The 63746-nt window shown below is 40.1% G+C and overlaps 3 protein-coding genes across 3 annotated transcripts; 1 reads left to right on the forward strand and 2 right to left on the reverse strand.

Moving 5' to 3' along the window:
- Positions 1 to 8699: 8699 nt before the first annotated feature.
- Positions 8700 to 22755, reverse strand: LOC139722482 (beta-catenin-like protein 1). Its single transcript, XM_071633771.1, has 12 exons — positions 22693 to 22755; positions 18852 to 19049; positions 18490 to 18596; positions 17751 to 17988; positions 17196 to 17289; positions 16430 to 16594; positions 15704 to 15762; positions 13740 to 13888; positions 12891 to 13069; positions 12138 to 12316; positions 11164 to 11377; positions 8700 to 8899 (listed from the first exon to the last, which is right to left on the reverse strand). The coding sequence occupies exons 1-12, from the start codon at positions 22720 to 22722 to the stop codon at positions 8811 to 8813; spliced, it is 1701 nt and encodes a 566-aa protein (XP_071489872.1). The 5' UTR covers positions 22723 to 22755; the 3' UTR covers positions 8700 to 8810.
- A 976-nt stretch (positions 22756 to 23731) lies between these two features.
- LOC139722505 (uncharacterized) lies at positions 23732 to 25627 on the forward strand. Its single transcript, XM_071633794.1, has one exon. It carries the CDS (start codon positions 23732 to 23734, stop codon positions 25625 to 25627), a length of 1896 nt encoding a protein of 631 aa, XP_071489895.1.
- A 30205-nt stretch (positions 25628 to 55832) lies between these two features.
- Positions 55833 to 63311, reverse strand: LOC139722506 (enoyl-CoA delta isomerase 1, mitochondrial-like; the record flags this gene model as incomplete). The annotated part of the gene is made up of 4 exons (XM_071633795.1): positions 55833 to 56109; positions 56890 to 57006; positions 61325 to 61406; positions 63213 to 63311. Coding segments are annotated over 4 exons (459 nt in total), but the record flags the coding sequence as incomplete, so codon positions are not given.
- Between the last annotated feature and the right edge of the window lie 435 nt (positions 63312 to 63746).

The raw sequence follows: 63746 nt of genomic DNA on the forward strand, positions 1-63746 counted from the left end.
CTATGTCCAGGGTATGTTGATGCACAGAAATGGGAGCCTTAGTTTCAACATTTCTTGAGAGTTTAGTGACAGTAATGGCTCCTTATATTGAATAATCTGACCATGCAACTCATCACAATAGCAGGTCAATATCGATTTTTGTTGTTGTTGTTTGTCTCATAACTGAAATCGTATACTGCAGTTCTGAAACTCCAACTGTTATAGAGGTATTGCAAATAATTTCATTTTTAGCACTTATTCACATGCTCTGCTATTTTACATTAAACAACTCTTTCATGTTATCTCTGAGGAGTGACATTATATGACTGTCTCTTCAAAGCTCAGCAAGGCATGCAATTTCATTATCTGCCTTTTCAAATTTACGATGTGCTTTCATTCTGGAATTTACTCTTTGATATAACTCAAAACTGACAATTTCTTTCACTTTGAGAGCATTAACTAAAGGGACGGTGTATAAAATGGTGATTGTGCACGCAGCTTTGTTCTTGGTCTACAGTGTAAAATGTATACAAGCATTCAGTATGAAAAGGACAAGATGATTGTTTGGCAACAAGTAGATTTTAGTGGGGTATAATGCATTTCTCATATACTAGTAGTATAATGAAATCATGTGCTTTTATGACTAATGGTGTGACTGCATCAAATATGCAGACTGTGAATGTGCTTTTTACATGGTGAAAGCCACAGATAACAAATGACATATGTGAATAAGAATGTTTTGTGCAAGTATGTATGTGTCAATATACATATCAGGGGTGGATCCAGGAATTCTGTAAAAGGGGGGGGGGGGGGGCACAACTAATATTCCTGGTGCCAATTCCAGATTTCATTTAATTTTTTTTAATATCTTTTGTTTTTAACGAAAATTAAAGGGGGGGTGGTGTAGGCCAGTTGCGCCCCCTGGATCCGCTACTGCATATGCATGTATCTATATTTTGTGTACATGTATTATACATATATATACATGTATATATATATATATATATGTGTGTGTGTGTGTGTGTGTGTGTGTGTAGATAGCTTATGTCGGATATGTTCAAACATTAAAAGAAAAATAAACAACCACTGCAAAAATACTAGTAAAAAGATTTTCAATGTAGAAGTATATCAGTTTGTTTAATGAGCAAAAGTTGTCGCAGATATGGACATTTGTCGCAAGGTTAAGAGCTGTGACAAAATTTCACCAGATTTTGTTTGGTGGTGCTAATAAATACTTTCATTCTCAAAATCTGTATTTGTTTTCATTGTTCCCATTTGGATGATTTTGGGGAACAATGCAATGGTATGCCAGGTTCCTTGAGTGACATGTTTATCCTTCACTGTTTACAGACTGCGATATGCACACAATGACTGTAACAAAGCAATTTACAAATAACCTTCAATAACTGTGAAGAGTAATGGTGATCTGCCAACACTTGACGATAGCTCAAATACATGCAATTAGTGAGCCTTGAGATCTTCTTCCATTTTCTAGGCACGGAAGACATGTAAGAACAATGGAAATGCTCACAAATTTTCAATGACCCATTCATTTATTACTGTTGTCCCTAGACCAAGGATAATGTTCAGCCTTGTATTAGGTTATTGCAACAAAACCAACATTTAAAGTACACATTGTAATACATATAACTGAAATTGGACCAAGAATCAGAAGCATGTTCATTGGTACATACTAGAAGTGGCATGAGTATATGGACCATGGCAGTAATTGCATTACTGTATTTTATTGATATGTGCATTACATAATTAAAATTGTGATTTCATTGAAAATATGATTCTCAAAAAAAAAAACATTGTAAAATTTGATGGGAGAACAATTGTTTTGTTGTTGTGAGTCGAAATGATTGCATGAAAGACAGATGATGGTTATCTGATGCATGTGATTGTGATAAAGGGGAATCTTGGAAACTGACACATTTTTCTGATAGATTCCATATTCCATAGATCCACAAGTTAAAGTGAAAGTAGTAATAAAGTAATATAAAAAACTGAATTGTATGTATGTGATCGTTTGTGTGTGTGTGTGTGTGTGTGTGTGTGTGTGTTTATGTGTGTATGTAAGGTGTGAGTGACCGTGTCCATCAGTGTTTAGCAGCTCAAATTTTCTCTGCCTTTCTCTGCTCCTCTCCTGTCCTTTCCGATCTCCCTCTCCCTTTCTTTTTCCTGTTTTTTTTTTTTCTCTCACTGTGGCTAAACTGACCCTCTCCGGTTGTTTCATTTTCTCCTCAAACAATCAGTTTCCAGTTGTGGTTAAAAAGGAAGAATTTAATTGCTCAGCCAACGACCTAAATTAAACAATAACGTAACTGGCATCAATGTTCATCGCCATTATGTAGACCAAATACTGTACAGGTACTGTAATGATCAGTGCAAAGTAATACTGAAGAACAGTATACTGAAGAAGCGGTAAAAAACAAATGAAAGTAACATGAAACAAATGTCTACACATATAGGATATATAACATAAAAAATAAGAAACAATCACAAAAAATCATAATCTGTGAAATCAGCATCATACTATACGCCTATTCATTAAAAGTCAACAAACTACACTAAAAAGTATCGATTTTATTTTAGCAGACACAAAGTAAAAAAACAAAACACTCTCATTCCAAATGAAATAATGAAATCATAATTCCATAACTTAGATATACACAAGATATCTCAGCTCATCAAAATTATTTAGACACGTATTTTTCCCCTACACAAGATATATCTCAGCTCATCAAAAATATTTAGACACGTACGACTATAGCAGATTAAAAAACAAAAACATATCCTGAAACAAGGCTAATTTTTCAGGAGCCTGGCGTGGCGTCGTGTACACTTGACTACGTGTAGTCAACCTGACGTTACGTGTGCCTACCCCACGCGTAACGCGTGGTGGACTACGTGTGGCGCCAGGTACAACCACGCGTTACGCCAGGGTACACGTCGCGTAACGTGTACTCACGCGTCGCGTTACGCGTGCTTAAGTACACGTTACGTGACGTGTGGGTACACGTAACGTGACGTGTACCCACGCGTTACGTGTGGTCAGGCACGCGTAGGTGTTTCGAGGTACGTGTAGTTACCTGACGCATTGACCCGAACGGCTTGCCATATTGTACATCCTCCCACCCCTCCCAGTAACCAGCTGCGACCACGCCCGAACGCGAAGGGTTCAAACTTTACAACGGAACTCCCCGGGTTTACCCAGGAAGTGAAAACATTGATTACAGTCGTATAAAATTGACCCTTTGATAGCTGCTTCATCCAAAATGAATAGTCCTACATGTACATTTGCTCACATGGCATTTCCCGAAAAGAAGTCTGAACGGGTCTGGCTTCCCGATATTAACTTGCCCACATCTAACATCACACACAGCTGAGCGTCGGCTACATCGAAGTTTAGTCATACACATACACACACACACACACACACACACACACACACACACACACACACACACACACACACACACACACACACACAAACACACACAACATTGGCAGCGACAACGACAACGACAACAAAGACGTAAATGATAGGGGAACGTGGGGCAGGATGGGCCACATTTCACTAAATGTGCTTTATTTCAAATACTACGTCACAAACTTCCACATGAAACAGGATTTACAAAGATTGTGTAGGGCAACACTATCACACGTAATATCATCTTATTGCCTATTTTTATTTTACGTAATAGCCATCTCAAAATAATCAACTTTGTCCCATCCTGCCCCACAAACGTGGGGCACGATGGGACAAACAATGAAGACGCATATTTCCGTGTTCCACTTGAAACAGTCGCTCTTTCTTTTGTAATTCCGGACCATTCCGAAACTGAAAAAAGAATAAAACATATACATTAATCTGGAATATCAAATATGATGGGGCAAGATGGGACACCCCCCATCCTGCCCCGAGGTGATGTCCCATCCTGCCCCATGCACACACACACTACACTTCTAAGCTCTACACAGTACATGTAATGACATACAGTCTGCCTACATTTTGTGAAATAAACTTGATGTATATACTATAAAAACCACACGATATCAACGTTCTACCTTTCTTCATATTTTGCCAGGGATACTATACATTTCATAACCTCAGAAATTCTGCCGTCATCGAAATCAATTTTTGCGTTTGTCCACCAAAGCTCGAGAATCCCAGCTTCACAGAGCGTAAAGATGGCTTCCTGACAGCGTGCTTTTTATCAGTGCAGATTATAGTGCCCTCTGATTCTTACTTCGATAGTTATCGCATTGTCCCATCCTGCCCCGTGTCCCATCTTACCCCACCTTCCCCTATAGGGCCTACACTAATTAATTGATGGAGTATCATAAATAACTTCATATCTTCAGATGACTACACATACTGTCAGATAAGCATCGATTTCTATGACGGTTTTTTGTTTGTTTGTTTTGTTGGGTTTTTTGGGTTTTTTTTTTAAAAAACTAGAATTCAAATTTATGAAATTCACGAGTCCCCAAATCACTTTCTAATGCCGTTCCGATCGACTCCCTAGATTAGATCACATTCCCGTTATGTTATTCCCACACGGCCGGCGCCACGTTTTGAAAAGTGGGGGAGAGGAGGCAGTTTATGGTGCCACTTCAGGGTTTCATCAGCTAACAAGCAAAACAAGACAAAATTGGCTTCCAATTGACATCGACTGACAAGGAAAAAAAAAACAACCAAACTTAACCACATTTTTTTGGTTCTCACTGGTGCCACTTCCATGTTAAAAAAAAGGGGCAAGTGGTTAGACCCCGTGTATTCCTTTGTATTGTGCAAAAACAATGGGGGCCCGAGAACGAGCCCGAGCCCGACACACCCCCCCCCCCCCCCCCCCCCCCCATTGCGCCGGCCTTGTCCCATGATTTGTGCTCTTTTCTTTCCTTCTATAATCATAAACTGTCTAACCTCTCCTCCGCTTACAAGCTTCGATTGTTGCAGCTTGTACAACGCGCTCTAGTCCCTCTCACGATATCAAACGCTGACATTATCAGGTGCCGTTTAAACGGAAGGATAAAACCGTGATAGGGTCAAGCTGAAATACATGTAATTTTGTTTTGTCTCATCACAGTCTGTTTGGTGTTAAGGCACTGCTTACTCACTCATGTATTCAGTTTGATAAAATGCATCTTACGCGGCACTGTCATACATCCTATTGGAGTCTGCGTTTCCTGTACAATCAAGCTATGAGAAAAAAAAAAAGCCATCGTGGGTGCTAAAATTATCATTAATTGCTTTGAAAACCTTAAATCTTTGAAATAAATCATTTTGAAAATGGTTTACTATAGCATGGCTTTGTGAAATTTGTCCATAATACAAATGAACATCCTGCATCTTGGAAGTAACAGTATAATTTTCCAACAAAATATGCTCAGAGATTTCTTCATCCACAGCAAACTCAATTGAAAAAAAAAAAAAAATCTATTCATTTTTAATTGAGAAACCACAACATTGGAATGGCAGACCACATCACTTTCAAGCTTATTCACAGCGTTGTAGACATGAGTAGGCATAGGCACCCAAACATGCACACATATGCACACATACAAATACACACACACACACACACACACACACACACACACACACACACACACACACACACACACACACATGCATATGAATTACATTACTTGTTTGTTTTTTTGTTAATAAGTGCATGAAAGCAGTCCCGTGGGCTGGAAAGTTATGCAGGAGACAATGTATCTTGCACAGTTTCACACAGTCAACCCGAGGGGCCCCATTCTTGCAAAGAAAACCACAAGTTTTCTTGAACGTAAGTGCACTAACTCTCCATGACTTCAAATCTAGGGGACCTTTCAGCTTTTAGAATGAAAGGACTTCACTGGTTCTTGTGTGTCCACAAGTAGCAGGGGTGTGTTGAACTAAAGGTCCTCACTTGAAAGCACTCAATACTCCTACACACAACAATTCTGTAAGCAGTTAACACACATGGACACACGCACAGCACAACATAATAACAAGCACAAGGGGCAATGTAACTTCATATGCTTCTGAGCCATTCCCACTACAGAACTTCACAACTCATTACAAATCGCTGTAATTCATCGCTGTTGGGGCAACAGAACCTCTTATCTCAAAAATGTCAAATGTTCAGGAGAGTGAAAAAAAAATGGCAGCTAAAGCACTAAAACAGATTGGGTCACCTTTCCTTTGGCATGCTGTGGTGACTTAACTGTCAATTGATCCACAAAAAGTGATTAAAATTTGAGATACAAGGTCTTGTCACCCCATCAACGTTAAGCCTCAATTCAAAGGAGGAAATGAGAAATTCCACACTACACACAATATCACTGGGACATTCACAGGCAGGCATAAGAAAAGAGAGTAAAGAAGCAGAAACATGTAAGGATTTCACTGTTGTTCTTTTTTTGTCTGTTTGTTTTATATACAACCTTATCTACAAGTTTGAGATTTCATGCTTCACCAATGTTTTCTTGTATATACAAATATGTACATTGTAATGGGCACAAACGGGTATGAAGTCACAAGATACGAACTGGTAACAAATTTCTTGCAAATTTCAACCCATGTTGCATCACTTTGCATCACACTGACAAGTACAATGTACAGCTGTTGCTGTTAAATCAGGACTTTTGGAGTAAGACCTCTGTCCGCTTTATGCGACTGTCCCAATCAAAAGCAATCTAATTTCAGTCATCTCTTCACTGCTTGAAGGTCAAAACATGGCAACACTAATAAACCAAATCTCACATAAAGCTGCATACTGCATTGTTTAGTAATAAATTCCTGGCTGAACACTCCTTCGTACATGAATGTTCTAAAACTGGTAAGAGTCTAGGAATGCCAATGGCCACATTTTGTCCCTCATCTATTGAATTTTCATTTCATAGGAGCTCAATTCTACACAATTGCTGTTTTGTAAGACTATATTTTTCATGAAAACCATGCCGTTTACCTGATGCCTTGTCTCATCACAGCGGCAGATATAGTGCACCTTAAAAATCCTCAGGATAAACGTACAATTATGCTTGAGTATGTGTGTGTAGTATAACATGGTGACCTGACACATGCTCCACAGTTCTCAGTTCCTAATCTGAGTCAACAGCAGAGGAGAAAAACTTTGACTAGCCAAGTCATGAGCTGAGTTTTCAATTCTGAAAGTGATTATTAGATTGTTATGGCAAGTTGGCTGAGCGGCATAAAATGCTCCAGATTCAGCATCACTGTCGAGGTCACTATCTTGGTCGATATACTCATTCCAGTTGTGAATGCAGCAGGGTCCATACACAGGGCTCGAAACACACTGAGACCATGAGGCCAATGGATGCAATACCCCACTAACTGGTCATGATGTCCCTCCAAAATTCAAAGAGTCTGAGACCACTACTGGCCGTGACCCTTCTCTGATAAAACTAGAAAATTCAATATGTTACAACAAAAAAAACACAAATTTTCCCCATCTTTTCAGAGATCTGCATTGTCAAACACATATATTTTTCTTTCAGAATGTGGTCTAAAATATTACATTTTCCCTGGTATTTTCATTAAAAAAAATATCAAGGTATTGCATGTACAGTATCACATCCTAAAACAACAGTGGCAACTTTTATTACCAGGCATACAAACACTTAGTGAATCCATGTTGGTGAAAGTCAAAAATTGATTTTTAAGGTAAATCAATTTTGGCCTTGATGCCCCCTTAACAGGCTCTGATCCTTCCTCTAAAGATTTGAGAGTCGAGGCCAAAGAAGCCATGACCCAATTCAAATGGAATTCGAGGACCTGAAATACACACAAAATGACATCATGAGTCAAATATTTTGCATACAGATCATATGTACAAAGATGTATCTGTAAAGATGATGCATGTAGCTTCCTCAGAGTAAGGCTACACTGCTGATCAGGTGCACTATACACAGAGGTGTTTTACATAGTAATGGATACCTGGTTCACATGCATAGATAGCCAAGAGTCATAGTGCGAAGACTTGACCTCAGTCGATTGCGGCAGATATTTACACTGCTGCAACCCTCGACGCCACTAAAGGTCGTAGCATGCCAGTTTGAATCAATAGCGGGGAGGATTTCAACAATGAACTCAAAGGTTAAGAAGTATTTTTTTTTTCATTTCTTTCTTTTCATGTGTGAAGAAGACTGCAAAACCAAAAAATTTACAGCTTGAAACTTTCGCAAATTAACACTGCCTTTCAGTGCAGTGTGTGACAAGAACTTGAGCACAAATTTCACTTTCGTGAATCTTGGTTCCTCGTGAAATGCGCGACAGTTTCATATACAAAAAAAAAATGTTTGGTTTTACAGTACTAAATATTTGGTTGTGACAGCATTACCAAGATCCACAGATTTTCTCTACATTTCACACACAGAGTGATCACCTGCATGTGGGGCTGGCTTGCACTGAATAAAAGCTATAAGCTGGCTGTTATGTGAACAAATAATGCCAATGACATCATTTTACTTTGACTTATCACAGAAGTCATCACTACAGCTTTTCCAAAGATGTCACTGTATCATGACTTCTCTCAGGGATTATCAGAACCTTTCTTGTTTTACAGCATTTCCTGAAAGTATTCAGAAAAGTATTCTGAAAGTAAGGTGTAATATAATACAGCAGGGCATGTTGCGTCCCCACCAAACAGGCACACTGTGTGCGCCAGTGTGTGAAGCCACACCAACAGCAACATGTTCACACGGTGGACGAGAAGATGATTGCAATTGCGTTACAGCGTATTTAGTCCATGGGATAAACCTGCTGCATTCTAACAGTGAAAAAACGAAGGGGGGACTGCGAGTGGGTCAGAAACTCAGAATCGGTTGATGAGTGTGAGTAGTCTTTGCTTCTCAGCCTCTCCCCTTTCTTCGCTGTCAGCATCGCCAATATTCCCTGCGTACTCTGTGATTGGGGAAAGAGTCAAAAGTAGCATATTAGTTACGAAAGGAGACAGAGTATTAGGCCAAAAAAAAAAAAAATTGTTGCATTGGTGTAACCCGCCCGACCCTAAAAATTCCGCCGACCCCATGTTTTTTTATTATTTTTTTTTGCTATCGATATCAAATATCTTGTTGATTGCGATCGCGATCGCACAAACCCGGAAGTGGAAACGGCTCTGCGGATATCGGATGTACGAGGGAGAGATCTAGCCTTCCTTGATCAGTACGTCATCTGTTTCCAACACAGACACGTACTCTAATAAGATTTATTCAGTGTATACGTAGCATTCAGAATGCGATGTATTGTGCACAGTTTTGCGATAGGTTTCTTGTGTGGAGAACTTACACGAATCTGTATATGTGGGACTGTAATAGAGATCGCCGTGTGCGATGAAAAGATCGTACATATGGGTCAATTTGCATCTATCTTATCTAAGTCAAAATAGTAAAATATGAAGTGAAAACATTCAGGATAGGGATTTCAACATCTTTAAATTCTGTGAAGGGGTATAATTCCAGTAATATCGGCCTCATAAATGATTTGTAGAGTAGATGAACACAGCACATTCGGTGCAGCAGTTGTAACTGTTTACTGAGCTGAGCACGAGTTTTACACGTAAAATGCAGGTAGCAAAAAAAAAAAAAAACAAAAAAACAAAATCCGCCCGACCGACCCTATTTGAAAATCTCATGTTACGCCAATGCAACAATTTTTTTTTTTTGGCCTTAGAGACTATCCACCACGCTACGATGCCATGATGTGTTTAAAGATGTTGATATTGTTTTGGCTGTGTTTTTGTTCATGTTTTTTGTCACATTGGACAGACTCAGAGGGTCGGCAAACAATGAGCCATTCAAGGGACTATAAAGCTGCCAAAACAACAACAAGAACTGACACAAATGAAAAGCAAACCATAAGCTCAAATCGAATTCTGTTGTGTAATCCACTGGAAAGTGAAAGTCATTAAAGATATTCCTATATCTTAAATGAATATAATAAAAATTATCAAACACGAATATTGATATGTCATCGATAATTGGCAGAGACATTGAAAAACAGGTACATGTATCATCAGTACATGCATGGCCATCAAGGAAGTGAGCTATCAAACCCCCTAGAGTGTGAAAAATGGCTTTAAATGCAAAAGATGATGATGATGGGGCTGATGCATGTCTGAGTGAGCATATATGCAAGCGGTGGATCCATGGTACCTTCCTTCAGTAAAATATTGAAACCCAGCTTTTTTGCCAAAGCATGTTTTAGTGCATAATGCACTAGTGCCATTGCATGATTCATAACTTTAAAAGACAATAACCCATCACAACTCTCGCAGTGTTTTGTTGAAGAGAAGAGTTACTACATTCGAACACATTTGTTTTGTTTGGTTTTTATGTTTCTGTTTTAGTTTCTTTGCCAATACACATCTGCCCTCTCAGAAAATTTTGGTCATGACAAACTAGAAGTTGGCCCTGGTGAAGACACAGTGAGAGCAGCACGAATCCAAAGCTTGCTTTGTTCATCAATTGGTGCATACATTGCTATGCGTTATTTTACAGACTTACATGTACATCCCCAAACTGACTCTTAGCCCTTTGTAAATAACATAATATTCCCAATCCATATTGTATCAAAATGGCCTTGAGTGGGATTGGGACTGTTCCTTTTTTTTTCCACCCCTCTGTGGGTTGGGTGTTCACTTTCTCTTCTATCAATTGATTTATTCATCTATTGTTATGTTACATACTCCTTTTTTTTTGGGGGGGGGGAGGAGCAGGGGTGATGGGTTGGGATTGCTGGCAATTGCTGGCAAACTCTCTTTCAATAGCAAGTGTATAGTTATGCAGAGGTTTTTGAGATTCTCTATTCACGTTAAGGACTTTACTTCTTTCGAAGTGAAAACCTGCCACTAAGCTATAACTGCGTGCGAGGGCATGATACATCAATACTTCAATTTTGTAACTGATATACAGGGCTGTACAACAACCCACTTTTTCTACTGGTCGTACCTTTTTGTCATACCAGTAGGTACCCAGCTTTTCAATTTTTTTACTGGTCTATTCCTGAAAAAGTTACTGGTCCGACAGTAATTTTTACTGGTCAGGAACCGTCAGACTAGTGCCATGGTGCAGCGTTGTGATATGTATGTTCCCATGTGTATGTGTGAATGCTAACAATGTGACTGTTTGTGAAATAAACTGAAACTGAAAACTAAAACTGACTCTCACCTCTGACGACGTGTCGGATGTCGGTGATGGTGCCGCCCCTCATGTTGAGCAGCTGGAGGACCCTGTTCTTGATGGAGCTGACGCCCGAGTTACAGCACAGCTCCAGCATGGTGTAGTCAATCAGCTGGAGGCTGAAGAGCCCAGCGTCCAGCCGCTGGATGTAGTACTCGTCCTCCTGATCGTCATCAATGATGTCGCCTTCTCGTAATCTCCTCTGAAGAGATACGAGGGTGAAAAAAGTGTTGGAAAGTCATCCACACAACATCAAGTAGCTCAGGCACCTCTTATGTAGACATTATTTTGGGCAACTATCATCCTGTCCCCTACCTAGCAGAAGGGCGCTGAGCATGAAATTTCGACCTGAAATATCAAGTTTGTGACATAATTTGACAGAGTATTGAAAGTTCTTTCACATGATGTAACATCACTAATTTGTGATTTTTGTAAGCGTGCAGGCCTTAATGCCCTTCTCCTGGGCAGAAGATAATCTAAATAGGCCTGGCAGGAATGAGTTATCAAATTAACCATTGGATCGACACAAAGCTTGATATCAAAGATGCTTACATTGCCCAATTTTCCAAACCTCTTCTTTCAGCACTTTTGTTCTATCAAATCTTGATTGTACAATCATGTAGTTCAACAATTAGGCAAGAGAGCAAGAGAGCATTAAGGAAGTATTCATAGTCTATTTGTTCTACAGTGCATCATGTGCTGTAGTTCCTTTGCTGCTTGTATGACACTGTATTGAGAATTTGAAAGTAATTGCCTGAAAAAAGGTTTCAAATCTTGATTGTTCAATCCTGTAGTTCAACAATTAGGCAAGAGAGGATGAGAGTATTACGGAAGTATTCATAGTCTATTTGTTCTACAGTGCATCATGTGTTGTAGTGCCTTTGCCGCTGGTATAACACTGTATTTAGAATTTGAAAGTAATTGCCTAAGGAAAAAAAAGTTTATAGGGGGGGAAACCAAACCTGCTTTTCCCGCTCTATCTTGTCGTCACAGGCCTGCACTCTCCCCAGGTAGGTGAAGTGAAGCTCCATGAGGCGGTCCACCTTAGCGTGGTCACTCTCCGTGAACTTGCCGACGAGGCGCTGGAGGTGCGAGCCGCTCACGTTGCGGAAGAGGGCGGCGATGATCGAACAAACGTGTTCTGGTATTGGAGAAAAAATATGAGAAATTACATCAGCTCCACTTGAAGGTGGGCATATAATCAGAATACTGTAAAACCAGAGACATTTGCGGCATGAAACTTTCGTGAATTGCCACCAAATTGGCATATTCAATGTATTTTGTATAATTATAAAGAACTTTTTACATGCATTTTACTTTCACGAATAATGGCTCCTGAACAAGAAGAAAAGGAGCTATTCTAGCTAACATTCACTCAAGTTATCTAAACATATGCATATGTATTGCAGTATTGCAAGCCTACACACCTAAACACCAGTTGATGCTAGTCTTTACTAATGCCTATCATAGTTGCAAAATAAAGACGAAATATACATACACACTGCAATCAATCTACAAGACATTATTCCTTCATAGTATACATCACTTATTTTGCCAAAAAGCCATACTCACCACAAAAAGCAGTGAGAACAAGCAAATACATTTCACTCGCAGACATATTCTTAGTATACCAATGCGATGATGGAATGGATATTGAGTTGCTGTTGCTTAACGTCAATTTTGTGTAACAATCTCCTGGAGTGTCCCCACCATACCTTCATGCTCAGAGTCTCCCGGTCCTCTCTTGACCCTCTTGGGGGTCTTCATGAAGAGTGGAAACAGGCTCCTCAGACCCAGGATGTCAATGAACTTTGTGCAGTTGTCCCCTGCCTCAGCGCCGGTCATGGCATGGTTGAGCACCTTCAGCGCACTGTGCCTCGACTGTTTCTTCTCCCTGTTGAACATGAGAAAGAGTTCTGGTCAGGCATGCAGAATAAAGCATTGCAAACTATTCATGAATTGAGCCAAGAGCAATATCATAAACATAACAATCACATCACTAAAATGTGCTTGTTCAATAATTAGACATAGGCTTTAACTGGTAGATGTATCAACTTTGTGTTACTACAAGGTGATGAAAATGGTGCCCTTCCTATGTGCGTTTTTCTAAAAGTATTCTATAGCCGCATTCACACTAAACAAAACTGTGCGCCAAAACTATGCATGGTTTAACCAGAACTGAGAAACTTCCGAGGTGCATGCAGAAGTTCTGCAGGAAGCTTCTTGAGAAGTTTGCGGTCGCTAGCAAAATTCCAGGTAGTGAAACTATGCATAGTTCTGCGAAGTGTGACCTGCGACTTATGTGGAATTTTCTACTGCGAATTTAACTGAATGTGGGAAGCGTTGCCATTAATATCCACCCACTCTCCATCACAGTGCAACCTGGGCCCTGTTTCATAAAAGATGTTAGGATGGCAACTCTTGCTGGAATGGCAACTTCCAATAGCAACAGCCAATCAGGAAGCTGGATTCTCATTGTTACCATGACAATTGCCATTCCAGCAAGAGTTGCTATCATATCAACTTTTTATGAAACAGGGCCCTGGTAGTGGTAATAAACCAACCTGAGCATGAGGTTCATGAGCTGGAGGCCCTCTCCCCGGAGGAAAGCCATCTTGTTGGCTGGCAGCATGAGGGAGGAACACAGGCAGTTGAACAAGTTCTCCATCATCTCAAGCTCCTCGCTGTTGGTGGGATCGTGCTTCTTGAAGTACTGCAATGGGGAAAAGAAATAACCAAGTGATGCCATCTATGAAAATGAGCCGTGACTCTGTATGAGGATAGCACATCGGTAAACATCGATGGTGTCAATGCAGAGCTGGGAATCACATGGGCATTAAACAGGAAATCAATCACTATAAATAAATCAGGAAATCAAATCCCTTACTGTGAAAATTCCATCCAAGCATATGAATTTAGCAATTATCCATATAAAAGCCGAAAGAGAACTTTTGAAAGACCATAAAAGTATTAATTTTCTACACTCTACCGATGAAAGGGAGTCTACTCCATGTTAAACCAGTTTGTAGTAAATGAATATAGTGGTTCAAGTCAACCAAATTCGCCAGTGACAGTTTCATCTAAGTTTAAAAAAATGTAAGAAAGTTATGGAAATTAGAGCGTCAAAAGTTCTCATATAACAGGAGTATTACTGGTAATCACAATCTCATATAAAGATAGATTGTGGTTTATGTAAATAAAGAATATCTAACAATCATGTAAATAAAAAATGTTTAACTATCATTTGTTTTTTAGGGTGTGGGCAATAATTCAGAAACTACAACTTTCTTGTGACAAAAGCCATTATTGCTGAATCGTAAGAACTGTAATAAGATGCAACAAATTCAATTTCCTCCCTTTGAATTTACACTAAATAAAGAAAGCTAAATAATTCTTGTGCAATTCACAAATGGGACTGGGATTGACATTCTCACACATTTCCTTCTGTAAATATACTAGGACTTTAACATTTTAAAGTCTCAAAAACAAAAGAAGAAGCAAAAAAAAAAAAAACCACAGCATCTACAGCTAGCAAAGCTTCTGTATGAAGTCTCTATTAAAACCAACAAACCAATGCGAGTGGAGACATAACAGTCTTGGCAGAGGTAGTTTAACCCTATTAAGCCCAAGGTATTTTGACCCCTCGCAGGCCCAATGGGGGGCACATTTGAATTTTTCACATTTTACATTTGAATTTTCTCAAGGTCACCCATGGAGGGCGCTATTTTCCAAAATATAAAGAAATACATAGGAAATATGCTAAAAACATGACTCTTCTGTATAATTTCTTTATCCCCATTATATACGTCTTATTATAGACCAATCATTTTCATATTTGTCACAAATGATAAGCAAGTAGAATCTTATTATTTGTTATGGTTGAAATTTCTCAAGGTCATCACATGGGGGCGCTATTCATATCAACATAGTGATACATTATGAGACCTAAGATGAAATGTTTGGGATGGGTACATGTATAGTTATGACATTTCATATTTGCATAATAGTGGAATTTCAAGATTGCAAATTGATAATATGATAAACTAATGATATTAGAGGCATAACCTGGGTGAGGGAATCAAAATAACACAAAATAGAAGGGCAATCTTTAGAAAATATTATTGTTTTCAATTATCTCTATTACATCTATTGTTTCATGCCTTTGTCACATAAAAGCAAAGGAAATAATAAGAAAAACTTTCCAGGACCATAACTACTTTAAATTTTGCTCCTTCAACAAATTTCAGCCAACACCCATTTCATTCACTGTAATGCTGGTAAATAAAATGGAACAGAAAAAAAGATGCAAAATCTGACTGACATGGTTGTCAATTTATGGTTGCCATGGCAACCAGCAACATCAACTATAGCTAAATTATATATCAAAATGTTTGCAATAAGATTTTAGGAAAAGTCACCAAATTTGGTTGAAATCGGATAAACGGCGAAGGAGTGGCAAATGAAAATCTGGTAGTGCCCCCCCTTGGGCTTTATAGGGTCAAAGAGCGTGCCAAGATGTTTTACTTACTGCAAGTTGCTGCAGCAGTGCGTCAATGCCGTCAAGCTCCCCAAGTAATATTCTGTTCCCTGGAAAAAAAAAATTGCGACAAAACATCTTGACAGTCCTATGTGACAGAACAAGTACAATGTAATTATACAATGCCAGCAAGACTGCTTTGATTTTAGTATGTCCGTGTAGTATCTTGTCACTCTGAACTGATAGCATCTTGACCTAATCAAATTTCAGCCAGAGTGTTCTCCATTTCTACTAAGTAATGCTCTGATTAGATACTATGTGGTCAGATTTAGATCAAATTCCTTTGATCAGCTGGTACAACAAAGATCTGCAATGTAAGAACTCAGGTAGATCTAATGAAATCATCCCATACATGTGATCACTATAGGATATCATTATGGAAGACTTATCTTATCTCATATAGACATATATGTCCTTTCAAAAAAAAGGGGGTAGACTCTTCAGGTGTTGTAAGACTGTCTCGAATAATTAACTGTCTTATCATACTCTGTGTGTATGTTGAGTTTTGTGCCAAGTATTGAAATGCACTTTTATACACAGTTCATTTGAATTGTTCTTTCTAGTTCTCAGGGGAATATCTATACATTACAATACATTACCGGTACTTCACAAATACCAGAGGTAGTATGTAGTAAACCTGCTTATTCAAAACTTGGAGACAAACAAACACAATGGAAAAAAAAAACAACAAAACACGTCATGAGAATGTACACTTACTCTCAGTGTCTTGGAGCAAGATTGCAAGGATTTCGCTGCAGTACAGTTTGTTGGCATCGAAGGGAACTTTGGGTTTGAGTTTCCGGAGCAGCCACTGCATCAAGCCCTGCTGGGCGGCATCTGCACACATCTCCGGCCGGAATTCCGCCATGTTCTCTATGATACCTGGTCATGACAGGGGAAGACATTACTGCTCATACTTCATACTCATAACTCTGCGTCTCCATGCTCCTGTACTGATACATGCCATAAATACAAGATCTGATTGCTCTCATTTTTTCAGTTTCTCCTTAACTTCATACAAATTGACATACAGTCAAATGGGAATGTTATCGTTTGCTTTCTGATTATCTGCATTCACTTGCAATTTCAAAGCATGGCAATTACACAGATTACTACTGCTACAGGTATTCTGATCTTTCAAACTGCAGTCATGATTAGATTCACCAGATGTTGTGGAAAACAGTAGGTGGTTAGGGACCCGGTAGTGTTGGGGATAGCAGTGGGAAGGTTTGGTACATTCGGGAATCCTTGTGGCAAATTGGTATTCAGCCTCTAGGCACCATTTCATAAAACTTTTTCCCAACAATAATAAGTTGGAATAACTGCAGTTTCTACGGAAGCAGCCATGCAGCAACGAATAAAATGTGAGTACAAGGGGCCATCACTATGGTAACAGCAATCAGAGCAACTTTATGTAATGGGCGCCAGCTGGTCATCAACCAAGATATATCTGGGTACTTCCACTGAAGGCGACTGAGCTCACCTAGGGTGTTGTGGATGCCTTCCGCCTCTTCTTTCACTGTGTCATCAAGTCTGTCCAGATTCTGGACCAAGGTTGCACACACCTGCTCCTCCAGCTAGTCATATGAGATGTATGATGAGGTATACAGGGGGACAATGCATTAAGTGACAAGACATGTATTTCGGCAATCTATGGTGTAAAATTCAGTGGACTCAGAAGCTACTATTGCTAGTGAAACAGGCTGAACGATACTGCATTGTGTGGTACACTGTTGGATAGAGAAACCTAGATGAAACTTGGTGGCAGTCAGTTGTCATAGTTCTCGCAAAGTTTTGGGACACAAAGAACAGAAAGTACAGAAGCCAATGATTACAGACTAGGAAATTGAAATTTGAGCAACAAAAACCACAATTCCACCAAAATCCTAACATCAAAATACGATATCTTATTGACAGTGACTTGATCCGCTGAACACAAATCTTTGACAGTCCCAAATTGAATACTACAGCATTTTCTTGTCTCAGTTTCAGATCAAAACAGATCAGCTCCCAGAGATTATCTCTTGAGAGATCTCACCAGGGCATCGATGAACACTGTCGCCCCATCTTCACTCTCTGTGAGCGTGTCCACGTCCGTCATCTCTTGCAGAAGGTTGATGACTGCGATGGAGATGTCTGTGTTCTCGTGGCCAATCAGCTGCAGCAGCGACTTGGTCGCGTTGAGCTCCTTGAGATGGTGATACATGTCCGGGACCGTGGCGATGACGTGAAGCTCTTGGATGACATCGTTCAACTCAATCTCTGATTCCATGAACCTTTGCAGTGGTGGGGGAAAAAAAAAGGAAGGCTATGTGACTAAAATGAAGTCATCCATTTGTCTCAATATATAGGCCCTTTGAAAACTTGACGGATATACATTAATCTGTAACAATGGAGTAAATATAGCTCCTTGTTCCACATGACTGTCTTATCTCTGAATTTAAGGGAACACTTGAATGTTAGATATTGTTGGCAATTCAGAAATTTGTTTGTTGACAGCTTTGAGAGAAAAGAGGGAAATAAAACCACTTTTTTTTTGGGGGGGGGGGGGAGTGAATCATGGTAGACTTTGATTACCTTTTACTTCACAACCTCATTCCACTATATCATTTCAAATACAACTGCCACATTCACCACATTGAAGAAAACTGCAAAGTCTGCAGTCAACATTAATTTCACATTTACAGATGCAGCTTGAACGCCAGGCCCCAACAACTGACTGGTAACATTGAAAATAATGCCCTAATTGAATGAGTAATAGCTAAAATATTACTTACTTTTCTGGCAAGTCTGGAAATTTTATTCTCAGCTCCTGATTTCTGTAAACCTTTTTCTCAAATGACAAGATGAGTTTGCGTAAACTGGTATCATCCAACGATGGAACCTAGAGGATGCAGAATAATGATGAAGAGTACATTCAAGTTACACTTACAATTTCACGGTATGTATGTTCGCAAATGAATAGAAGGTACAGTATATCATTGTGGAGCTAGTATATCATCTTCTCAATAAATAATTGCTTCCTTCTCATGTATGATAAACAAGTTTATATATACACTCTCTGGAGCAGAATATTCCAGCAGCACACACACAAAGAGAGAAAACATTTACATTTGAATGACTAGGTTTCTTTCCTTACCTCTGGTTCTTCCTCCATCATCTTCATGATGCGCTCTCTCTCTTCTTCACTTATTCCGCTAGGGATCAGAGTCTCATCTTCTTCCTCTTCTCTTCCTCCTCTTCCGCCTCCAGACTTATTCCTTTTCATCTGTGGAGGCTCTACCACTTCCTCCTGCAGTCTGTCATCTCGGGAGCGCTTCAGAGATGGCTTGTCAGGCTACAACAGGTTTGGTGATTGCAAAGTATGCCAGCAAATCAGAATGGTGTAAAAATATCTTTCAGTTTTGCAATGACATTAAAACCAGCCATTACAACCTCTTTTTCCCTCTGACCCAATTACTATAAGAAATCTTTGATCTTCATGTACACAGATCAGTGCTAATGAGCTTTTGTATCCCTGCAGATATCTCAAATTCAATATACCAAATTACACCAAAATCTCAGGAATTACCTCATGACTTATTTTCAATCACTCACATGAATTTGAACCAAATCAAATATCAGGAAACATTGATATCAATAACAATTTGGAATAAATGGATATTGCTCAATTGCTCAAGACAAAACAATATATGACCGTGCATCACAAAACCAACAAAAAGTCGCATGCACTGATTTTGTGTGAGGACTGAATATAGATCAAATGGGTCAACCCAGCCAATCTTGAGTTTTTCATATTTTCTGAAAGAGCAAGTCTTCTTCTACATTATACTGGTTTGGGATCATAAAACCAACAGGAAATTGTGTTTTTAGCAGTTTTTCTTAAATACTTTTGGTAGAATAGCATGATTAGGTGTCTTACAGAGTCCCCTTTTCATTTCTTAAAAACCCTGTCCATACTCTTCACTTTCAACTCTAATAACTTTGGAAAGGATGATCCTACTCAACTGCCTTGAAAGTTGGGATTATTCATCTACAGAACGTTTAATAAAGCATGCTTAATTTCAGCTTAATCTGATAATCCCTTCATTGTTGCTGCTCCAGTGGTTTACATGCTGTTTTTGTTCCATTCACAGCACAGCTAGCACAGTTTCGTAAGAATTAAGCCCTTGAATAGACCCGTACTTCAGAGCCTCTTTTCTCAGTTCACATTTTCCAGTGTGTGCTTTCTTTCCAATATTAGGATAGGTTAGGGGAGAGTCCATTTGAATTGAGTTATACATCATTTTAAAGCTTAAAGTCTGCTCTTTCAAAATCTGCTCTTAACTAAAAATCCATGTCTGGCGACTTTTTGTAAGTTTTGTGATGCAGGGTCACATATAAACTCACTCTTCAGCGCACACTGCTTTTATAATCTGAAACTGAGTTTGCTATCTAATTCTATCCAAACATGAAGATTAGTATCATTCAAACAAGAAGTTTAACAGTGTGAGTTCATGGTTTCTAGTGAGCAGCAACAGTAAAGTTAAGTCAATGCTTCTCAATATCTGATTTGGTTCAAATTTACAAAATTGTTAGAAGTTAGAGAACCATTATTTCCTGTGATGTTGGTGCAAATTGGTGAAGTGGAATTTGAGAGATTTACACAAAAAAACAACAGTGCATTTGTGCCCACAGATCAATCAGCCTACCATTGGTCTTCGTCTTCAATAGACTCGTACAGTATAGCTCTATACAAGATAATTTGTGAGAAGAGTAAAGCAAGCTGCCCATGATTCGACCATAACGCTGTCCAAAATTCAACCACTTGCTACATGTAAAACCTATGCATTTGTGTGCGGTTGAATTTTGGCACGGGGAGGTCAAACCTTGGGCCTTGGCATTTTTGCTTTACAATGTGTATTCGGCCTGTTTGTCATATTAGCCATGAGTGACCAGCATGAATGCAAATCTGAATAACATGCTGATTTTAGGCTCGGCTGTCTCTCCGTACAGGTCTGTGGGCGCCAATATAAATCTGCCAAGGCGAAGGGAGACAAAATTGGAGGCTGCTAGCCACATTAGACAGGTGGCCACATAACTGCGACCAGCCCAAATGCGTAGCTCCCACAGTATAACTGTATAATAACAATTATTAGGAGAGCGCCACAGGGCGGGTTAGTGGCCACAATGATAAATTATCAAATTTATGTGGGTCTTTACAACATGGCTTTTCTCCTAGCTCTTGAGTCTTGGGTAGCGTTCGTCATTCAGCACTAGATGGCGCTCTCGCTCATGTACATCGTTTTCTACACACGCAGTGTGCTCAGTTTCTGAGCCCATTCGCGACGATCGCTAGCTGTAGCAGTTATGACAGGGGTGCATTGATATCATTCTTTTCAAAAGTAATACAGCCGTACTGCAAACAACATGTTCAAATCACAAACCCGAACTACTTTTGCCATCCTGTATGTGGGTTTGTGTCTGCTACCTACCGCTAGTAGCCCGAGGAGGACGATCTGTTCGGCATGCTAAGTCGAAATTTCGCACTTATTTGTCATGACCTTGGGTGTATTTTTGTACTTAATCCACATTGTGCAAAAAATGGCAGTATCGAAACTTCACTTTTTTCAAAATTGAAGTCTTTTCTGATTTCTTGAAAGGAAAATTTATCGACCTCACGTAGGCTCAGTATGTTACAAGGTACACGAAATGAACCTTGCAATGCCTGTTTCAGTGAAATTGGCTGGCCCGATCGGAGCCCATGAAGAGCTTCGCGCTTGCTACCGCGGGAGTCGCTATGGGTGTTGTGTGATTTACGACTGCCCGCGGACGCCGCGCGCTGGCTCAGCTCTCTGCTTACGATGATCGGCGAACCGAAGCCGCTAGGGCCGCTAGCGACCGCTAGGGCGCTCGCTACTCCAATGGGAAAATCGTAAACGCGAAAAGTTATTAAAATGCAAGATATTTACAAGAAAACGAAAAAATCGGCTGATTTCAACACTTTTCATGTGTATATTATGTATCAATCTACGGATAATTGATCTCATTTCATGGCTTGGTGTATAGTGAGGTGCCCGCACCTCGTCAGGGGCCCGAATACCGTCACCCGGCTTAAAATTGTTTTAAGCGCACTAAACAAAAATTTATGCCCGGGACTGCGTTCAGTACGCTTGAAACTTGGCAGGGCTACTACAACCAAGCAAATTGTGGTGAAAACCAAACAGTTTTTCGCGAAAATCTGAAATTTAATCGGAATACGTGTTCTACCACTGTCCCTGCACGCGTCTTTTTACGTCTATGTCTATGGGAGCATCACGGTCACCCGCACACGTCTTTTACATGCTTTGTCTATGGGAGCGTGGGTGACGAGTTGCGGGCCCCTTCCTTAGCACGCAACTTTTTCGCATCGTTCGCGTTTGACAACGATCGCAGCAAATTTTCAATATCGATCAGTGAACTTGTGATTCCATTGTAATTTTCAGCATTTTTCCTGTATGTGAGTTGGATTTCAAAGAATTTCAGTGGCGAAATGTGATTCAAATATGCGCAAACATTAACTATGACGAGGTGCGGGTCATCCAAGTATATATCTGATTTTTATATGAAAAACGCTATCTTGGGGCTGCAATTTTTAAGTCAAGTGGTCACTAGACTAGAGAGACTCTGACTCTCTCTTTCAACCTCCCTGTAGCTGGTCATGTGCTAGTAGGACCGTCTAAAATATGTGGTAACCAGCTGGTAAGGTCATGTAAAACCGGGTAACCCCTAGACCCCGGGTGTAGTACAGTAAACATTACTACTAAACCTCATAATTAGACCACACACATTAGACCACATATGGTACCACATCAATCTGTTATACGTGGGACTGAAGACAATGCACCCGAGCAATCGACATGTTATGACAAGGTTTGTTATTGAAATACTTCAAGTTACGTCTAACTTAAATGAAGCCGGAGTTTACAAAATGGCACAGAAACATGCAATGAATATGTTACCTGGAAAGCCAATAAATCTGTGATATCCATGGCTCCTCCGGCGGCGAAGTTTTGGCTTGAAAGTACCAGTACAGTAGTCAGTACAGTACTGTAGTTACAGTGCAATGGTAGCTTGGAGAAGATGAATGCCCTGCCCGCTCCTCGTCCGTCCGCGTCCAGCTGCTGCTCATCATGCTGCCAGTAGCACCACATACACACACACACGCGGGCCCGGTACGGGTGGTCGGGCAACCACGCACCACCGCCGCCGGGCCCCGGGGTCACTTCGCGGTGCTGCTCGCAGAGAGATCAGCCCAGTGGCTGAGTGGGAGCTTGATTAATGTCTTAAAATTATGTACATTGCATATAGATACTTGGCTGGCTGGTGGAAGGCTCGCTGAGGAACTTGCAGGCAAGACGGCCAAGCATCTGGGTTCGTGTTTTACAGGAGTCCTGCCTGTCTATATTCACAGCCTTGACTTTTTATGAATCGAGCCAGCACCTGCAATACCCACGGACTGGCCACGCCACGGAGGTACTGTCTACGGTTTATAACGGGGGGGGGGGGGGGGGGGTACATAAAGAACTATCTGTGAATCATCTAGCTAGATGCTCACAGGCATATGGCACTCCATAATTCCTATCAAGATGAATTTAGTCTCATATTTTAAAGTGAGTATAATTGTACTAGATCTAACCGTTTAGGTATAAAGATCAAAGGAAAGGGAGAGGGAGAAATGAAGATGACATGCAATCACCAAAATCTAGCTCATCTGTTCATCTTAACCTGGCTGTGGGATTCTCAGAACTAGATGGGAGATGGTACTGAGTAGCTGTACTGGATAGCAGAGCTAGAACCTTGTGGGAGGACAGAAGTTATCATTAATTTTCTTTATGTTGACAAACAACAATCATCCATTGTTATTCCTGTAATATTCTTTCTCCCAACACTAATTTTTGTGATTATTTCAGTATTTTATAGTGTCCAGATAATTTACCATGCATATTGTATAATACTCTTAACAATTCTTTTCTTTTGTAGTTTGCTGCTCACTTCAGAATGGCGAAGGAATTGGTCATAAATGTGCAGTCATCCCTGGCAATATGTGATTCACTAACCGATCTTCTGAGGAGGTCATTCGGCCCCAATGCCTTTCAGGTCCTGTACACCACCTCCACCGGGAAAGTCCTGGTCACCAGTGATGGCAGCACAATCCTCAGGGCTACAAATGTTGCTCATCCCGTCGGATGCTGGCTCATCAGTAGGGTTGTGAGCTTCCACTCACAAGTAGGCGACTGTGCCAAGTCTTATATCTTTCTCATCAGGGAGGTTCTGGAAGGAATTTGCCAGGAATTTGGCTCAATGAGCAAAAACATGGATAGGAGAAGCCAGCATGTTAGCAGGGAGGAGATGCATGATCTAAGACGTGCACTGTCAGACATGTTGCATGGATGTTTGCCAAAACAGATTCTCCCATCTCTGCTCCAGGAATCGTTCGATGCTTCGCAAGTAACTTTGGCAGACTTCCATAATCTTGGAGAAAATGTGATTAACACACATCTTGCTGGAAAACTAAGTCCAAAGCAGAATAAGTTTTTCTCTTCCTTGTTGTGGAATTTTATAGCACGTTCTGCCACCAACGCCAGTATTTTAGCATTGCGACAGGCTGCCCAAAATATAGTCGACAGTTTTGATGTGGCTGTCATGGAAGCAGCAGGGTTGCCTATTGAGTCTTCACATATAGAGAATGGAGTGATATTGAGCAGGGATGCAGTCACTCATTTACCAAGAAGAGAAGGGGATGCTCCGTGCAGTGTTATGATCTGGGGATGTGATCCCTTCAAAGCAGTTCCAGCTTCGGTCTCCACTTTGTCAGCAAGAACTATATCGGGCCTCGTTCACACCATGCAGTATGTGCGTGGGCAGGCCGTAAAGTTTGTGGATTTGCTAGTGGAGAATAATGTCAGGGTGGTGTTGTGCTCTGAATGTCTTTCAGCAACATCGCTGTCGCTTCTTCAGAGGGCATTCATCACTGTTGTTCATACTGTCCCTCTTGAGGAACTCCTCAGACTCAGCCATGATGTAAATGCGCAAATCTTGTATGAAGTCCCCACTGAATTACAGTCTGCAATGATTTTTTCTGCCCTTGACGTCAAGCAGGTGTCAGTTGGTTCCCGTAGGTGCACAAAAGTTCTCCTCAACACTCCTCCATGTGTGTGTCATCTCATCCTGTGTGCACCAACTGAAGGTATGTGTAAAGTGCTTTCCCTGTCTGCAATGAACTCAGTCAAGGTAATCAATGTGTGGCTTGCTTCCAGCCAAGAGGACTTCAATCAGTGCAGTGATATCACAACCGGTCCTTCAAAACCCTCAGAGAATCCGAAAGATCAGGTGCAGAAATGTTCAAATTCACATTCCCCAATGGACTGTGAGATGACTGAACACAGAACTGGACATGGTTTGAGCGGGGGGCTAGCTGGTACCGCATCTGGCTCCTGTGAGGAAAGATTAGATGAGAAGCGTGGTTTGCTCATCCCTGGTGGAGGATCAGCAGAACTCCTCGCAAGTAGACTTCTATACCAAAAGTATCGTGATCACCGTGACAACCAGTATCAATCTCTGGCAGAGAAAATTGTTGCCAATGCACTGCTGTGCATACCAAGGACACTCCACCAGAACTCCTTTGCTTACGGCTCCAGGGACAGTCACTCCTTCGTGAAGATCTTGGAGCAGTATTTTGGCAGTGCTTCTCGAGGGCTAGGCATCGAAGGCAAGGCAGGTCAGCTGAGTGCCCTAGGAGAGAGAGGGGTGTGGGAGCCGACAATGACGAGGTACTCACTGTGGTGCAGTGTTATCGAGACTGTCATTGAACTCCTCAAGATGGATGCCATTGTGCCAGTGCTGAAGATTGGATCTACTCAGGACGCAACCAAACTGCAAGATGAGGACAGGTGAGACACCTTATAGGTAATATCTATCTCCCATTAAGAGAAAAGAGATGCAGCCTCTATGTCCACTAGAGATTAATTGCTGAATGCCAGGGGGGAAAAAAAAGGCAGGGGAATATTTGCAGAGATTTTTATGCAACAAGTAAGTTCAAATGTATATCTTTCAAAGAAAACCATGTAAAGATGTTGCAATGGATGAACATCCTGTTTTTGGGGAGTTTTTTAACTTTGTACTACAGTTGTGAATTTTGTTTTGCATGCAGTATGATTGGATTCACTCTTATTTGATGTGTAGGAGATATCACATTCAAAAATAATGATAGTAGATTTCATATTAGTAGTAATGATGATACTGTATTAATGAAATAGTTAAATGATATAGTAATAGTGATAGTAATAATGAAATTACTAATGATAGTGATTTTTTTTTCATACTCATCTGTAAAATATAGAGAATTACCTGTGAATCCATCACATCTTATTTTGACTACACTGTATTTTGTTTCATTGTTTTTCCTTTGTTCTCTCTAGGGGTAAATAGTGTGCACTGCGGCTGATCCAGTCTCCTAACGGTTGCTGATCTGTGAAGGCAAGAAGCTGCACCCTCTGTTGTGATGTGATGAGGCTATCCAGCACAACATGTCATCATCTAAGTATGTTTACCTTAATATCACACATTGTGAGCAAATAAACAGAACATTGTTTTCCAGGGCTAATGCCCCTCTGGTCTTAGCCATTGACAGCATAGAGATACACCCCCCCCCCCCCCCCCCTCCAACCAAACAAACAGTGAAAACACCCCACGGTGACAAAAAAGAAAAGAAAAGATGGATTACTTTGTTACAGATGATGCCATCTTTTTGCTCATTATTGAGTGGGTCTTGGAATATTTTTTAATAGTGCACTGAAAAATGTGATATAAATAGGTAGTTTTTCTTGTTTCCCTTTTTTTTTTTTGATTCAAGGTTCAAACTACCCACGCTCCATCTAAAACTCTTTCTCCAAGCATGATATAACTTATGTGGATGTGACATGAAAGGCAATGCAGGGACAGGAATTTTGATCTGATTGTCTCTTGATGAACTAGAACCAATTCTTTATGATGCTTGAGGGGTAGTTGTGTTCGTCACTATAACAATAACCTCATTCGACGCCCACCCGGGGCACTTTAGAGGGGGAAAATTTGCAGATTTTGTCAATTATTACAAGAACAGCAGCAACAGCAATAATAACAACTGCACGCATACATGCACACACGCACGCAAACACACAAAAGAATGCAGGCGAACCTCACTTTAAGGCCGTGTCACACCTTTCCGGGCAAGCTAACCGGGCTTGTTGCGAGGAGGGATTTTCCGCACGCAGGAGAATTTTCCGCGGGCGGACAAGAATGTTTGCGAGTTTCGCACCTGTTTCTTACCTACTAGACACGTACTACTTAATTTCTACTTACTTGCATTCCGTGTGACCTGCGTGAGAGCTTTGAAACTGATCCGTTTTCTGTTACGAGCGACTTACAGGTACCGAGATGTACCTGCGTTGGAGTTGCCTGCGAGGTGCTGCTGGTAAGGGTCTCATACTAGTGTTCTGCGTGTACCTCTGCGAGCGAGCCCCCATGACTCACTCGGAACAAGTTTTGAGCATGCTCAAGGCCTTGTCATACCGCATCTGGGGAAGTTTTGCGGCTTGACATGCGGGGAAACGAATTTGCTACCCGGAGCTCTCCGCAGTTGGTCCGCCCCTGACAGTATCTAGCGCGCAACTCGCCTGTAGTTTCCCTGAGGTACGTCCGCAAGTCCGATTTAACCGCAGCCAAGTTTTGAGTATGACCAAAATTTTTCGCGGGGATGCCCGGAGAGGTCCACGCAGAACGCCAGTAAGAGGCCCTTGGCGGCAGCACCTCGCAGGCAACTCCCACGCAGGTACTTCGCAGTCCCGTATGCAGCCAAGATAATGACATTCTGTGGGACTTCTGCCATTCCTTCAGAGGAATTTCTTCACTGAGTTGTCAGCCCTCACGCGACTGGTACAAAGGTCACATAGTATACTCCCAAGTATAATTTAAGTAGGACTCGTCCAGCAAGTAAGAGACATGCACTGACTCGCTCAAATCCTTGTCCGCCCTCAGGAATTGTCCGGTATGCTGGAAAATCCCTACACTCAACAAGCCCGCCTAACTTGCCCGGAAAGGTGTGACAGGGCCTTAAGATAGTTGCGGGTGAAAAGATTTACGTGCGCACCTCCGGGCGACTACGGATGAGATACGTGCTAGGTACTGTCATGTGCGGGTCATCTGCGGAGACCTCCGGGTAGTAAAAACTGTTCTTCGCAAGTCGTACGCAAGGCTTGCCCGGAAAGGTGTGACACGGCCTTTATGAATGCTAGACATCACATTATATTTTGGAGGCGACTTGAATGCATCCGCGCGATGGAACACACTCCCCGTGTAGTCCAGTCAAAATAGGGTTTCACCCACCACTAATTGCAACAGTATAGGAATTCCACTGAAGTGCAACTCGTTATGGGCTCCTAAACACCATACTAAAAGTCCCAAGAAATCCAGTGGGGCAAAGTGGCTAAATTTGCATAACATGCAAATTAGCTCCCATAATGATAAAAATACAGTGTTTCCAAGAAAACTATGCTTCTAGGTTTCAGATTGGAACACCGAAAGTGTTGAAACCTATGTTTACAATGTCATCAGATCACATCAGATTATAGTTTGGAGCATGAGCGTAAATCCGGGGGAGGAGGGGATGGGGGATGAATCCCCCCCCCCCCCCCTGAAATGGAGGAGGGGGGGGATGGCCTGTACAATCATCCCCATGAAATTTGAGGGAAAAAATGGAGGAAGCAGAAATGTGATTGTATCAATTTTGGCATATTGCATGACGTTCGCACGCCCGCCTTCAGACAGGTAACAGAGCTGAACAGTATTCTGTCTTGTAGGATAATTTTCTCAAGCGCTCGCTCGCTTAGTAATATCGACATAAGGTATGGTCCAGACGTTGACAACGTCAAATAGTATAGGCCTACATGTAAACATGCTATGACGCGAGCAACTCGGGACCATCTACAAATTATGTACGAAAACAAACAAACAATCACAAAAACTATACCGCCATAATTGAACCCCCCTCCATTTCCTGAATCATTCCTGAAACAATGATGACTCTGATGACTCAGGATACATCTATGGGCATACCCAAGGATGATCAGGGGCGTCGAATCTATCGGGGGGGGGGGGGAAGGGGCATTTGCCCCACCCCCTCGGAAATGTTGGGGCTGACAAATCATTTGTCTCCAAGCAATTCCCGAGATGAGGACAAATCTCGAACTTTCTTTATGGAAAATTGAATATCGCCAGAACTATGCCCCGGATCGTTGAATTGCAATCATAAACATGCAAAAGCTCCGCTACTGGGTCCATTTCGATAGACTTTGTACACTTTTGAGATTGACGTATTTCCTTATATTTTATCAAAGAGTGTGCGGCAGATCTTTCACTTTGAATACAAAAGCTCCCTCATATGCAGAGGCGTCGATGGGGGGGGGGGGGGGGGGGGGGGGATGGTTCCCCCATAAAAGTATTGGGGACAAACATATCATTTTGCTCCTCCTCGTAACTCCCGAGATGTGGAAATGTTCTTACTTTTTTGATAGAAAACTCTCTTAACATTTCATCCAAAGATGGCTGAATTTCAATTCTGAAAATATAAAATCTCCCTCGTGTAAGAGGGGGATAGGCCTAACCCCTTCCATACCCTCCCCGTTCAGTCCTTTCTACTTAATGCACTTTAGACTGACAGATTTTAAAATATTTCATCTAAAGTGTGCACCAGGTCTGTTACTTCAGTTTAAAAAAATGCAAAAGTTCCGTCGGTGGGAGGAGACATTTAGATATTTTCAATGAAAGGAGGGTTCCCCCCCCCCCTTAAAAAAATAGTATACACTTGTGGGATTGAAATTTTCCCAGATTACATCATGAATGTGTTTACGAGATATTTTCATCTGAATTCTAAAAATTTAAAAGCACCCTCGTATGCAGGGGCGTCGATCCTGGAGGACGGGGGGAGGGAAAGGGGCAACATATGATTTTGATCCCCAATGATTCCCGAAATTAGGAAAATTTTCTTGCTTTTTTTTTTGATAGTTTTTTTATACAAAACTGTCCAAAATATCTTATCCAAAGTGTGCACCAGATTGCCGAATTTCAATTCTGAAAATGCGGAAAAAAACCTCTCTCGCGTGGGTGGGGGATACCCCCTCCTTTTTTCGGTCCTTTTCCTTTTTTCTTTCAAGACAAACGCGCAAAAACATGCATCAAATTGCACCGTGTACAACATCAAAATGCAGAAAGTTCTCACCGTGGGAGGGGGGACACAACCCTTCCCAACCCAACCCCCCTCGCTCGCTCCGCTCGCTCGGGTTCGGTCGCGTTCATGACATTCAGTGGAAGAATAAACTTGTATTAATACAAGAAGTTATTTTAATTGATACCATTTTATAGCCAATTGTTTTCTAATAATCGACATCAAAACATATTGCTACTTTTAACAAGTGAAACTGTTTCAAGTCGACAAACGCCCAAAACCATGCATCAAATTGCACCATGTACAACATCAAAATGCAAAAAGTTCTCATCGTGGGAGGGGGAACACCCTTCCGACACCCTCCCCCTCCCCTCTCCCCCCCCCCCCCCTCCCCCCCACCCATCGCTCACTACGCTCACTCGGGTTCGGTCGCGTTCATGATATTCGTGTAAGAATTAATACAAGAAGTTTATTTAAATGATAAGATTTTATACCCAAATTGTTTAATAATAATCGATATCAAAATATATTGCTACGTCAAACAAATGGGACTGTTTCAAGTCGACAAAACGCGCAAAACATGCATCAAATTGCACCATGTAACATCAAAATGCAAAAAGTTCTCCCCGTGGGAGGGGGGACACTCCCCTCCCGACCCCCCCCCCCCCCCCCCCTCCGCTCGCTCCGGTTCGGTCGCGTTCATGAAATTCCGTGGAACAATTTATACAAGAAGTTGATTTAAATGATACCATTTAAGGCAAATTGTTCAATAACAATCTACATCAAAATATTCTGCTACCTTAAACAAGTGGGACTGTTTAGAGTCGATAAAACACGCAAAAACATGCATCAAATTGCACCATTTACAACATCAAAATGCAAAAAGTTTTCACGTTTTCACCCAACCCTCGACCCCACCCCCCCCCCCCCTCCCCCGCTCGCTCCGCTCGCTTGGGTTCGGTTGCGTTCATGATAATAAGTGTAAGAATTAATACAAGAAGTTTATTTAAATGATACCATTTTATGGCCAATTGTTTTATAATAATCGACATCAAGTATACTGCTACCTTTAACAAGTGAGACTGTTTCAAGTCGACAAAACGCGCAAAAACATGCATCAAATTGCACCATGTATAACATCAAAATGCAAAAAGTTCTCACCGTGGGAGGGGGAACACAATAGCTACAGGAAAATATCTAATACGTTATTACATACAAAGAAATGGAGATCCATATTACCATTTTATTGAATCTATTTGGGCATTATTGAAGGCTGCTACGTTTTTGAAAGGGGGTGAGGGTCAAAATCGCCCGTCAGTCAAGAAGAAAAAAAAAATCAAAAGATAAGAGTAACAACGACAAAAAAGTCTTTATACTTTTAAGATCTGATTTTCCGCCGAAAGTCGGCTGACAAGCAAAAAAACAAACAAACAAACAAAAACAAGAACAAAATGTCCTCATATTTTTGCTGCCACCTCCCTCCCGTTTTATATTTCATGCAAAAAAGTGGGACATTCGATCTCTGTAATGTGTGTGTGTGGGGGGGGGGGGGGCACCAAGCTTCTTCCCCCCCCCCCCCCCCAAGGCTGCGCCGGTCCGGTTATGGGCTTGTAATCGTGGTAATGGTGACTATCGCCGATCATCCCCCCCCCCCCCCCCCCCCACTCCTCAGTACGGATTTACGCCGTTGGTTTGGAGGCTACTTGAATGCATCCGCTATGAATAATAGCATCCCTCCTGGAGATATCGGTCTTTCTATTATTTTGTACATTATTCACAATATGCGTATTTGTTTTGTAATTCCAGTTCAGACTCTCCCTATTGATCCTTCCTCCCACATAAGTAGCAATTACAGGGAAGGATTTTTTTTGAGGGATTATATTGTTCATGTTCTTCCACTACGACTTTTCATCTTAATTCTATATTTTCCTCATTGATTTTCGTTATTGAGATATTTGTGTATTTCACTGGAACTCTATATAATCAATGCTTTCGGAAGGTAAATTGTAATATATATATATATATATATATATATATATATATATATAGACCCTATATACTCTGTCAAGTAAAAGATTAAGTAAAGATTTGTGTTTAAGTAGATACTGAAGGCTATCAGCAGAAGACAGGACCACCTTATCTCGTTTGTTCCTTTGGATGTTCTTGCATTATGGTGTGAAAATGTAATGGCTCGGTCACAAATGCTCTTACGAAATGCTAAGAACGTCGTAAGAACAACGTAAAAACTACGCAAAATTTTTGTAGATTAAGTAGGGTCGCGAGACAATTCTAGAAGCCTCAAAGTCTTGAGACCGCCTTAACTTGTTCACAGAGGGCTCTTACGGCATTTGTAAGAAAGCCTTACGAACGGAGATTCGCAAGGCGTTCGTACTCTTTGCGTTCATAAGACGTTCGTATCACTGCTCGTGAGGATTACGTACACAATTTGTGCAATTTGTTGGCTTTAGGGAGTAAAGCCAAACGCACGAGGTTCCAATCCTCATTCTGTTCATAGTGTTCAACGAGGAAGCATCTCCCGTCAAACAGTCATAATGATTGTCGACAGTACTCTGCACAGTGTGTTTTTTTTTTTGCAGCAGACAAAATATTAAAAAAAGATCTTACGAATAACCTGCTCATACGACTATCTTGCGACAACAAAAAAAAATCGTAAGATTGCCGTAAGCATGACGTAATTGTCACAAAAGTACACACTAGTAGTTATGTACATGTATGATGTACTGCATGCATGGTTGTTTTAATGTGTATGTACACAGGTGGACCAGATTAATGGAGAACATTCTATGTGGTATACATATAGTACATACAGGCTGACCAGATCAGTGGAGAATTTTCTAGGTGGTATACAATGTAGCTATACAGTACATGCATGTATCAGGAAATACATTATAGCTCACTCAATCTAGAATGATTTCACCCATTCCAGAATGTTCTGGGAAGTGCTTACATGTTTGGCTGAGTGAGGCACTGTCCCTGTAGCCCAATGTGATTGGTAGTTATTCTTGGTAATGATGTTTTGTACATAATTAGGCAGTGAGTCATCCAGGTTTCCTGGAACTAGGACTTGCTAGTATGTTCAGGTATGTGGCCCCAGGTTGGAGAGAGTTACAGAATGTGCTAGAAAGGGGTGAATGGATAGTATATAAGCCAGAGAAATTCTGCAGTAGGCAGAGTACCCAACACCTCTGCTCTGAGAGTTACGTCACTTCTGGCTCTGAAGCGACTTGTTATAGTCAGTCCTGTGTTACCTGCTGACCTGTTATGTTTGTGGAGATAAGGCCTGGGAGACATTTTGCCTGCAGAGAATTAATGTGCCTTCATTGGAGATAGACTCCATATCTTTATGTCAATGGACATTGTTACGGCAAAGCTGTGATGGACTGGATTCCTAGCGAGATATTACTGGCTGAATAATCATTCAACGTATCGACTGGACGTGGTCGTCATAACATTGGATTCTGCACATTTCGCTGTGGACATATACTGTGGAGTTAAACGTGGACGTATATCCTGGATTTTTACCCCGGATTTATAGGTGCCAGGTAAAAATGGCAGAGGTAAAAATGGCAGAGGTAAAAATGGCAGAGGTAAAAATGGCAGGGGTAAAAATGGCAGGGGTAAAAATGGCAGGGGTAAAAATGGCAGGGGTAAAAATGGCAGGGGTAAAAATGGCAGGGGTAAAAATGGCAGAGGTAAAAATGGCAGGGGTAAAAATGGCAGAGGTAAAAATGGCAGAGGTAAAAATGGCAGAGGTAAAAATGGCAGAGGTAAAAATGGCAGCGGTAGAAATGGCAGAGGTAGAAATGGCAGAGGTAAAAACGGCAGAGGTAATAATGGCAGAGGTAAAAATGGCAGAAGTACAATCTCAGAAGTAATGAGAGCGATTTCGTCAGATATAAACGTATGAAGAGGTTTTGAATGACAACCTAGCCAGAGCAAACTGTATTTATCGAATTTTCAAATCCTAATTGCAGATTTGAAGAATATTGATTGAATTATGTTTATCTTTAGAGCACTCTCATTATTCTGAGTTTGATTCAAGTGCAGTAGCGTAATCTGTCTATGTGCTGAGAAATAATAAACCAGCTAAGAGCCTAGTAGGCCTATGGGAAATTATTTTATTATTCAGTATTATTATTATTATTATTATTATTATTATTATTATTATTATCATCATCATCATCTATCATAAGGGGGTTCCAACAATGCTGCAAAGCCCTTTAACAGTATAATTCTACGCTGTTTCGCCCAATGAAGTTATCACACACACACACACGCACACACACACACACACACACACACACACACACGAACCCACTTTTGGTATAAACTATACGCAGATATACATACTCTCACATACACACTCTTACACAAACGAATTCCGCTCACGTCCAGGCTAGTTATCATTATTTTTCATTTTTTGAACTGTTTAGTGTAAAGAAGTGAAGGAGACATAGTCGAAGCAAACCGCTAATTTTTTACCTGTTCAATATTATTTTCTCACATTCAGGTTTCGTAGGAGCCTATTTATCTCACAAGGCCTGATCACGACATAATGTAGAAGTAAAAATACAAAACGCAAAAAACAAACTGCAGCAGATGTATCGGCAGACATAATAAGCTCTTGCAAAATATTTTATTACATTGTTCCAATATCACATGGCGCAAAAACAAATATATCGAAGTTTAATGAACACTTTGTGGTCACTTTACAAACTTATGCCTATTAAAACTGGAGACGAACTTTAGCAATAAACTGTTCTAGTGAGAGTAAAAACTGATAGTTTGCCATGGGATTTCTTTCAGTCATTGTTGAACGAATCGGCAGGCGAAAAAATGTAAATGTTTGATGCCTTTCAAACTTAGCTGTTGCTCCAAAGTCAGATTCCATTATGTTATCAACATGGTGTGTTGCTAAATTCAGCCACCGAAAATGACGTTGTTCCCTCGTTATACAACAACAGTAAGAAAATCCAATCCAATCCCATCCAGGTAGATTGAAATCACCGCCTATGACTACCATATTATTATGATCGCGATTCAATTTACACAGGGATCGCTGAAGCTCTGCAAGACTCTCTTTACATGTGCCGCGGGGAGAAATGTAACACTTAAATTCTCCCAGTGGTAACGGAAACAGTAAAAGATCCGTGCCAATTTTTCATACCTGCATGCATGTCTGTTATCAAGCAATTTTATTTTCAGAAGTTTGCACACTTTTTAAAGTACTTATTAAAATAGTACAGGACCTACCAGATCTAAAGTGAGTTTGATATTTTACTGACAAGATACCTGTAGAGCTGTATAGTGGTTAATATGTTCATTTTCAGGTGTACCGAGGCTCATCATTTTACTGATATAATTGGATTGTTGACTGGCCGAGCATTTTTCAAGTTACATGAGTGTCCCATATTTCTCCCCGTGTCCCATTTCTCCCCGGTCTCCCCCGTGCTTTATTTCAGGAGAAGAAGGCACGAAAAGCGCGTATTGCGAGAAAGGTGTCAGAAACATGAAGAAAAAAAAATCTCTGTCAATTTTACCTCGTCCTCTTGCATTTCAACGACTAAATTTTTATCAATGGCATTTTTATCTCTAGCATTTTGACCACTGACATTTCGACCACTGACAACTTTACCTCTGACATTTTTACCACATAATATTCCTCTGCCATTTTCTCCGCTGCGATTTTTACCTCTGCCATTTTTACCTCTGCCATTTTTACCTCTGCCGTTTTTACCTCTGCCATTTTTACCTCTGCCGTTTTTACCCCTGCCATTTTTACCTCTGCCATTTTTACCTCTGCCATTTTTACCTCTGCCATTTTTACCCCTGCCATTTTTACCCCTGCCATTTTTACCCCTGCCATTTTTACCTCTGCCATTTTTACCTCTGCCATTTTTACCCCTGCCATTTTTACCCCTGCCATTTTTACCTCTGCCATTTTTACCCCTGCCATTTTTACCCCTGCCGTTTTTACCCCTGCCATTTTTACCCCTGCCATTTTTACCTCTGCCATTTTTACACCGAACCGATTTATACCGAGGATTATCACAACCTGCGCGTTTGGATTTACGTCGGAGGAATCATTCATCGGTGCATCGCGGATCATTCATTTGTGCATCGAGCATCGTATTTGGACATTTCCAGGGATATTGCATGTAATGCGTGGAAGTGATTCCTGACTTATATTTGTTTTAACGATCATTATTGTACTGTTGTGAAAACCGATTACGAGTCTGTACCCACAATATCACTGTTAATAAACCGCCTGAACATTAGTTGATTGTTTCTTTTGTGCGATCATTCTCGGAGTGATTTTGGTCGTAACAAAATTGGGGGCTTGTCCGGGAAGTGAATTTAAAGCCAAAACTTAGAATTTGGAACGTTCCGGAATTCTGGTACAGACAAACTACCAGTGAGTTGATTGTTCAATTGCATACTGTGTGCAATACATTGTGACAATGTCAATCAGTACAATGGATGTTCAGGCCTTTGTTCAGAGGACAGATTTGTCCCTCAAAGATTTGCAAAGGTTACGCAAATGTGATTTGACCGCTATTGCACAGCATTTAAATGTTGATGTTCCACAAGGTGTAAGAAAGGCAGAAATTCTTGACTTAGTAGCTGGTCACATGGAGCTCAAAGAAGAAATTGACACTCCAGATCAAGCTCAAATTTCTGATCAGACACGGCTTGAGCTTGCTAAATTGCAAATGAAGGAGAGAGAAAGGGCAAGGGAATTAGAACTGGAGAAAGAGAAGATGAGATTAGAAATGGAAAGAGAGAGGGATAGAGAACGAAGAGAAGTGGAGAAAGAAATTGAAATGAAGAAACTTGAAGTGGAGCAACAACTGAAATTGCGTGAGATGGAATTGGCTCATGCACAGACTGTTGGAAATCGTGAAAGGGCTCCCTCTGAATTTGATTTGGCCAAGAACATTCGATTGGTGCCAAAGTTTGAAGAAAACAGAGTTGATGCATATTTTGTGTCATTTGAGAAGGTGGCTAACAGTTTGAACTGGCCACAGGAATTGTGGCCCTTGCTCCTTCAAAGTGTGTTTGTCGGCAAAGCAGCCGATGTGTACTCATCTCTCTCTGAAGAGCAATCACGTGACTATGCTCCAGTCAAGAAAGCAGTGTTGAATGCTTATGAGTTGGTGCCAGAGGCGTACAGACACAAGTTCAGAAATTCGTACCGCAAACCAGGCCAGACACATGTTGAGTTTGCTCGTGAAAAAGAAATGATGTTTGATAGGTGGTACAGATCTCTGAAAGTGGATCAGGACTTTGATAACCTACGTGAGGTTGTTCTCTTGGAAGAATTCAAAAAGAGTGTTGCTTTCAGTGTGAGGTCGCATTTGGATGATCACAAAGTGACAAGTTTGCATAAAGCAGCCTTGATGGCTGATGAGTATGAGCTGACCCACAGAAATGACAACAGACCACCTTTTAGGAATTTCACTGGAAACAAGAGAGACAAAATTCAGTCGAGCAATCCAAAGAATGCTGGTTCTGAAAAGGGCACGAGTTCTGAAACTTCATCGGCACCAAAGCCTCAACCTGACAAAGGGTCCAGTACAAGTGCAAATGTAATCAAATGTTTTCACTGTAACAAGACAGGGCACGTAAAGTCACAGTGTTGGAAGTTGCAAAACAAAACAAAGAAGGACTTGGGATTTGTCATGTCAAAAAGTGTCCTACCCGAAAACAGTGTCCCGTTCAGTGAAACAAAGGTCATTGAAAGTCAATCTCCCAAATTCAAAGATAGGCTGAAGCAGGTGGATGAGAGCTATCGTAGCTTTTTGTTTGATGGTGAGGTGACCCCATGTACCTCTGGTGAGGCAGGTAAGCCAGTGGTCATCCTGCGGGATACGGGGGCCTCTCAGTCGTTGATGGTGGATGGTGGTATGACTTTTCCACCAGATAGTGCAGTTAATGCAAAAGTCTTGATTCAGACTGTTGATGGCAGTTATATGTCAGTGCCACTGTATAGAGTGGATTTGAAGTGTGACCTAGTTTCTGGTCCTGTTACTGTTGGAGTTGTTCCTGAGTTGCCCATGGCAGGCATTGACTTCCTGTTGGGGAATGACTTGGCTGGGGACAAGGTGGTTGCGTCTCCAGTTGTTTCCGGAGAAACCAGTGGTGGTTGCTGAAACTGAGCAGTTGCAGGAGGAATTTCCTGGGATTTTCCCAGATTGTGTTGTGACTAGGTCTCAGGCTCCTAGAGCTATTCAAGATGATGCGGATTCTGTTGATGTGGAGGAGAATTCCGGTGTTTGGTTGGCAGAAACCTTTTTCAAGGATTTGAATGATGGGGTTGCTGTATTAGGCTCCGAGGCTAACAGTGATGGGCTGTTTAGCAAGTCTTCCTTGGTTGAAGCACAGCAGGCAGACTGTGAGTTGAAGGGCTTGTCTCAGACGGCGTGTTCTGAGGCTGAGGCTGAAAAGGTCCCTGAGTGCTATTATGTCAAAGATGGCATTTTGATGAGGAAGTGGAGACCTCCCCATAGGCCAGCTGATGAGGATTGGACGGTGGTCCGTCAAGTTGTTGTCCCTCCCTGTTACCGCGGTGAGATCTTGAGGATTACTCACGAGTTACCTGTTGGCGGCCATTTAGGCGTCAGAAAGACAAAGGATCGGATCATGAGGCATTTCTATTGGCCGGGGTTGAATGTGGATGTGGCTGAGTTTTGCAAGACTTGTCACACATGTCAGGTGGCTGGTAAACCACAGCATTCAGTGAAGCCGGCGCCATTGATTCCGATACCTGCGTTTGAAGAACCATTCAGTCGGGTTCTAGTTGACTGTGTAGGACCATTGCCTAGGACTAGGTCGGGTCACAAGTACCTCTTAACAATTATGGAAGTAGTATACTTATGGATATGTCTACACGGTTTCCAGAGGCTATCCCATTGCGAAATATCACTGCTAAGACTGTGGTAGATGCTATAGTGCAGTTTTTCACTAGGTATGGGTTGCCCAAGGAAGTGCAGTCTGACCAAGGGTCAAATTTCATGTCAGGCATATTTCAAGAGGTGATGTATCGTTTGGGTGTGAAGCAGCTGAAGTCGTCAGCTTATCATCCCCAATCCCAAGGTGCGTTAGAGCGCTACCACCAGACCCTAAAGACAATGATTAGGGCATTCTGTGAGGAGTATCCCGAGGATTGGGATAAGGGCATCCCTTTCCTGCTGTTCGCAACGAGGGACTCCCCAAATGAGTCGACGGGTTTCAGCCCATTTGAGTTGGTGTACGGTCATGAAGTTAGGGGTCCACTGAAGCTCATCAAAGAGAAATTCATGACTGAGGATGATGAGGTCCACCTACTTGCAGGCCCGTAGCCAGGATTTTTCAAGGGGGGGTGCGGTCACTAAAAAAAACGGACCTTCGGTACCAATACCAATGATGACACACACACACACACACACACACACACACACAATTATATATATATATATATATATATATATATATATATATATTCTTTGGACGACCGAACTACAAAAGTTGTATAAGAATTTGCGCGCGAAGCGCGCCGCAAATTGTGAATTTTGACTGTTTTAATGACGTTTTAAAGTCTCGAGGAAATTTGTATTTTTGTCTGTTGCATGCAATCGCGTTACGGTATTTCATCTAGGAAATAGTAAAAACTCATTTTGCCAGGAAGTTGCAAAGTTTAATTGTGTTCGAGACTCTGCGCGCGTAGCGCGCCGCAAAATTGAGAATAGTGATTTTCCTGGTGTTGTTTTAACTTTTATTTTTTCTATTGTATACCCGCGTTAGCAGGCCTGAAGCCAGGATTTTTAAAGGAAGGGGGGATTGCGTTAATTAACAAAACGGTCCTTTGATACTGTCCCGGGAGGGGTAGCCACAATTAAAAGGTGGACACCATGCTCATATACATGGACTTTCAAAATGGCCCCTAAACGAGTAATGATCATATGATTTTTTCGGGCCTTAAAAACAAGTATTCCTTAAATGTTTCCTGCACCCTAAAGAAGTACTTCATCATGATTGAACAATATACCATTTTCCCAAATTTCGGCCTTTTTGATACCCTTTGATTATATACGCTCGTACATCACACTTTCCATCTAATCCGTGAGAAAATACGACCCCTATTACGCGTTTTCTTTAGCGAGTATGGTCACGGTGTCCACCTTTCAGTTGGAGTTTTCCATCCCATTGGATGCTGTTTGGAAGATGAAACATTCACTTTACTATACAGTATATCAGCCGTTGGTATGCGAGTTTGTCAAAAACGAAAATAAATAAGAAAATTTTTAAAACAAAATGAATTGTAAATGTGAACCATTTATATTTTGCCTCCTTGTGGTAGGATATTACCAGCATTTCCGAACTTTCAAATAATCATTTTAGATTTAATAATATTAAAGGTAGTAGATCCGATTCGCAAACATCTCCAATATCAGTCAAATGTCATATTAACCATCATGCTAAGACGGTTTTCTTTGTGAAATTTGGAGGTCAGTGAAATTCAAAAATTAAACATCCGTTAGCCATTGGAAGAAGTTGAGTGTAAATTCAGACCTCAGGCTTAGTGCTCAGATGTTTTCCTATTTGATTTGATCTGTCTTACTGTGCACACTAAGATACATACTGGAATGGTTATTTCTTATTTATTAAATTATAGTAGCATATTTGGTTACTAACTGTCTCTAGGCATTTTCGAATTTGGGCTGCAAAGAGATCCACTACCTTTAAGTTAGAAGAGAGATAAGTAAATAATGATAAAATAAACAAACAAAAAAGGAATGAGTTTCTTTTGTAATACTATCTGACAAACTTTTTACTTTACCATTTTACTTCATAGCTCAGCACTTTCCATTCTCTCTCATACCCTCTTACCCATTATATTTAAATGAAATACAACTAAAATGAGTTTGCGTGCCTGCATAATACTCTTTGGATATTATAACTGAAAATGTTCTTAGGTTTTGGCTCACTTTAAAATGAGAACCAATAGAACTGTCACAACATGAGAAAATGTATAAATAATAATCAACACTACATTTCCGAATTTGGCCTGCAAAGAAATCCGCTACCTGTAAGTTAGAAAAGAGATTAGTAAATAATGATAAAATAAACAACAAAAAAGAATGAGTTTCTACCGCCGAATCCAGAACAGAGCCTGAAACGGTGCAAGCTCAAGAAATCGTTTGTATACTATAATACGTCTTGAAGTACTGTGTGATACTTTGGTCGTTTTTGCTCCCAAACTTAACAGTTATGTTGTCAATAAGGCTGCTACGTATCCAGATAATGTCTCACACACAACTGTATCTGGATATTGCGTTGAAAATGATATTTGGCGAGAAACAAAAGCTTGAAATCACAGGAATTCACACTGCTGACAACGGCAGACAGTGAAGGTCAACGGCTCAAATTTTCGTTGGTAGTCTCGTCACGTGATAGTTCTGTATGGATTGTACACGTTCCCTATGACAGCAATTGTGAATGGGTAGTCTAGCTTTACTGCAAATTTGCGTCAGGACTGCTCAACCAATGGACAAGATTCTTATGTCACAAAAATGGGCAGAACCTCTACTTTCTGAAACCATTCGCCCCAAGTTTGTGCGATCTTCCGTTCTCGAGATATCCCGTCTGGAAGAATTGCAAGACGGCAAAATATGCTCAAATTCGTCAAATTTGGACTGTTCGCCATAGACAATTCTACTCATAAGGTACTTTTCTGATCTAATTTGCGTCACTGCTACAAATGTTACAATAAAGATATATACACATAAATAATCCCTAAAGTGTCCACTTTCAGAATCCGGGCGCCCCAAGTTTGCTTCTTAAACACTTTAAAAGTTATGGCAGATTTTGTGGAAAAATGCGTCGATTTTTGACCCGTTTTACGTGTTGTCTTAGCGTTCGCGCGGAAGCGCGGCTTCGCAGATGACCGAAAGTTTTCAATATGTAATAGCTCGCACAAATTGATACATAACATTTGTGTTTGTGTGCATGGGGACGATCCGATGGTTCATACAACAAAAGGGTTTCGTACAATTATTTTTAACATTCTAACGTACTCTTCCACATTTACGTAGCATATAATGTGTCTTTATATTTATTTGGATTGTTATCTTGAGAATTGCTAAAAACCGTTATTATGAAAAAGTGGACCTTTCAGAATTGGGGGGGGGGGGTGCGTACGCACCCGACGCACCCCCCCCCCCCCCCCCCCCTGGCTACGGGCCTGACTTGACTACGTGTCAAAGTTTAGTGAAAGGCTTTCGAAGGCTTGTGAGGTAGCTAGGGAACACTTGAAAGTGTCACAAGACTCTATGAAGAGAAAGGCAGACAAAAATGCCAAAGCCCGAACTTTCAACCCAGGTGACAAAGTTCTTGTACTGCTGCCCATACAAGGTGAACCACTGAAAGCCAAGTTCAGTGGCCCATACTGTGTCAAAAAGAAACTCAATGATGTGAACTATGTGATCAGTACGCCAGACAGACGAAAAGATCAGAGGGTGTGTCATGTAAACATGCTGAAAGAGTACTATGAGAGAAAGGCTAGTCAGCCGGTAGGCGTAGCTCAGGTGGTAGTAGAAGAAGTAGATGAAGAGGGAGAAGCTCAAGATGAGAATGGAAGTGAGCCCTCTAGTGCCAGGTTGTCTAACTCAGAGATGTTAGGGAAAGTAGATGAGGCACTGAACTACCTACCTGAAAATCAGAGGAAAGATGTGACTAGTCTGTTACATGAGTACAAAGAATTGTGTAAAGACAAACCAGGCTGCACCCCTCTGGCTGTACATGATGTTGATGTAGGAGATGCTGACCCTATCAAGCAAAACCCTTACAGGTTAAACCCGAGCAAACTGCAAAAAGTAAGGGAAGAGGTTTAATACATGCTAGACAATGACATAATAGAACCGAGTAAAAGCAGTTGGAGCTCCCCAATCGTCATGGTGCCCATACCGGATGGGTCTCAAAGATTCTGTATAGATTACAGAAAGGTGAATGCCGTGACGAAAACAGACTCTTTCCCCATTCCCAGACTAGAAGACTGCATTGACAGGGTCGGAAATTCTGCATATGTCAGTGAAATAGACCTTCTAAAGGGATACTGGCAAGTGCCCTTGACCGACAAAGCCAGAGAGATTTCTGCCTTTGCTACACCAGATGGCTTGTTCCAATGCAAAGTAATGCCATTCGGCATGAAAAATGCTCCAGCCACCTTCCAACGGCTGACAAACCAAATCATTGCCGGACTTGACAATTGTGTAGTATACATTGATGATATCCTAGTGTACAGTGACACGTGGGAGGAGCACATTACACACTTGCGGCAACTTTTTGATCGACTCAAGGAGGCTGGATTGGTGATTAATCTGGCAAAGAGTGAATTTGTAAAGGCCAAAGTGGTGTATCTCGGGCATGTAGTCGGTCAGGGACAAGTATTGCCAAGAGAAGCCAAGGTAGAGGCTATACTAGGCTTTCCCATCCCCCAATCCAAGAAGGAGTTGCTCAGATTTCTGGGCATGGCTGGTTTCTACAGGAAATTTGTACCGAATTTCAGCACTGTAGTCACCCCCTAACAAACCTGCTGAAGGGCAAGGCAAAGTACACCTGGACTGATGAGTGTCAAAGAGCCTTTGAGAAACTAAAGGCAGTCCTTGCTAATGAGCCTGTTTTGGCAGCTCCTGACTTCTCAAAGCCATTCAAGGTGGCAATAGATGCTAGCGATGTAGGAGTGGGAGCGGTTTTGCTCCAAGAAGATGAAGAAGGCACTGAACGACCAGTTAGCTACTTCTCCAAAAAAATTGAACGCATACCAGAAGAAGTACTCCACAATTGAGAAGGAGGCTCTCAGTCTCATCCTTGCCCTCCAGCAATACGAAGTGTACTTGACAAATAGCAAAGGGGATGACTAGGTCACAGTCTATACTGACCACAACCCCTTGGTCTTTTTAGACCGGTTCAAAATGAAGAACAACAGGTTGTTCAGATGGAGCATGATGACGCAGCCATATGCACTCAAAATCAAACATGTGGCAGGCAAAAACAATGTAATTGCCGACGCTCTGTCAAGAGTTTAACATGAAGAGAGTATCAAAGGTGAAAAGTTTTCACCGCATATCATTTACAGTGTATGTGTTTAGCATATCCATTAATGTATGCAAAACAGTTTGACATGATTGTAATTGTATAAGTTCTGAGAATCCAAGCAATATCACTGTAATTGGTATAATATATCCATGAAAAGAGAACATGGAATTAATGCAGCTATTCAAAAGGCATGTGATAGTAGGTGATTATTGTTGCTTGACTTGGATTTTACCTCACATTTGTTGTAAATGATAATGAGAAATTGTGAAGGTAAAAGAAACCCTTGCTACAGCAAGGCTTTCTTTTTCCCATGGGGGATGGTGTCACAAAAGTACACACTAGTAGTTATGTACACGTATGATGTACTGCATGCATGGTTGTTTTAATGTGTATGTACACAGGTGGACCAGATTAATGGAGAACATTCTATGTGGTATACATATAGTACATACAGGCTGACCAGATCAGTGGAGAATTTTCTAGGTGGTATACAATGTAACTATACAGTACATGCATGTATCAGGAAGTACATTATAGCTCACTCAATCTAGAATGATTTCACCCATTCCAGAATGTTCTGGGAAGTGCTTACATGTTTGGCTGAGTGAGGCACTGTCCCTGTAGCCCAATGTGATTGGTAGTTATTCTTGGTAATGATGTTTTGTACATAATTAGGCAGTGAGTCATCCAGGTTTCCTGGAACTAGGACTTGCTAGTATGTTCAGGTATGTGGCCCCAGGTTGGAGAGAGTTACAGAATGTGCTAGAAAGGGGTGAATGGATAGTATATAAGCCAGAGAAATTCTGCAGTAGGCAGAGTACCCAACACATCTGCTCTGAGAGTTACGTCACTTCTGGCTCTGAAGCGACTTGTCATAGTCAGTCCTATGTTACCTGCTGACCTGTTATGTTTGTGGAGATAAGGCCTGGGAGACATTTTGCCTGCAGATAATTAATGTGCCTTCATTGGAGATAGACTCCATATTTTTATGTCAATGGACATTGTTACGGCAAAGCTGTGATGGACTGGATTCCTAGCGAGATATTACTGGCTGAATAATCATTCAACGTATCGACTGGACGTGGTCGTCATAACATTGGATTCTGCACATTTCGCTGTGGACATATACTGTGGAGTTAAACGTGGACGTATATCCTGGATTTTTACCCCGGATTTATACCGAGGATTATCACAACCTGCGCGTTTGGATTTACGTCGGAGGAATCATTCATCGGTGCATCGCGGATCATTCATTTGTGCATCGAGCATCGTATTTGGACATTTCCAATTAACACACAATTGACATACACAATTGACATACACAATTGACCTACACCAGGCTATAATCTTTACACAGACAACATCGTTTATCAAGACCGCACCCAGCAGTAACACATTAAGTTCTGTTCTGTGATTGTATATAGTCATATTATGTTTGTTTGTTATTTGGTTTTTGTTAAAACTGTGTTGTAAATTTGGTATGTTTGTATTCATTGTAATGTTTAGTATATTTTTGAATGTATAATATTGAAGGTTAGTTAAGTTTAGTATGATTTTACACCGCGGTCTGCGTATCGTATATGTTTGAGCATTTTCTGAAATTTCAGAACAGCTCTGCACTTGAACGTGTTGAACACGAGTGCAGGAATAAAGTGGCGAGTTTTCCAGTTCGCATGATGAGCTCTTCACGAGTCACTGCGAGTGCTGTTAAAATTCAACTCGCGGCCATTCTCCACACATTGCAACGTAGCCAGAGAGATGCGCTAAAAAAATACGATTCAATCCTTTCCCTTTAAGTTCGATATCTTATTTTGTTCGAGACTGTTTAAGTCTCAAGCCTTCAAGCTCTTTTCGGCATCCATTATAGGCAGAACAGGCAACATCAGCAGGTAGCAATTTTGTGTTCAAGTGCAAGTGCATACAAACTTAAACCCGAAATACAAAGGAAAGAGGCCACGATTAACAGCTTTGTTCATAAATTTACGGTACGTCTCCTCATAAAGGTTCAAACTACCCACGCAATGACGACAACATATACACGGAACAAAAGAAATCAGGCAAACCTTACTTCATGGTGAATGCCGAATTTCATAGTACTTTGGTGCAAATAGAGAGGACGTGAATGCACCAACGCAACGGAATGTACTCCCCGCGTCTATTTCTCTAACCGCACAATAGCGTCCTTCTGGTTACGATATTCCGATTTTTCTTTGTACAAACATTATTCACAATATTTGTAGCTCTGTGATTCCAGTTCAAGGTCTCCCCAATCCTCCCATTTTCGAAGCAATAATAGGAAAGGATTTATCGAACATTATTTTTCATATGTTCCTGTATAAACAGCATGGATTTTTCATCTTTATTTTGTATTTTCCTTATTCATTTGCAAACTGCAAAACACGATAACGCCGGCACCCTATAATCATTATATTTGTTTCGAAGGATAGACTTTAATCTGTTTAAACTCTTTTTTGACTATGCAATAGTCAAGATTTGTGGTACGATAGGTAATGAAATCACCATCTTATCGTTTCCTCATTTGGCTGTTACTGTATGGTGTGAAAATTCAAATTCCACTTTACCAGTTTACTCTCTTCAATAATGCAGACATATAGATTAAGCAGAAGTCCTTTCAGATCCTGTCATCTCTTATGTGTTCACCGGTGTATACAAACACGCATTATATATATATTCCGCAGAAGACAATGATACCAAAATCATTAGATTTGGTTCAGAACAAATAAGATATACATCTTTCACATTGGGAGCGCGCGTGCGCACACACACACACACACACACACACACTGTGTTTTTTTTTTCTGGCCCGCGCCCATTTGTGAAAGCTGTATCTTTTGTTGACATGGATCAACGGGCTTACACAATACACCGTATATGGAACGCGTGTCGCACCCAAATTCTTCGCTCATACGTCGCAAAAAAAAAAAAAAAAAAAAACAGCGAAATTTGAAAATGACTGCATTTACAGAATTGGGCGTAGAATACAAAGTTCTGCACCATTGTCTTCTGCGGAAAATGCTCTTTCTAATGATGTCAAAAACTATATCAGTTTTAGAATGTAAGATACTGAAAATCCACCGTTCCGCATTTTTGGTGACGCCCGGTGTAACACCAGAAAATCAAGTAAGTTGTTTAGGGTGACGTTGGTATCGTTTACTCCTCAGGTTACCTGAATTAAAGGAGACATCCTGATGATGTTCAGATTTTTACATTTGAACAACTATAAATTGGTTATACTGTGAGGACAGAGTTTCAGAATTTGTGAAAATTGAGATGAAGAATAAGAATATTTTCCAAATTTAGAACAGAGCAGAACAAAAGAAGGAAGGCATGCATAGATTATACCACAGGTGAATTCGCAAGCAAGCGGTATAGTAATGAAATTACACTGCTACATTTCTGAAATATGTGAACCTCCTATGTCATCATCCTTGTTCAGTGTAATTTGTTTGAGATTTTTCATAGTATTGTTTCTCTGCTCAAGAACCACAATAAATTCCACAAACCTATGCATGGAGTTGTTGATTTATGTACTACATGATGTGACATTATGAAAATCATCTGGAATGTCCCTTTAACAATGACATTGCATGATTACAACCGAACCAATTACTAGTACCCTATATGAACAGAATAAGAGCGATGTTAAGAGAGTAATTAACAGGTGCGACTCCAATAACGTCTTCAATGAAATGCAAAGTAAAAGAGTCGTAACTGAGTATAATCATAAAAGAGTTAGAAATTAAGAAAGGCATAAATGTTGGTGAAGGCAAGTAATAGACTGAATAGGTGTAACAGGAAACAGAGAAAGACGGAGAGAGAGAGAGAGAGAGAGAGAGAAAGAGGCCAGCGGTACCAGGTCGGCAGTTATGAAAAATACTTTGGTAAACATAAGTACAAAGAATGAGAACCATTTTCACTAGAGGAACCTTTCTGTGTTTGCTTAGTTCTCATAAATTGATATTGCAATACATACTATTTTGGGATAAAAATGTAAAATTTGGAAAAGAAATCCATCAATTACTTCAGATTCTAATTTCCTCTTCCAATAAGATAAGAGGATAAAGATATATGATATGGAAGAAAATACATTTCACTCTGTGTAGCCATTACTTCTGATATTTGGAGATGATAAAATGAAATCTTTCTGTCTCCTCTGATCATTTTAAACATGAGTAACTTCGATGAAAAAAAATATATATTTCATGAGGCGTTTTTGTTGTACAGCCACAACATGATAAAATATATAATGACTAGTAAATAATTCGTACAAATATTTCATATAGATCCACCTTTTCGTAAAGTTCTGATACCTTTTCGAAAAGTGCAGTCTTGAAGGCATCTTCTCAGGTCAAAACAACATCAAGGAAGCCACATATAATGAGATGAAGGTAGCAATGAAATTATCCTGTATAAATATAGTACAAGATGTACCCAGTTTCCCCTCATCATATTCCTTTTTTTATTACGTCATAGGTGATGGGTACATGAGCGCAAAGCCTTTGAGTTGTTAACTTTACCATGTTACGAATATACTTTTTTTTCCTGATACCTTCATACGTGAATACTTTGTCGTAACTTATCAAGCAACTATGCTGTGTGATATCATGTCTTAACTATTTACATAATTCATTTACACAAATTGTAATGTCACCATGAAATCAAACTACTAATTCTTCACTCACGTTTGAGTATATAAGCGCAACAGACATAAACACAAAAGACGACCAAGGAGTCATTTGTTATTTTCCGATTCTAGGAAATTAAGATGTAAAAAAGTGGAAACGCTATACATGATTGTCTGAACACTAAAGTATTTCAATTACATTTACCATCTGCATGTGAATCATTATGCGATAGGATGATAAACTTTGAATCAAGTCACATAGAATCAATTAACGTTGCATTTAACAATAGGTAATTAAGAGGGCTATTGGAAATGAGGGGGACTGCTGAAAAGTCAAAATTGTATATTGCAGCCCTCCCCCCCCCACAAAAAAGAGCAAAAACACATAACTGCATAAATGTACATAAAAAATATAATTTCGCTGATTATTAACCGTATTCTCGTGATGTAATTATAACATAATATATTCAGTTCTGCACTTCCCATAACGCTATTGGTTATTAAAGTTGGACTTGTTGTTTATACGATTATTTTCGATCAGTGCAAGTAATCACGCTTTATATTGTAACATTTATGCTCTAGCTGCAACAGAGATCAAGCTTTTCATGTTGAATGTACCCTGAACCAATCCACCCACAACCGTAACCACAAAATCCGTGACGCCGATCAATAACATATTTGCGAACTCACTTTATACATGCTCAAAATCTAAGTTTTATAATCTGCTTCGATACCTTTAATCCCCTACTTACATCTTTCATTTCCAACAGTCAGAGTTGAAAAGAGTGAGAATCTGAAAGATGAGGAATAAGATGCATACAGGTAATACTTAGACTAGAGCAACAGACTCAGAATTATAATATGCCACCTAATAGTCTGGTTTCAAGACCATCTGCCTATACTAATTTGCTTCCCAGAATAGGGGTAAACAATCTGCTACGATTTGGCTATAATATCTGGGTACTTATTCATGAATTCATTGTTCTGCCCGAAGGTTTGACTGAACATGAAAAAGGGAAAAACAAAAAGAACGAAAATATTAACGCTATTACTTCTATTTATTATCAATTATCTTTTGTTTGTATATCACTGCAGGCTTTCTTGATGATTATCAGCATCATCATCATTGTTGTAGTCACTCTTTTCCGGTCCGGATTAGATTTTCCAAATTATTTGATGGTGTAGAGTGGCAAGCTTCAAAAGTAGCGCTTTCCTGGAATTTCTCTCTACATTCGAGAGTATGTTTGACGCTGAATAATAGTACACATTTCATGAACCGATTTAATGTCTCAGTGAGAAATTGACGGCGTCAGCCCGTCCTGAAGGATAATCCCGTCGGAATTCTGGAAAGATGTAAATTTGTTCTCGTTAAAGTCTATCCCAGGTTTCATCGAATCATATGAGATTATGAAAACGAAAGTATTGGTAGAAAACCTGCCTTTGACCGTAGTATTCATATTATGCGAAGAAAGGCACATTGAAGTACGCCCCGTAAAGATATGATCAGGCCTATGTCAGTTTATAACTATACTTACAAATACGTGGTCCTATACAGTATAGTCGTCTATGCACGATGTTCGCCCTCCTTCGAAACAGAGCTGAAAGCATTACCAAGGAGAGACAACACGGTCAATATTCTATTTCCCAAGTTTGGTATGCAAATGACGGCATGGTTATGTCAATTGAAATTACGTAAAGAACAAAAGAACAAATCAATTAGCCTTGTTAATATTGTTAATTCCTTTTTTCATTGCTTCATCGGATTAAGTAATCAATTACAACGGAGAGGAAAGCAATCGCGATCTTGTGAGCAATAATCATAGTGAATCGATTGTGATTAAAACAAAGCTGACGAAGTTGATAGTGACAATGATTGCTAAACAGTGATAGGTACAGTCCGCGTGAAGAGAAGATGCAAAAAAAAAAATCCAAAATGATTTGGAGATGTATACTTGGAGCCTCAAAAGGTGTGCAGTCAATCAGAGTATTATAATATATTATGATCATTTATGTTTTCTTTGGTCATTTACCGGGACATAACACCCCTTTTCAGTAATTTGAACATGGACTGCCACATTCTCGTCACATCTGCATATAGTTAGTGTTAAAGCTAACTCACTGTTCCTATTTTTCTTGCTTTGGTTAAAACAAAAAAATATTGAATTGGTTAGGCCTATATATGTATTTACAGGACTGTAGTCTTGTTTTCAGGGACTGGAAGGTTTATTAGAAATCTGAGTGTGTTTGTTAACAGGTTTTTTTTTTCTTGTAGGAGTATGCATTAAGCAGCTCACAAAACAAGTGAGTTTGAAAGTACTTCTGAAAAACATATTTATAATTGAAAGCAAGAGAATATTAAGCAGAGGGGTGACGGTTGACGTTGTAGAGGTGTGAAATTTCTTCAGTTTGTCTCCCTTAACATAACCATGTCGGAATTTCAGAGCTTGGGTATTTGTTCCAAGGTAATTGCGTCGCTGCAGAAAAGCAGTAGATGACAGGTTCAAGTCCCCATGGTTCCTTTTTTCCGACATGTTTGTTAAATTACAGATCAGCAGTTGCGATCTTTCATTTGTTGAGGGAGACAAATTGAAGAAACTTCACGCCTCAATAAATATTATGGTGTGAGTATATCATGTATATAAATATACATGACTAACGCACTATTTCGTCACACTTACGTGCGCATGTATACTAATAAGGCAAACACAGCGACAGGAAGATCGCAGCAGATAATACCAAGATCACTGAGATGACAGCAACCAGGTATGTGGGATTTTCCGTTTCTGACGCTAAAGGCGTTGTCGGTGGTTCGACACCATCAATGGTAGGTAGGGTGATGGCTAAGATTGAGACATCGAGAGCTGCTTCTATGGTCTCCACATTCAGCTGAATTGATTCGTGGAGTAGAGCTTGTGGGATGTACGTTTCTTCTATAAACACAAGCAAACATGCAAGAGTTTCAAAACGTTGATTTCATTAAATTGTTCTGCAATCAGTGAAAAAAAAAATATCCCAGAATGCTTTGATTGAGAAGTCTATGCATCGCAAGGAGAAAACCTATAGCATTACATTTTAAAGATTTCGAAACTTTGGTTTTATTCTCATGATTGTTCACAAACACAAGCAGTTAGTATTCCTGTCTCACTAACCTATTTCGCGTTTAATCCGGTCATAGGCATGAATTAATCCTCGATCGACATCTCGCCGACGTCGTCTTCCAATTGATTCTTCATTTGCACGACGATCGTGACGTAACATCCAGTCTGCAGCCTCGACCCCACTGGGAAGCCGTTCGCAATTTGAACGTAAGCCATCGTGACAAAGTTCAGATCTGCAGTGCTTAGAAAACACACACACACACACACACACACACACACACAAAACAAATCATTAAGAAATCCAAAAAGCACACTCATTCGACACTTCGACACAGTAATTCCATAATGCAATTCATTGATGCAAATCACAAAGTTTTGCAACGATGATTCGAAGAATATACATCACTGATGTAATCTTGTACATACGTACTTTTAACTGTCAACTAAAAATGATTTATGTTTATCAAAGATTGATATATTTGCTTCCCTAGGAAGGTGCTGAATTCAATACTTCATTACAGTTTTTGATTGTGACTGATATCAACGCTTCTTGTAAACACGTAAAACATCTCTCCTAAACAAAATTATTTCAACTTCAACTTTCAGGTTTTTTCTTAAAGGGGAAATCCACCCAAGAAATAGATACATTTCAGAATAAAGAGAAAAAAAAATCCTACAGAACGTAGCAAAAATGACCAAAATTTAAGAAATCGGAAAAGAAATAAAGAAGATATACCATATTGAAATTTCACATTTCCCGAAAACATTTCTTGACTAGTCCTAAATGAATATTCAAGAGTTGATGATGCCATTCCCTCTGTGTATCTTATATATGAAATTCAGAAAATCGTTAGCTAATACAGAATTATGTTCACATACCAAAATATATTCGTGTTAACATTTGTTCTATTTTGGATGGTTAATACTGCAAACCATGCAGCTGAAATATGACATTTTTGCCATTCTGTATATGAAATGAATACAAAGAAATTGTGAGGGTTTGCTATCAACTTGCTCATTCGAATATTCATAACGAGTGGTCAAGATGTCTTTTCCGAAACTTATAAAATTTCAGTATGTCATTATTTCTTCAAATTCATGAAATTGAATGAATTATTGCTCATCAGATTTTGATCACTTTAACACTGTTCTGTAGGGATTTTTTTCCATATGAAATTCATAGAAAATAAGAATGCTATCAAACCAAAATGTTTTACGTAAGGTTAGAGTCGTGGTGCTTGATTGGGACAACACGCTAAAAATAATTCGTTACAGTAGTTGTTAATGGCAACGGCAATACTTCCGCGGAGTGGTGACAAGAGATTTATGCACTGTGATCATAGTGAAGACAAGAGAGATTATACTGCAAGAGTGCATAATCACACTATTTCGACCACAGGGAACGAGCATATCCAATATCCTATGGTGCATGCAATTAAAGATGCAATACGAACAAGCCAAAGCAATTGTTATTGATAGAAAAATACACATGTAGATATATGGAGCATTCAGTTTGCCCAAACAAAGGCGAGCCTTTTTAAACACTTCTCGAACATTCATTCTATTGAAACTTCAGTGTTCATTTGTCATCCTGCAAAAGCTGTACATTCTTTTCAAATACATTTTCTTCTAAGAACATATTATTATATTGCTTTGAATATATTTGTAACTTGCATAATATTAGTCAATTGATAAAAGTTGTCACTTGCATCATATATCTTATAAAATATATTATACAAAGCCTTATATTTATACAAAGCCTTATATTATGCCTTATATTATGATATATTATATGTATTCACATATGCATATACAATAACTGAAGAATGGGATTGCAAAGCCATTTGATTCCACTATTTTAAAAAGATATTTTAAGAATATATATTTTTATGTAACAAGTAATGTATAACTGGAAAGGTTCTACAGCATTTTGCTCTGATGATAAACTTTCATTGAATTGTTTCAGTTTGACAATGGGACTTAAAGGTGCATAATCCCGGTAGTGTAGAGGGCGCTGTTGATGATACTGCCGATCACCGTTAGCATTGATACGAAGATTGCTGAAGTTGAGCTGTCATCAAGAGTAAAGTGCGTAGGTGTTGCTAACGTTGCCTTCGTTGTCTTCTCTGCGCATCGCGCAGTCTGTAGTAAATGCTAGAGTGCGTGCATATGTGCTTGTTATTATGACATCACGAAAGAAGTTTGCTAAAGCGGTCATCCCCCTCAGGCGAATCGTGAGCCGAACTATGATCGGACCACTGACTACAGTAAATCGGACTTCTTCGGACTCGGGGAAGTGGGCCACAGCGTAAGCGCTAAAGAGGAGTCGATAGCGTATGTCTCTGTACGAAACTTGCGCCGTGCGCCCGCGTACGCATTTAACTAAAACACCGGGACCATGCACCTTTAATCTGTTTTTTAATCAAACTTTTTATATCATCAAAAACAAAACTGAAACCAAGTTCATGTTGTATTCACCAACAGTTTATTTTGGCACATAAATTTTCGAGTGATTCGCTCTTTCTCACGTGTTGTTATGGCTTAATTGTTATCGTTCTCTCAGTATCACCACTTGAGAAAGAGTAAATCGTTCGAAAATTTGTGTGCTGAAATAAACTGTTGGTGAATAAAGCATGAACTTGGTTTCAGTTTCTTTTTTGATGATATTATCACGCCAACATGCGGACAACTTATTCAATATACATATATATATATATATATATATATATATATATATAAAAGATGAACAATTAATTGTTCATGTCGACCCTGAAGAAGACGTGTGTATGCGTAGAAAATTTGGTCTGAATAAATAGCACTGTTGGACTGAAATGCATTATTACATTACTTCGTCATCTTTTCTGTACTGGTACCAACACCTGGACTACAAACATCATATATATATATATATATATATATATATATATATATGCACACACATACATCCTTCTCTATGCACACGAAAGCCTACCTGTAGATAAACAGGTTAGAATTCAAATGAAGTATTTACTAACCAAAAATGCAGTAGAATTGTTTTTAACTACAAAACTGCATGCCAACACGAAAGTGACGTCTAGTAAAGAACAATGGACAAATCATCTTATTTCAGTTTTTTATTACAGATGGTAATCAACAAGTTGTAAACATTCCTCCCTATTTACATCCTAGCTGAACCATACACATAACATGTTCGAATACACATAGTGCCAAAAATCCTTTTCAATTCTAACCTCTTTGAATAGATCTCTTAAATCTCTTCACTCGATATTTCTAGAGTAATAACATGGAGCAAATGTTAAACACATGCTTCCCTCTTTATACAATACTCTAACAATTCTCCTCAACTCTGTAATACAATTTCAGTGACTGTGCCTTGTTTCCACTACAGGAATGATTTATCATGACAGTAGAATCATTGCACCAACTGCATAGCAACAAGAAGAAATTCTGAAGTCTAACTGGCTGTTGCTATGGAAGTTGCTGGCTGTTGCTATGGAAGTTGCTAGCTTTAAAGGTCACCAGTTTTTCCGTGAGGGGCCTCATCACAATCTGATTTATGCACAGATGTTATTGAGGACAATTCATCATTACTGTCTCTCGTGAGAAGCAACATCAATCCGCCCTAACTGAGTTTGGTCGATAAAAAAAAATATTCCCACATTTCTCCACTTTTCTCTTACAATAATGAGTGTTGTGTGTCAGTGCAGTTACATTAGAGTATCATTTGAATATTCAGGCAAACTATTGTCAGCAAAGGTATTACTTATCTCCCTCATAATAAGATTATCATCTTTTTCCTCAGCCATTCTCCGAGGAAAAATGGTCTTTTTTGCTCCTTTACCTTGCATGTCTCATCTGATCGCACTTTAAAATAAAAATTTGTGAAGCAGCAACTGGCACATTTTTCGAATGATGACTAACAATGCACAGCTAACATACTATTCGAAAATGCTTCATAAAACAAACACAGATTGATTGAAACGAAATAGACTAAAACAACAACATGGCTATAGTTTTAGCCCATTCACTAGCCACTTAAAACAATAATACATGTAATGAAACTGAACTGTTACAATTAATGGCACCCAGTGTTCATCATTCCCTGGCAACTTTTTTCTTCACGGATGAAAGATGTGGAGACTGTGCTCTTTGAGGGTGTGGCCTTGATATATAACCTATTTCTTCTTGAGACTGGCAAGATACCGCCCAAGGTGCTTCTGAGTCGCGTCCATCTGGATGAAGTTGGTGAACATGTTGATGTCGTCCTCCCGTACCTCGGAGAGCTTCTGCATGTTAGCATCCCGGATGAGGCGCTTGGTCGTCATCCGGGCAAAGCCTGAAACAGAAATGGGCGGGGCAGCAAGGGACGGGGAGGGCAGCAAGGGATAGGTGGCGCAGCAAGGGACAGCCAGGCAGCAAAGGATGGGCAGAGTAGCAAGGAATGGGTGGAGCAGCACGGGACGGGCAGGGCAGCAAGGGATGGGTGGGGCAGCAAGGGACGGGCGGGGCAGCAAGGAATGGGCGGGGCAGCAAAGGGACGCGTGGGGCAGCAGCAGGGAGGAAACAAAAAATACCACTGTGTCAATGCTTCCATCAATTTTAATATGAATGCATGAATTTTTGCTTTAGTTTTCCTCTTTTTACGATGTTTTTCACTTGCTCTATCCATCCCCTTTCCTATCTATCCACATAATTTTTTTTTTTTCAGTTTTCCAAATTCTTTCCGTAGGCTGCCTATTGACAGATCTTAACCAATTGAGGATGAGCTGATATTACTATCTATATATAAATCCAACGGACACCTGCTTGAGTCTGGTAAGGAGTAGTCTTCAATGGGTTAGGTTGTTTCACTTACACCAATGTATAACAACGTCCTGCCTTGTACATAATGTGAGAAAGTTAACCTCATTTTGTTAACTACACATACTTAACTGTCTTAACCTCTTGAAGACAGGTCCCGAGTATACTCAGGCAGGTGTCTATGGGAAATGCATGTTATAGCAAAATCGGTCTGTCTCAAACAGGTTGAAAATGTGCATAGTGCCTCATTTTATTATTTCTTTCTTCTATCTTTCTGTTGTTGTTTTTTTCACTCAATAATGAAAGTATACCTCACCTGGTATCTTGGTCCACTTCAGTAATTGCTCTTTGGCCCGGTCAAGGATCTCGTCCTCGGGGGAGATCTCATCGATGAGACCAATGTCCAGTGCCTCCTGGGGCTTGTAGAGGAGACCTGACAGACGAGAGAAAGATTCTTTACATAGCACAGCACTAAGCTACCTTCAGGAACTACTCCATACGGACAAACCAACTAGATTTCTTCGTTCATCCACTGCTCATACCCTTCAAGTTCCCTGCACCCATCATTTATGGGGCAACAGAGCTTTTACCCAGTCTGGCTCTTCTCTCTGGAACTCATTGCCTTTGAAACTGAGAATGGAGACCTCATTCCCTCTGTTCAAGATGGAACTCAAAACCTTTTTGTTTCAGTAACTGTGTGCTTTCTTTCAATTGGGATCTTTTCCTGAATGAAGCAATGTAAGAGGAGGTCTTACCTTTCTGGGCCAGGAGTGCCACTGTGTGACAGACATGGCACATTAAAAAACTCCAGTATTATTATTAAATAGCCGTACAGTATGTACCAAAAGAATTACAATCCGTCTTTCCGCAACAATAACTTTAAAAAGAGTGAATCGATGCAAATGCAATTTCAAGGTAAGAAACAATAACTTATTACCTTCATCTTATGGAAACCCCAATCAGATTTGCTTTAGTGGTCAAAGAGAAATGAAGATCTTTGCAGAGCATTTCAGGAATCCCTTCCCTACAAGTTCTGTCCCTTGTGTTCACAGTTCCAAGAGCATCCAAGTGCTGAACTTGGAAGAAATGGACTTATGACATGTTTTACAATGATCCACATTTCTTTGTGACCACTTCAAGGGGATGGCTAGTAACTGATCAGTGGGAATAAGTGGGAATGCTGGAGTATGATTGTTACAATCCTTGTGGGATTCATCTAAGAGTACATTATATATCTATTGTTGTGTGAACATTATTTGCTTCAGAATGGTCTCATATTCAAGTAATGTGCAGTTTAATGTTTCCAGATTAGCGTACCTGGTCAGTGATGGGGTATTAATCTGCACATTACTTGAATATGAGACCGTTCTGAAGCAACTAATTTTCACACAAGAGTAGATATATAATGTACTCTTAAATGAATCCCACAAGGATTGGAACAATCATCCCTCAGCATTCCCACTGATTCCCATTGATCGGTTACTAGCCATCCCCTTTAACCAAATTGAATGGGGTTTTTCTGCAAAGAGTAGATAAGAAGTTATACAGTGCACTCCCGTTATAACGAACACGGTTATAACGAAATTTCGTTATAACGAAGTAAATCTTCTGGTCCCAAAATTATCACCATTAAAGTCTATGGTAGAAAATTCGCTTATAACGAACACGGTTATAGCGAAATTTCCATTATAATGAAGTCTTTTCCGAGCGCCACAGACAAAGAAAAACAAAAGAAATATGCTCCATTATAACGAAATGCGAATTGCTTTCGAAAATACGTAGCGGAACAAGCATTTATAGCGTCTCTACATGGGTGAACGCTTCACACCACTGTGTGTTCGTTCCACAGTTTCTGAGGGGAACTTGCGTTTGTTATTGTGATACAGTTATCCCATCACATTTCACATAGCTTTCCAGTGTATGATGAGTATTCAGCAAACAGAATATGATATATACAGTGTATATATGTGGTTTCCTTGTTTTCGTTATATACTGTATTTGTTCGGTTATAACGAAATTTCGTTATAACGAAAGAAAACTGCCGGTCCCGAGCATTTCGTTATAACGGGAGTGCACTGTAGTTTCATTCCCTGAAATAGCATTCAGATTGTTTAATCATTTTGGAAGTTATCAATGCGGAAAGCCGATCATAATTTCTTTTTGGGGACATACTGTAACGCCTCCACCATTACATTAACCCTAACTAGGCCGGGCTATTTAGGTAGTTGATAGAGCCGGGGGGAGGGGGGGGGGGGGGGGGGGGGGGGGCCTCCCAGGCCCCCCCCCCCCTCCAGATCTTGGCCGTCGATCCGCGCGATCGCGACGAAAATTGGCACACACATTGCCTCACACATTGCCTATAATGTAATCTAAAATACCATGAAGTTACTTTTTCAACAAATTATCATTTATGCTAAATTATGCTAATTTATGCATAATGATGCATGAAATCAGACTATTTGGTATAAATCAAAAAATAAAGCTCAAAACACGCACATTTTTTTGTGTAAATATTCTTTTTAGTGTCCTTAGCAAATGTAATGAAAAAAATTGTGATATCAGACAAAATTCTGAAGTATTTTATTGTTTTTTTAATTTCTTATGTATTTCTTTGTTTTTCGACTTTATGTTTTTCATTGTTTTTTTCGATGAAATTTGTTCGTGACATCGCTCCAAACAAGAAAATATGTTATTCATTGATTTTAATCAATAAAACACCAAAATAATTATGCTTTTATGAAATTTGCTTGCAAGCACAGTTGGCATTGAATTTGTACACGAATTCACGTTTTCGAGCAATTTTTGGTCTGACATGCATGTACATATTTATGCGTAACTTCGAAACCGCGCGCCCGGGGCGTCGCAAATTTGGTGTCAAAAGATGCGCGAGACTCGAAAGAAAAAAGTCATGAAACGTCGCGGCGATAGCTTTTTGCGATTGCGATACATCGCGCGGAACGTCAAGGGGGGGCCTCGGAGGCCCCCCCCCCCCCCGGCCTAGTTAGGGTTAAGTAGGGCATACTGTATTTGCATATAATGCATAAACATTAGAACGGAGTCCCCTGATCAAATAAAAAAAAAAACATTCGAATGCACAGTAAGTAACATGTTACGAGGGCTGTCAGAATTATTCTAGTTTAACAATTTGAAAACTTACGGTGCCTGCAAGTTGTATTTCCGATCAAAAGAACCACATTAAACTGCACAAAAATATGCATGTAATTGGTAGCTCTACTGTAGGGCCTCTGTACTATAGATCACATTGTACAGCTGTACCTCCTGTGTTAAAATACATTACATAATGAAAGGAATCAGCCTGAGATTTGAACCCAGCACCTTCTGCTTCCTACGCAGCCACACCAGCAATGAACAGAAGCCAGTTTGTGAGAGTGACATTATAAACTTCAAATGAATTCCTCAGGTCTCCACTTCTCTTCTCTCTTTTCTGATCCAAATACTAATTCATGAGTTCTTACGAAGACATCCAAGACATAAGAATGAAGAGATGTGAACAGCTACAAATTAATCACGATCAGGAAAGGAAATTTACACCACATCTTTCAGTCAAAAGCCACACATAATCCAAAATGGCAAAAGTCTCTTGTCTGAGAAGAATTAGAAATAAACTAGAAAAGTACTCCGAGAGTGCAGACCTCTCTCTACCAAGCAGTTACTTTCCACCAATGATCTTGCTCTTCCGTAGAGATCAGTGATTTCCACCCACTGAAAAATCACCCGATTTCCCGATTAAAAGCCTTTGTTATGTCATAAACCCTCAGATGCACGGAGCGCCTCGCCAAAACAGAAACTAGAGCACGCAAAATTAGTGCGCGCATATATTAGCACATGAAAACTTTAATAATGCACAGCTTGAACTCCCAAGTTCATTGACCCTACATGGCAAAATATCGAAAATCCTTCATAAAACTCATAAAACATTCCGGATCACTACCAAAATTCAGTCATCTGTTTCTTGCATCATTCGTAACCTTTCCTGCAAGTTTCCTCCAAATCCGTGCACAATTTTTTTGAGTTATCATGCACACAGACAAACAAACAAACTACCTAAACTAACAAACAAACCAACGGTAACGAAAACATAACCTCCTCCCTTGGCGGAGGTGATAATGATGATAATGATGAAGATGATAAAGATAACTAGAGAAGCACTCTGAGAGCGCAGACCTCCGCCAAGCATGCAGCTCATTTCCACCACTGATCTTGTTCTTCCATAGAGATATCAATGATTACCACCCATACATACTTATAGCATTGTGTGCTGAAAGTCGCCAGATTTCCCAATATAGAAGCCTTTGTTACGTCATAAATCCTCAGCCGCACGGCATGCCTCGCCCTAGCAGAAACTAGAGCATGCACTTTAGTGTGTGCATGCAAACCTCAAATACGCGTAGTCTGAACTCCCAAGTTCATTGACCCTACCTGCAAAAATATCAAAAAGACTTCATAAATTCCACCAAAATTCTCGGATCACTACCAAAAGTTAATCGTTTGTCACTTGTGTCATTCTAAACCTTTCCTGCAAGTTTCATCCAAATCCATTAACTTCTTTTTGAGTTATTTTGCACACGGACAAACAAACAAACAAAGTAACTAACTAACTAACTAACTAACTAATGAACAACAAACAAACAAACAAACAAACAAACAAACAAACAAACCAATGGTAACGAAAACATAACCTCCTCCCTTGGCGGAGGTAAATAAAGAGGATTAGGATAAGGTTGGCTCACCAAGTCCCAGGGCTCGTTCTGTTTCCCTCTGACCTACGGTACTTAGCATTATATCTTTAAACCAGAATGGAGCCACGATTCCCTGAAGAAGAGATCCAAATAATTTGATTCAATTCATTTTCCATGCAACAACAAAAAAAAGTAAAACAGAATACAAAGCATGCATGAAACGATCATATTGTTTGATCAATGAAAAAAAAAAATAATGGAATGTGAATCACAGAGTATACAGGGGCGGATCCAGGAATTCTATAAAGGGGAGGTGCCTTTGCAAAATTAAAGGGGGGGGGGGGGGCACATGCCGCTCCCCCATTTTTCTTTTTATTTCTTTTGTTCTAACAAAAAATAGAGGAGGGGGCGCATGCCCGGTACCATGGACTCCCGTCATAACGAAGTCCTCGGGACCGGCAGTGTTCTTTCTTTATATCGAAATTTCGTTATAACCGAATGAATAAACAATAAAAATACATAGAGTTGATAATGTTGCGGCCCTAAATTTTACTTCGTTGTAACCGGAATTTCGTTATAACCATGTTCGTTATTACAGGAGTGCACTGTACGCCCCCTCTGGATCCACTACTGGTATATAGCATCTATGCAAGCTTTGAAGGTTGACAGGAAAGAAAGTATGGAAAAGAGTGGTCCATTCAAAAGCGAGGCTTGTAATGTATGGATCATTCAAAAACACAATTGATAACTATACATCATCTTTAAAAACAGTTATTATTTTACAGTACACAAAATGCAATTTCAGGCTATCAAAGTTAAGAACAACTGACTAAAAATGGCCACTACAATTCCACTGAAATGATAAAGATACAAATATAATAAATAATGCAAGATGATATCAAGATGCTTTAAGCCTTACAATGTGCACCACCGCTGGTACATCCTATGCACCGTTTGCCTACTTTAGATACCAGAATTCTACTGTCATTGGGAATACTCCCAGTTTGTAACCAGCAGGTCTGGCACCATGTATGCATTCTGACTACTAACCATGAGATTTGTTGTTGTTGTTGTCGTTGTAGCTGGGATTTTACGTCGTTTGTTCATGAAATATTTTTATATCGCTACTTAGATAGAGACTCATAATCAAACATAATTTTGTTGTTGTTGTTGTTGTTGTTGTTGTTTGATTGGGTAGAGATGCATGTACATTCTTTTTTTTCCAGCTCATAGGAAGATAAGATGGCTATGATGGAGTTTGATACAGCTCTGAAATGTGATGTCAGCACATTTAAGTGTTTAATCAATTTGTACTTCCACCTACCAGCAGATCCCATGATGAGTTCTACACTAGTGAATTTTTCAATACAGGTGAATATGACCTTATATTATATGTGTGTTAATGACTGTCACGCAGGGGTCGCACTTAACTTTTTTTTTAACTAGCCAGGCGGACTACTTAGAATCAATTTTGACACTGAAGCAATATTTGGGCTAGCCAGACGGACTAGTTACTTCAGAATTTTATGATTTTTAGCTAGTCCGACATGATTTTGGGTGGCCAATGGCCAGCAGACCATCGCCAATTTCGAACCCTGCTGTGGGTGTTCATGAATTGCATATATGACAAGTTACAGTACCCTTCTGTAGGTACCTGATTCTACAATCTCACTAAAAGCTACAGCCAAACGAGAAAAAACACCCCCCCCCCCCCCAAAAAAAAAAGCATAACATTTCCATAAATTCAACTACTTGAAGGACTAACATTTCTACATAAAAAAAAAACTATCTCACAATGCACCAATATAATTTGGCCATTCTCTTGTCATTTGTGAATGCAATTGATTTATGTTTATTTGTGTGGTTGTTTTTTTTTTCGATTTCATATTGGATTGCTTGCCACTTTGATACTTTACACTTTCCCTGAAGTTCATCTTACCAGATGGACTTCGTTGAGGCCGATGGTGTAGGCACCGTCCGCCATGATGCGGTAGTCACATGATGTTGCCATCAAACAACCACCAGCAGGTGAATGACCCTGTGGAGTTGAAGAAGAAGGGGGTGGGGAAGTATTCCATGAGCAGTGAATGTTTCTTGAACCTGGACTAGATCTGAGATGGAATCCTACCCTAATTGGTCCTGGGTAGTTTGCCCTTTACAATGCTCTTCTTTTTCTTTACAGGGAATCACTATTTTCAAACATTTCTGATACTGCATACTGCATACGACATACATGAAATAACTAGGCTTAAATTTGAGTGCTGAAATTTACTGTAACTGGCTATAGATTCAAAGGGGATGTTTCCCTGTTAAAGTCTGTGAATAATGCTGAGCAATTAGTGAAGCTATGAAATACTCACTGAAAGCTGAAAGGAAATTTGGACAATCCATTTAAAAGCAAGGAAGTTTAAAGTTTCATTGAAATCCATGATATTCTGTCCAGATGGGAACTCTACAACAAATTGAAATGACA

Source organism: Diadema antillarum, unplaced genomic scaffold (assembly GCF_040938485.1).
Source record: "Diadema antillarum isolate AM-2024a unplaced genomic scaffold, OU_Dant_1.0 scf00000166, whole genome shotgun sequence".
In the NCBI taxonomy this organism is placed as follows: domain Eukaryota; kingdom Metazoa; phylum Echinodermata; class Echinoidea; order Diadematoida; family Diadematidae; genus Diadema; species Diadema antillarum.

Coding starts and splice junctions, on each gene's coding strand:
- LOC139722482 (XM_071633771.1), bottom strand. CDS start 22,722: ATGGATATCACAGATTTATTGGCTTTCCAG. Junction 18,597..18,851: donor TGATGGAGGAAGAACCAGAG/GTAAGGAAAGAA, acceptor TGCATCCTCTAG/GTTCCATCGTTGGATGATAC. Junction 11,378..12,137: donor AGATAGAGCGGGAAAAGCAG/GTTTGGTTTCCC, acceptor GTATCTCTTCAG/AGGAGATTACGAGAAGGCGA.
- LOC139722505 (XM_071633794.1), top strand. CDS start 23,732: ATGGCGAAGGAATTGGTCATAAATGTGCAGTCATCCCTGGCAATATGT.